Consider the following 72,089-nt stretch of genomic DNA (forward strand, 5'->3'; position numbering starts at 1 on the left):
TTTAGGCTGCCGCCATGGGAATCTTGGCCCCACTGATCTACTGTGTGATTTTGCATAAATTACTTGATCACTTTATTCCTCAGTTTTCTCATCTATAAAATGTGAAGATTAAGTGAGAGGGTTCATAGATTGTCACCTGGCTTTTTCTAGCCATATAAGATATGCCACCTTTATCATTATCATCATCATTATTATTATTCCTATGATTCTTATCTTTTGTCATTTAGAATATCCTTACCCTACGTTATGCACAAGAAACAAAGCTTGGAACTGTAGTTTAATCACTAAAGTTATAAGTTGCAATTTTTGTAAGAAATGATATTTCTGTACCTAAGTTATATAGTGTATTTTGTCTAATTGAATTTGCTTTCTTGTATTCTAACACTATTAGAACATACTAATGTCATGATTTTTACGGTCACTCCACCACCACATCGAGTGTAGAAAATTCTGCTGGTCAGAAAGGCTCAGATCCACTGGGTCGAGCTTTCTTCTTCCCCAGATGACTCAGACCCTCACCTGACAGGCAGCCTGGCTTCCCACAGTCCTAGTCATGGAGGGAGGGGAGTGCAGAACAACAGATGGAGTCGGAAGAAATGAAATTATTTGGCTTAATTATCGTCACCTTGATGAAATACTAAAATAGTGTCGATTTAATGTAATGATGCTCAATGTCGAGACTATAAATGTACACATGATTTCATTTATAACTTCAATGGGGGAAAAAAGACAAAGGGGACATCAGTAATACTGTCAACAATAAAGATAAATTTAAAAAAAAGAATCATAAAGGGAGGCTCTGAAATTAGATCATGTGGGTTCAAGCCTTGATTTCTTTCAACTGCCAACTTGTGACATAAGGCAAATTATTAACTTCTAATCCTTCCTTTTCTTATCTGTAAAATGTGAATAATAATGCATTCATCATGTTGTAATATTTAAATAAAATAATCCATGTAAGTACTTTGAATAGTGGCTGTAACATTCAAATGTCTTCATTTTACCTATTAGTAATATATTATTGCTATTATTTTTCTAACCTCATATTCTTTCAAATTTGTGTATCTAATTGCCTCCTAAATATGTCTACTTTTATGCCCTGTAGGCATTACAGTTTTAGTGTGTCTAAAAGTAACATATTCCCCCTAGCTGGTGTGGCTCAGTGGTTGGGCATTGACCTATGAACCAGGAGGTCATGATTCGATTCCCCTCAGGGCACATGCCTGGTTGCAGGCTCTATGCTCAGTAGGGGATGTGCAGGAGGCAACCCATCAATGATTCTCTCTCTTCCTCTTCTTTCTCTCTGAAATCAATAAAAACATATTAAAAATAAACATAACACATTCCCTCTCCTCCTTATCTTTCCTCATTTTTGTTACCAAATCAGAAACCTGGTCATCTTACAGTCTCCTTTACAATCACCAGCTAGTTGCCAAGCAAGACTCTTACTTATAGTTTCCTTAAATCTTTGCTAATCCTTTTCCCAAGTTGACTGCCTTGATCCCATCTGCAGGTCAAATGTTCAGGCCTGATTCTAGCCTGAGCGTCCTCACGACACCTCCCTGGTATTGTCGCACCTGAAACGGCTGGGCGCACAGACTCAGGACTGGGCCAAACTGAACTGGCACCTCGTCTTTAACGTGGTGTCTCTTTCCTGCCATGGCCAGGGGGCAGCCATGGGGCCACCTGGGGACCTTCTCGTTCTCTCTGTTCAGCTACCACCTGCTTCCTCGAAAGCTCAGTCCAAGCATTGATGCCCCTGGGAGCCTTTTAAATCACCCGCATAGTTTTCCATTTCTCCTCTCGGTGTGTCCAGAGTGTCTTGTGAAAACGTTTATCAGAGAATTGGTGGTGCTGCTTGAAAACAAGGACAGTGACTCTTATGATCTTGTGTCTGAATCATGGTCAGTGCTAAACAGTCTTGCCGAGTAGGAAGAGAAACCAAAACAACCGTGACCTTGGAGGCTTTCTCAGGAAGGGGCAGAAATGCAACAGCCTGTGTTCCTTCCCCATCTTCCTACCGTAAGAGGTGGCCGTGTGCTATTGATAGCAAGAGAAAGAAGAGATGCGTTGACCTTAGTTTGAACTTGAGCACTACCTGGTAACTTGAGAACTCCTGCAACTTAAAGAAAAACCATAATTTCAAAAACATTTCTGTGTTCATAAAGGTGGATGTGCTGGGCCGATGGCTCTTTCATATATAAGATCCATTTATGCCTTTTTGTTTATGAATTGTAATCTCTACAAAAGGAACTTAGGTTGCTTTATTAACACAGCTAAGCAATATTTACAGTATTTCCATAAAATGATTGATTTAGACTGGATTTTAGTAATGTGCATATTATGAGAGAGAAGGAAGTGGGTTTTATTTTTCAAATTTCATTCCACTGGAGATGTTAGGATTTATATAAACTAAAGGATAAAGTGAAGCTTGGGTTGATACCCATTTACTGTCGGTTCTTATTAATTTATTTGGAAATGTGTATAATTAGACTTCCACAACTAACTTGGAGACTTACAATCTTGTTTTATATTGCTTACCTGTATAAAGATATACTTGCTAAAGGATTGACTTTTTGGCTTGGAAAAGAAAGAGTAAGATTTTTTTTATGCAAATAATTTGGAGTGATTTCACCAAATGGTACTATCTTTTTTATAAGAACCCAAGGTTAGGATCCTTTAAGACAGAGATTCTCAACCTGTGGGTTGATACCCCTTTGGCGGTTGAACGACCCTTTCACAGGGGTCGCCTAAGACCATCCTGCATATCAGATATTTGCATGACAATTCATAACAGTAGCAACATTACAGTTATGAAGTAGCAATGAAAATAATTTTATGGTTGGGTCACAACATGAGAAACTGTATTTAAAGTGCCAGAAGATTGAGAACCACTGCTTTAGGAATACTTGTTTCCCTGGGCAAGGGAAGGCATGGTGATTAAGTTACAAAACAGCCCCCCTGTAATCTCTCAGTCTTCTGCTGGTTAGACATCTCTGGCTGTTCCTCAGGGTCCTTTGAAGTTCATCACTTTCTCTGAAGGTGATTTTCCTTATTCCCCTTCTCATGTCACTAAATGTGAAATCTGCCCTGGAATTAGATTAAAACTAGGTTTCCAGCCGAACCAGTTTGGCTCAGTGGATAGAGCGCTGGCCTGCGGACTGAAGGGTTCCAGGTTCGATTCCGTTCAAGGGCATGTACCTTGGTTTCGGGCACATCCCCAGTAGGGGTCATGCAGGAGGCAGCTGATCGATCTCTCTCATCGATGTTTCTAACTCTATCCCTCTCCCTTCTTCTCTATAAAAAAATCAATAAAATATTTTGAAAAAAAAAACAAAAACAAAAACCTAGGTTTCCATTCGGACGCAGAGAACAGCATGTGTTGGTAGATTCCGCCTTCCCCTGTTCCACAGAAGCAGAATGATATTGGCATTAGCTGCTGTTTCCTGTACATATCTTATTTGTCAGGTACAAGAGTATATCCATGGTGCTCTTTGTGGCAATGCTATTGGACGATGCTTTTTATCACTTCAATGTCTAGTCCGAGTGCAACAATAAAACTGCTTTCAGGATTAAACAGATGCCTTTCTAGGCAGAGAGTAATAGTACATGGAGTTATTATTTGGCAGGAAAACCAAAAGGAAACGAAAGAAAGCTAAAACAATTTTTTCTGTAGGAGCTTGTAAACAACTATAATTTATAGGTAAAAATCGTCTGTAAAAGAGAGTGTGGAGAAAAAAGCCAACTCTCTGCAGAGTAATGGCCCCAAAGAACATCACACACTTTGAGCTCCCACTGCACAAAGAGGGAGCAAAGGGATTGCTTTGTCATGGCAGCGATTTGGCTCAAATACTCTACGAATCAGTTTAAAAATATTTTATTGATTTATTACTAAAAAGTTTTTTTCCTCCTAATATTTTTTTAACATACATTTATTTTCATTTGTTTTGTTAGGTTTCTGCTTTTAATGTAAATTCAGTGAACAGTTCAGCAACCAAATAGTAACGTTTCTTCACCTTCCCAAAGCAGATACTTGCTCTTTATCAGGGTGTGAGTGCTCCTGAGTAAGATGCTTATGCTCACTTCTGGTTTCTCCTCCCAGAGGGAGGGAGCTACTGATGCACCACTCCTGGGCTCTCCACACTCCCTGCCCCTGTTACTAGCTCCATCCTGGGAAGGCAGGGTGATGGGTCCGGCTGGTAAAATCAGGAAGAAAAACCTGGCATGCAGAGCCCAGCGTGTCCCTTGGTTGCCTTAGGGAGCAGGGTCCTTGCGGGAAGGTGTTCTCCTCCAGCGACGGCCCTGCTGCAGGACTGATGGCCATGTGCAGAGATGGGAGATGGGGCTAACCTGCCCAGGTCTGGGGCTGATGCACCCACAGCCACATGTTCTAGCAGCAATAGGAAGGAGGAGTGCAGCCTGAAGCCAAGGTTTTCTCCTCCTCAGTTTGACCAGAACCTGTGTGAGATGCTCTATGAATTTTACTGGATGATCCCAGGTGGATGTGGCCCAGGAGAATGGAGAAATAAAACAGGAATGGAATTTCTTGAGCAAAGGATGCATGTGGAGTCTCTGGCCTTGAGGCCGTGGCTTTGGGCTGCAGGGTGGGGACAGGCAGTTTGACTCAATGGTCAGTAGAAGCTTCTCTGAGAGAAGAAACCGTCCTGAGCAAAGGCTGTGGTCCAGCCGCAATGACCCTGTCCTTCCCGGTGACGGCAGCTCCTGGGTGGTGCTGAGGGACAATATTCACCTTGTATGTGGGATCCCGTGAGGGCGATGAGAGCTGAGCGAAGGGTCTGAGATAGTGCTTTGCGGGGAGGGCAGAGGCCTTGGTGAGAAGATGGTGATGCGAAGGTTAACTTACAGGCAGCACAGCCTCAGGGTGAGTGTTCCTAAGACATGTTCTTCTGGAGTGACTTCAGGGTAGTTTTGACCAGAAAGAGCAATGATTGTCTTAAGAAATTTGAATAATTGCTAGGCTGCTTTTATAGGAAAGTAATTCTTATGTAACTTCAGGTAGCATTGTTTGAGAAATACTTTAGAAACTATCATAAAATGTATTTTGGTTACAAATGATAACTATAGATGTAAAGTTTAGTTTTATAACTGATAAAATAATTTTAAAAGATTACTATTAGATTGAAGACACAACAAAGTTCTCAAAGACTTCATTGATCTTTACTAATATGACCGCGGCTCCAGTTTGAGAGACAGTTGACCAGGTTAATTTCAAAAATGTCCTCTGGGTTTTGTAATTCCCTGACAATAGAGTGAAAGAGTGAATGGGTGGGCAGTGAAGGGTGAGTGCATAGTTTAAACATCAAAGCTCTTTCTAATGATGTGGGATTTTTTTCTTCGTTTAGTCATAGAGTGGCATTTTTAGTTTGAGGACTTACATGATGTGTGAGTGAATATTTATTAAGATTGTACTGCCTATCACATGTTGGCAACACGCCTGGAAAAAAGGTCAGGCAAGTTAGAAATAATGGTGCTCTCAAGTTGTTATTAACTCTCTTAGCAAAATAGCGGTGTCAGCGACGATACTGGGAGAATTAGAGGTCAAGTGAATGGTACCGATAGCCCTGTAAAAGCACAGTGACACAGAAGTGAGCAGCATTTCTAACGAGAGTGTTCCTGGGGAGTATCGTTAACTGTGTGAATGACGCTGGGCTCTATGGCACTGTAAGTGGTAGAGCAGAATGACAGGCTGCTAAGGAGACTCTTCACAGAACTAGGTGAGTACCAGACAGTTTGGAAATCGGTTTTGCCAGCCCTGTTGAGGAGAAAAAGAAAAAGAAATAAAAGAAATTAGTAGCTGAAACTTGCCCCAAACAGAGATCAGAAACATACAGAATTTGTCATAAGACCTTGAGAATGAAAAGAAGAACATGAGAGAAATTAAACTGTCTTAGAACTACATTCATATTGCATCCAAGAGCTGGGCTGGAGCTGGAGAGATATTGAAGGGATGAAGCGAGATCCATATTATATTGATGGAATAAGACACGGCAGCAGGTGACATTATCACCTCTGATATAAAACCAGAAATACCTGAGCATTTTAGCAGAGCACAGGTGCCTGTTCATTGTACCTGCTACTTACAGCAAAGCGGTACAATTGCATATGCTGATGGTTCCTGAATTTGGGGGCAAAGGGGAATATTGGAAAGTTTCCAGCGAGAGATCATGCTAATAAAGATAACAAATGTACGTTCACCTTATTGCTCATTTAAAATGTTAAACAGGATTCATAAATAGTCAGTAGTTAGTGAGTTTCTTTATTCATTTTGCTTCAGTGAACATAGAAGTATTTCTATGCCTGTAGGATTGCTCCGGTCCTTAGTATCCCTAACCTGCCTTATAATTAAGAGTCCATGCTCATTAACTTAATTTTTCTGCTATATGGATTTTATAGAATCTAAATTGATTATTTTAATACATATTTTACTGTTCTCATTTCACTAATCATATGCATAGTACATATTTCAATGAACATGTAAAAACTGTAGTATATATTACTTTCCATTTCTTCTGGCAAGGCTATTTTAGCTGCTGAGTTTAAAACTGTAGAAAACATTTGTACTAGTAACAATAATTACCATTTATTTGGGGATTAACTCTATGTATGCACTTTACATACATTACTTCTACTTCTCAAAATAACACTGCAACACAGTGTTATTCCTAGTTTAGAGGCAATCACTAGCTTATGAGGAAAATGCCTGTAAATGTTGAGCTTCAGAGGCCTAAAACTGTATTACATTCTACTCTTTACCCTGTGCCCTCAGTCATGGAGCAGAACTGTTGGGTTTGAGCAGAGCAGCAAAGCCATTGCGCATGGCATAGAACAAGGGATGTATGAGGGGGTGGACCTTTCACAGGTGCAGGGGCTGGTCCATCTTCGCATGCAAGGCTGTGCTTCTGTGTCTGGCGTTGGACCTGAAGCCAGTGGGCAGGCAGTGGGAGTGGGAAACGAATGGGAGGTGCAGTTGAGCAAGAATTAACTGGAACTCAGGAGGATGGGATGAGTTGCACTGTGATAAATCGGTACCTGCAGCTGTACCACCAGCGAGCCTTCGACTTCAGGGTTGCCAGTGAGTGTGGAAGAAGCGGAAATACGTGGTTCTAGAGCTGATGTGCATGTGGGGCCGGATTGGGAGAAGCTAAAGGAAGAGATCAGTTTTTATATAATTTTATTTTTTAATATATTTTTATTGATTTCAGAGAGGAAGGGTGAGGGAGAAATAGAAACATCAATCATGAGAGAGAATCATGGATCGACTGCCTCCTGCATGCCCCACACTGAGGATAGAGCCCATAATCTAGGCATGTGTCCTGACCTGGAATGGAACCATGACTTCCTGGTTCATAGGTTGACGGACAACCACTGAGCCACGCCAGCAAGGCTAAAGGAGAAGATCTTAGGGGGAGTTGGCCTTGCTGCTGGGCCAGTTGCAACTCTAAGTCCACAAAGCAAGCAAATGGGTCAATGATGGCTTGTGTGAGCTTCAACAAAGCAAGAGTCTGCACTCACCCCTGAGTGAACCTGAGGCTACAGTCCTACTGCCTTCCAAGCCTCCTGCAAACTTCTCTGTGGCCAGTCCTGACCCAGAACCACTCGGGCATCAAATCTGAGAAAAAGAAGGTCCAGAGCAGCTAAGTTGACACAGTTTAAACCCCCCACATTTTACTTGTAGACATGGCTGATTTTTCTAGCACAAAAAACATGTGGGAATATGTTTTCAAAAAAGATACTTTGAATTTTCATGCATTTATTTTTCTTGCCAATTATATTCATAGGTGCGTCTGGATCTATTAGGCAGACAGGTGTATACAGTAATATTTGTCCGGAGAGGAAGAGAAAGATGAACATTTACTTACCATTTACCATGCTGTTTGTTTATTTTGCATAAGGGAAGCCAAAAGGACGAAATCCATGGGCAGTTCTAGCCAGCCACAACATTTTTTGACTCAAGCAAGAGGCATCTGTAATTCTCAGGAGTTCTAGGTGGATGGAGAAAGTGATAATGACATCGTGAGAGAAGGGTGATAGAGCAGTGTTTGTTCTACTCTGTGGTTGCCAGCTCCAAATATGAGCAGGAAGTTTCTGTAGGCATCAAAGAGCCTAATGAAAACATTGTAGAAATGACATTTTCAGTACAAAGAAATAAATCTAACCACTTTTAAAGAAAGGGATTTAATGTGTCTACAAAAAGCATATTACAGTTATGCATCTATCCTTGCACATTTTTAAAGGTTTCCAGATTTTTAAAGTGACTCTACTAGTAAAACCTTATTCCATTAGTTTAATTGCTAGGAGTAAAGTTGCTGAGTCAAGGGTTTGAATATTTTTAAACTTTCAGTAAAGAATTATTAATCTACACTCTCATCAGTGATACATGTATCTGTTTATCTATGTCAATGCTGGGAATTAACTTATCACAAATACTTGAAACATGTATTGAAAGGCATTTATCTTTAATTTTTTTACTTCAACCTGTGATAGTCTCTGTACCTCTCTGTCCCTCTTCTTATACAGACATCAGCCATTGAATTTAGGGCCCAATCTAACCAGCGGGCGGCCTTAGTGAATCATCAAAACTCTCTCACAGAGTTGCTCCTACCGGTTACGTTTTGGTGAGATGATGCCTCGCATTTATATCCTTAGATTCATGCGTCAGTTTGCATCGCAGCTAGCGCTCCCCTGATTACCTTGTTTATTTTTTATTTGCTCATAATAAGTCCCTCTTCATGATGTACAGTTCTGTGAAAACATGCACAGTCATAAATCCACCAGCACAAACCAGTTAGAACAACTGTATGGTCCCCCATTTCTTCTCTGCTCCTTGGCACTCAGTGCCCACAGCTTTCTGGTGACCACGATGGCTGCTGGTCTGTGTCCCGTCTTCATAGTTTGGTCTTTTTTAGGATGTGATATGTGTGGAATGATAAAATTGCAGGATTTGGGGCATGACTTTTTAAAATTAGATATTTAAGCTTTATTCGTCACATTTGATGAATTCTATAGTTTGTTTTTACTGCTGTGCACTGTTCATTACATTTTCTCTTTAAATTTTTAAAGTTACAGTTTACATTCAATATGACTTTACAATAGTTTCAGGTGTACAGCATAGTGATTAGACACTTACCTGCTTTACAAAGTGATCCCTCCCTTAAGTCTAGTAACCGCCTGACACCGCACATATCATTCCAATATTACTGCCTATATTCCCTATGCTGTACTTAACATCCCTGTGACTGTTTTGTGATGATCAATATGTGCTTCTTCATCCCTTCACCTTTTTCATCCAGTCCCTCAACCCGCCCCTTTGGCAACCATCAGTTGGTTCTCTGTATCTGTGAGTCTGTTTCTGTTTTGCGTGTTCATTAATTTTGTTCTTTAGATTCCACATATAGGTGAAATCATGTAGTATTTGTCTGCATCTGACTTATATTACATAGCATAATACTCTCTAGGTCTACACTTGTCAGAATGGCTATCATCAATAAATCAACGTGTAGGCAAGGATGCGGAGAAAAGGGAACCCTTGTTCATTGGTGGGATTGTAAACTGGTGCAGCCACAATGGAAAACAATATGGAGGGTCCTCAAACATTAAAAATAGAACTACCTTATGACCCAGCAACCCCACTTCTGCATGTTTATCTGAAAAATGATCCAAAACACTAATTCAAAAATATATATGTACCCTTATGTCCCCTATGTTCATTGCAGCAGTATCCCATTATGTTGATGAACTAGTTAGTTTATTTCCCTGTTCAAGGGTATCTGAATTATTTCAGGTTTTTGGAGGTTATAAGTAGAACTGCTATAAGCATTTATGTGCATATTTTTATATAAACATGTTTTCAATTTACTTTGGTAAATCTAGGAGTGGTATTGCTGGTCTTTTTTTGGCTTACTACCTTCCTATCCAGCTATCCTTTATTCCTGGCGATTTTCTCTAGACACACACAGCACTAACAAAAACAGCAGCACTTTGAGTAGCAGTGGCCAGATATATGATCTGGAATCTCTTTTTATCAGAATAATCTAAGTTAAAAAAAGCAATTATTTCACCCAAAATTTATCCCTATATCCCTAGTAACAACTGCTACTAAACTGTTACTCTCTCATTGGTCCTAACAATGAGGGCGAGTTTGACATGGGATTTATAAAAGCAAACAAACAAACAAACAAAAATGTGGTATAAGTGAGAATTTCTTTTAAGTGATATTTTCTTTTCTATTTTATAAGAAAAATATAGATCTGTATACTGTATTCAGTGAGAGTTTAAAATTAAAATCTTACTAATAGAAAATAAATATTACTTATTAGTATTAATAGTACAGTCCATGTGGTTAGAAATACATATTGAACCTCAATATAATTGAGTAATTTATTTTGAGAATTTATTGAGAGACTACCTCCTAGAATTTATTAACCGATTCGTTATTGATATTATTTCCACATACCACTGTGGAAAGTCTTAACTATCTGTTGATCTGGTTAACTTCGAACGCGCCCTTTAGTGCGAGAAGCCAGGGTTTGACGTCAGACCTCCCTAGTCTCTCTCTCTCTCCCTACCCTCCTTTCTCTCCCTCCGTCCCTCCGTACTTCCTTCCCTCCCTCCCTCTCTCCCTCCCTCCCTCCCTCCCTCCCTCCCTTCCTCCCTCCCTCTCCCACCCTCTCCTTCTCTCCCCTGATTCTCCACTTCTCACTTGCCTTCTCTCTTTCTATCCTCTCACCATATATAGCATTTACTACTTTCCAGGAACTGTTCTAAATTTTTATCACCTTAACTCATTTAATCCATATAACGACCTTGTTAGGTAGGTACTATTATTAGTTTCATCTGGTAGATAAGAAGCCTGGCCCTAGGGATGGTTAGGGGACTGCTCTGAGGCAGTGGATTTACCGTATTTTCTCATTTTAAGTGTGTCTTCTTGCTCCTTGTTCTAAGGGCCTTAATGGCAGCAGTGAAGAGCCCCCTCTGCACTCCTAATAGTCCCAGTGAAGAACTTCATGACAGTCAGAGCTTGTAGCTACCAGGTTATGGAAACAGCTGGAGAGGACGGTGCAGTGAGGATAACCTTTCTCTCCCGAGGCACCGATGCTTTACTATCCCATCAGACTTCACCTCTAAGGAAGACAAATTATTGCCAATATGAACTCATATAAATGTGATACCACAGAACCTGAGGAACACGGCGGTTTAACATAGAGCACGGAGTCACTGACTTAGAATGAGGAGAAGCCTCGGAAATAGTGTCCGCTTCTCCCTCCATCCATGACGAACTGGCCCAGAGGAGCCTGGTGCACCCGGGTCACTCAGTGTCCAGCAGGGGGTGCTGGTGCCCACATGCCTTTCCCCGAGCCTTCGCTGAGAGCTCTGAGTGTGGCCCCTACTCTGAACTTTCCCATCCCCAGTTAAAGGCTGCAGAGTTAGTGTGACAGCATCAGATGGGGCACCTTAAGCATCTCCAAGTTTCCCCATTCTGAGCTCTGGTTTTAGGCCTGGGCCATGCTGTGTGAATTGTTCTCAGCACAGCTAGATGCTCTTCTTGTGGGTCATAATCCTTTCCAAGTAAACTGAATTTGCAGGCAAGAAGATGTGCCATACACATCCATGTGGCAGCATTTTATCCATCTCAGGAAGGGTGATATGTTTAACGGATAGCCTCTCTCTCTGTGAGGCCCCTCTCTGCTTCTATGTCTTTGGAGCTCAGTTGTTTTTTTTTTTTCGGATTCTTCTAACTATCCCCCCGGCTCCCCCTTACTTTTAAACATCCTATGGAGTTACCACTACCTACTTCCAATTATATTCCCTGAATGATAGCCCCCCGTCTAAGTTCAATTAGCAAGGAGATATTACAGGACAGCTCTTTGTTGATATGAAGGAGCCCAGCAGGAACACTTTCATTCTGCCCTAAAATATAAGCTAAACATTGTCCTAAAGTCTTCTCCCACAACTGTGGTTATTCTTACGGACACAGGCAACTCTGTTCACTGACTTCTGCCCGCACCTATCAGTCATCTGTGGGTCAGAATTTACGGTAAAAGATCACCCCTCAGGAAGGCGTTTTTCTGTGTAAAAACCCCACTATCTCCTCAGGCCATGTCATCCTACTGCAAGGCTAGTTGTTGTAGTGCTCCAGATGTGAAAATAAACGGAGAGCTCTATATTAAGTTCTATTTAAAACATTGTAATTTAAGTCGACCCTTTTCTTCGGAATGAGTTGTGCTTTAGGATACATATGCTTCTAATTTTAGATCCTTCTTCATCTTGGATTACAAAAGAATCTAGCTTAGAAATCCCTCTGAGACGAGGCACCTCCCACATCAATGTATTTTATTCTGAAACCTATTGGCGTGATGTTATATTGAATGTGAATAGCATATGAAAATATATAATGTTTAAATATTCAGAGGCAAAACATATCTCACGTAAAAGAAATACTGCCTGAGTAATTGACATAAACTCAGGACCTGACCACAACATTGCAAATGACTGTCCCAAGGTCACTATGGGCGGCTGGTTCTTTAAAAATAGAAAGCTGTTTTCATCAAATCCAGGTGTTTCTATTTTTAAATTCTTGGCACACTTCAGTAGGAGGTTTTTATCTCCAAAGAGAAAAGGCAGACATTGCCTTCAGCCAACAGTGCTTGGGCCCCAGGGAAGTACCACGGGTTTGATATGGGCCGGCCTGGGATCGCTCTGTGGTGCTCTATGATGCTCTATGGCAGTGATGGCGAACCTTTTGAGCTCAGAGTGCCAGCATTTTGAAAAACCCTAACTTAACTCTGGGGCCGTGTCACATATAGAAATTTTTTGATCTTTACAACCATAGTAAAACAAAGACTTATATTTTTGATATTTATTTTATATATTTAAATGCCATTTAACAAAGAAAAGTCAACCAAAAAAATGAGTTCGCGTGTCACCTCTGACATGTGTGTCATAGGTTCGCCATCACTGCTCTGTGGTATGAAAGAACCAGCGTGTGGAGCTGTGGGTATGCAGTGGTGTTTTGTAGCTGGCAGTAAAGAATTGTACAGGCATTTATGGTTATTACCAATAAAATCATTCAGCCCCGCACAGATCTCATAGACTTACCTGTAAACCTTGTAATGGCTAAGACCAGGACAGGAAGTAAAGCTTACCCTCGGAAGGGTGGTTTGATAGTGTCTGATGGTGCTTTCGGGACTTTGGAGGAATTCCTGGCGAGTCAGTACTGTTAAGTGTTGCAGGTCACAGCCAGCCTAGTTAACTGTCTCTGTGGCTCAGATGGGTGGTGAGCATACTCAGTGATGTAGATAGATTTCTGACTGAGCAAGAACTATCATTGTCATAATTCCCCTCACTTGTAAGCACCTTAGAAAGAGAAAATAATAGGCTTTTCCCTGGGTTTTCTATTATAAAAAGCTATTTACAAGTATTTAAGATGGAAAATTTATAAGATACACAAACAATACTTCTTATATTCTCAGAAGAATCAGCATACTCAAGAATCCTCTTCGATGTTGTAATGCATCAATAAGATTTTGATTTTTTACAATAAACTCAAAGTAGAATCTTTTTTCCAGCTGGTGAATGAAAGTGTAATTTGAGTAAATAAAACTTCAATTTTAAAAATGGTTTAGTGATCAGTTATTTATATTGTACACCTTAAAGCTTGTTTATGAATATTTCTTCTGGGATTCACAATTCACCAAGATGCAAGAGGCCAGCCCAGCTGCTAGTTGCAGAATGTAGAAATGGCTCCAGCTAGTTTAAGCAAAGGTATGTAACAGAAGAAACCAGGCACTTACAAAACTACTGGCAGATCTGGGAGCAGGCATTTAGGTAGAGCCTGCAGGACAATTTTTTATTTATTCTTTGTTAATCCTCACTCAAGGGTATTTTTCCATTAATTTTTAGAGAGAGTGGAAAGGAGAAGGAGAGACAGAGAAAGAGAAACATCTATGTGAGAGAACCACATCAATTGGTTGCCTCCTGCGTGGGCCCCAACCAGGGCTGGGGATGGAACCTGCAACCTAGGTGCGTGCCCTTGACCAGAATCGAACCCGAGACCTTTCAGTCCGTAGACTGACACTCTGTCCACTGAGCCAAACTGGCTAGTGCAGGAAGAATTTATAATCAAGAACCCAGAGCAAACCTTCCAAGGAAACCTCACGACTCCCAACAGGTAGCTCCTGGCTGACCAGCTGAGCCCAGGGTCTCCAGGCCTGGCTGCAAACAGGGGTCATGGAGCCACGGTGGACCCCTGGTTCTCTTCCATCTTCTCTGCCTTTATATTTCTGTTCATCTCCAAGGTGTCTCACAAACACTTGGGAGTAACTCCTGGTCTGTAGCCTCCCTGCTCTTTCTGCCCCACCCTGCAGAGCGGTGCGTCCCTGCTGCTTGCTCAGTGACCTGCTCTGACGGGCATCGTCGTGCTGACAGGGATGCCACTGCTGTCCCAGCCCAGCAGGGCAGCTCCCCTTCTGGTGCTGCATCTGAACCCCCGCCTCTCCCTCAGCCTATTGGGCGTGGCAGCAATTTGCTGGTGCTTATCTTTTTTTACAATATATTTTTATTGATTTCAGAGAGGAAGGGAGAGGGAGAGAGAGAGAGAAACATCAATGCTGAGAGAGAGTCATTGACCAGCTGCCTTCTGCACACCCCACACTGGCGATCAAGCCGGCAACCTGGGCTTGTGCCCTGACTGAGAATCAAACCATGACCTACTGGTTCATGGGTCGATGCTCAACCACTGAGCCAGGCTGGCCAGGCACTAGTACCAATCTAGCGTCCTGAGGGTGTAGCTAAATGTGCGTATCCAGTGCTATGATTGGTCCAGCCAGTACTATCTCAGCGTGCGGAGGATTAATTTACTTGAAACATGTTAGTCATTTGCTAAACTGACATTGTTAAAAATTAAATTGTATAAACTTACAATTACACAAAGTCCCAATCAGAGCTGGGGTTGAGGTACCCTAGCAGCATCTCATTCGAGTACATCTGATTGCAGATGCAGTAGATGAAAATAGCCTGAAAAGCATCAATAACAGTGACAGGCACAAGTAAGTTAGAAATTGATGAGTTTTGAGTATTTAAAACATTTGTGTCTGTGATTCCAATAAGGTGCCGAGAATTTGGATAGAGTATGTGTGTCTGTGGCCTGACCAGCAAGCTTGCCCTCCTTTCAAACTCTAACCCTTGCCCTCTTCTTCAGTCTCAGGCTACCAAGCAAACAGTCCTTCCCTCCTTCTTACCAAACAACCACCCACTTGTCTGTTTCTTGGCTCCTTGCTGTTCAAGTTGAGTGTTTCTGAAAGTAATTTTGAAATAGCATTTTTTTCTAAGTTCACAAATCTGAGTCTCTCTAAAGGAATTTGTATATAACATTTTTATGCATATATGTGTTTTGGGGATTTTATCCTTCGATTACTTTAACTAGATTAATGAGACCAAGTAAGGCTGTTTGCTCATTTCTCTACAGAGGAAATGGGAATTGTAATTGCAAGGCTACCATTACCTTCTTTGTGTTGTTTCTTAGAATAGCTTTGTTACTTGAAGAATTCACAGTACATAGAACACATTATACCCATTGGAACAAAAGTTCACAGGCGAGGTGACATTGCCTTCCGCCTGCACTTTCTCACTCTCTCATGACCCCGGGAAATGGCCCCATGCTGTTGGCACCTGGGATTCCTCTGGGTCTCGAGCTCTCATTATACCTGGCTGGGGGCCAGCTCCGTCTCGTCTGGGCACCGAGGTCTCTGAGTTATGTGCATGGCAGTGAGGGAACCTGTAAAAATCGGATTTAATGCCGATGGAGCAAGACCCTGCATGAGTAATGGTGGGGTCCCCACATTCTCACGCCTTTTCCAGGCAGCCTCCGTTTAATTTCAGATAAAGTAACTAGAAGCTTCATTCTTTGTGGACTAAAAAGTCCAGACTGTTCCCAATATTTCTGACCTTTCTCAAGGTAATTCCCATATTTTCTCAGAGGAAGCATTCTGTGACTTACTCTGATTTCCTGCTCCTTCTTCACCTCATGAGCTTCACCCATCTGTTCCCTGAAGGCAGATGTTTGTCTGTCTATCCGTCTTCTCAGGAGGAACAGAGAAAGACTCCCTCTCGGTCCCTCCCTGAGGCACCAACAAGGTTGTAACAGACTTGCTGGAGTTTGGGGATAATGGAGCCATCACAGTTCAGAAATAGACAGCTTAGCCCGGGTTCTGACACCCCTAAGTCCACTCATTGGGGTTCCACAGCACCCCCTCTTCTCCAGTTCCTCTGCTTCTTTAATTCACTTCTTTCTTTTTGTTTTTTAAATATATTTTTATTGATTTCAGAGAGGAAGGGAGAGGGAGAGAGACATAGAAACATCAATGATGAGAGAGAGTCATTGTTTGGCTGCCTTTTGCACACCCCACACTGAAGACTGAGCCTACAACCCGGGCATGTGCTATGACCGGGAATCGAACCCTGAACTCCTGGTTCAAAGGTTGATGCTCAACCACTGAGCCATGCTGGCCGGGCTAATTCACATCTCTCTTCCCAGCCCTGGGCCTTGCTCAGTCTCCTGCCTGCCTCCCCTTGTTAAGGGAAACCAAACACATCATCCAACTGTTCACTAGACACCCTTTTAGTTATGATTATTTAAAGTAATTTGGCACTATTTTATTCATCACTGTCTTTAAAACTCAGCCAATGCCTCTATGTGTTGGTGTGTGGACTGATGTGCTTCTTGATTTCTGGTCCTTGTATTACCAGAGACCTTTAATATATTTTCCAAATCAGAGCACCATTCCTCTTCCTGCCACACCCAAACCCAAATGTGTCAATGACTGGGCGTTTCATACCCCTTTTCCCTTGTGCTCAGGTGTATGCAAGCCTGATTCTGGCTTATGTTCTGGCCCCAGGAAACTTCTGCTTGCAAATAAGAGCTATTTTAAGCGCTTAGATAGAACCTGGCTTTTAGTGTGTGGTTCATTCTGCATCTGAACATCTGAATGTGCCTTTGTTATCTGGGTGAGTAACGCCACACGGTAGCAAACACTGGGAAAGTTGGAAACCTCTCCGGCCTGGTAATGGCCACATAATTTAACGTCAGTCGGGCAGTTTGATGGAAAGTTCTCAGTCTCTATTGAATTACCTCTGTGCTTTGGAGAGGGGCACGGATTCTGTGCTGGTCAAATGTTTTTGTCTCTCCCTCGGATTTCTTCCAGGGGCAGATGCCCCTCCCACAGGCTGGGAAGACTGAGTATAGGAAATGTAATGCTAGAAACTCAGGTGGGGCTGAGGGTCACCCTTGGAGAAAGCCCCTTTAATTATAGTATAATGGGCCTCCAGGAAGTACAGTCTATTCTAATTTTCTCTCACACCCCACGGATGCCTTTCAGAGTGAATTCTATCTCAAGGATCTCCTTTATGCAGAAGCAACAAGAAAAGAATAATGTCACTATATTATTCATGTCTTTTATCGCACTTATTTCTATTTATTTGTATGAGCTCATGGTCTTTGTTTAATTTTGGGGGGGAATATGCCAGGTATGGATATGAATGGCAAGGGGAATGTTAAGGACAATAAGGAGACCGGTCTTTTTAATAAAAGGTTTATGTGAGACTAATGCTTGGTAAGGGTGAATGCGCACAGTCGGCCCGTATCATGGGGGACTTTGAAAATCTGTGCAGAATTGAGCTATTGTGCAGAGGCTCATGATCCTAGAGACAAACTCCTTCCTGAATCTTGGCGTCATGGCCATGTACGCTCCAAGAAGAGGGCAGTTTGCTTATGGAAAAGAATGAGGAAGCTCTCATTTATTAGAAAACATTTCTTTGGTCCTTCCAGTATTCTCAGTGGTTAGAGCACCGGCCCATACACCTAAGGGTTGCGGGTTCAATTCCGGGTCAAGGACACCTTCCTGGGTTTCGGGTTCACTTCCAGCCCCTGGTCAGGGTGCGTGCAGGAGGCAACCAGTAGATGTGTCTCTCACTCACATCAATCGTCCTCCCTCCCTCCCTCCCTCTCTCCCTCTCTTCCTTCCTCTCTCCCTCCCTTTCTCACTCCCTCCTTTCCATTCTCTCTGAAAAGCAATGGAAAAATATCCTCAGGTGAGTATTTAAAAAAAATGTATTTGAAGCCTTAAGAAATTTACTAATTAAAAAATAACAGAACTATAGAGCTAAATATGCATGTTTATCCTTTGCCTTTCAATAGAATTCCACAGAAAACTAGTTCCTTATTGAATACAGTAATAGTTCCATGGTTAAGTAAGTTTGGGATAATGGATCCGAGGATTAATTTCTTTTCTAAACTTGGTTTGGTCAATAGGTCTTTTAACTGTAGGACTTCTCAAAGCCTGTAAGATGGTGGTTTATATTGTAAGTCCCCAAGAGGGAATCTGAGTAAGCAGATTTCCCAAATCCTGTGTTGTGAGCACGAAGGCTCTTCGGAGCAGGCAGGAAGCAGGCTGGGATTAAGCAACTTGAGTTCAAAGCCTGGCTGCATGCTGTGATCTGATCTAAGTCAATTTCTTAATTCCTAGCTCTCAGTGTTTTTGGGTGAGGGCTAGAGGTCTTGCCCCACCTCCATGCCCTTCTCTACCTACAAGAAATGGTAACGAGGAGAGCAGGGTTCCAACTGGATCCTTCCATAGAAAGAACATTCCTTAGCACGTGGTCAAACCGACCCATCATATAGGTGTTAGGTGTGATGGCGCTGTGAACATCTGACCGTTAGCTGCCTCCACAGCTGTGCACGGGGAGGGCCATTGGAAACAGGCGTGGCTCTGTCAGCCCCACTCACCTGGCAGAGTCCTGCTTCGCGGGTGAGCATAAGAGCTCATTTTTGTCTTAAGCACAAGGACCCCCACAGCCCAGGGAGGGCTGGACGTGCAAGCGTTTACTGGGAGTCACATGTGCGAAGGAGGGGAAGCAGGATCGGGTGGGGGGTGACCTGGCACTACTCAGGGCTGCCAGCAACATGCTCCTGAGGCCACTGAGAGCCCTGGACACTGAGACAGCAGCTGCAGCTCCGACAGGTACAGTCTCTGACATCATTGATTCAAAACTCCTGCAGCATCACTTGTGCTAATTAGAAGACTGTCCAGCTCTGGTTGGGGATGGAAATGCCCAGGCCTGGAAGGAGGCTCTGAGTGTGGCACTCAGCCACGAGCCCTTCACGTGCCCAGTGACCACCTGTGAGTGTGGTTCCTAAGGAAGGTGCCTCAGCTATTAATGCACTGCTTCAAAGGTGCGGATCAGGCGTAGACACACACAGGGCTGTCTAGGCCCGCAGGTGATTCAAGTAAATCGGAGATAATGTAATGTCTCCCCTCTTAGGAGCTGCGTGCGCTGGGGCATATACTTAACCCCTTCGGGCGCTAGCTTGCTCCTTTGAAAATAAGGATAATGATCATTCTTACTCCATTAGATTGTGGGTGAGTGCTTCGCAAAGGGCCTAATGGGTGATGGCCCTGGTAAAAGTTGCAAGTGAGGGAACATGGAACGCGGGTAAACTGCAGAATCGCAGTTACCTGTCTTGGTGGGAGAGTGAGAGAAAATCCAGGCCATGGCCAGTGGTGGTCTGAAAAATGTTTATTTGCCGTGCGTGTTGTCAGGAGGATTAGCGTTCTTAGTCATGCTTCTTATAATGTCAATCACTTGATTTCCATGATAAAATCTGTATCATGGTGAGACTGGAAATTTTGATTTGGAACAGACAGGAGAAAGATATTTTTGGATTATTAGGTCCCTAATTCAGAAATTTTGAATGTCTGTCTGGGTGGCAACAGATGCATGGAGGATAAGAGAGGGAGATGTGCAAGTGGGAAGAAGTTAGAAAAGGACGTGGAAACTTACCAAAGACAACGTGGCCTACAGATCTAGCTTTAAACACACATGCTGTGCTATTCGCTGAGAATCATCCTTCAGCTGCTTTCGCAATACTCCGCTTTTCATAATCTCTGTGATGTATCATTACAAGAAAGTGCATTTAGCATGGCCCTTTTGAGAATAAATTATTCTTTTGAATCTAGATAGAGACATTCTTCAAATTTCTAAATTCAGTGATTTGTTTGTTAATAAAAAAAATTCATTGAATGAATGTGTTGTTTTAAGGTGGCGATGGGTTTTGATTTCAGCAAATACTATGTATATTATCTTATGTAGGGCCAATATATTTCGTTACAATACTGGTGTGTCTTGTGTCTTTAATTGTACCTTGAGAACGATCTTCTAATAGGACCATTATGAAGTCTAATAATGGCTGTCAAACTATAATGGAAGTCGTGCTGATAATGTGACTTATCTGTCTTAATGGGTTTTTGTGTTCTCTAATCTCACAACCCACTCTGTATATCATATTATCTGGGGATAATATCTCAATTGTAGTGACCTCAATATTCTCTAATGTAGTGCTGTGTAGAGTATTAGCATCATTTTGTGATTACTTATTTCACATCTTTAAATAGTTTGGTTATATTATAATATCTCTTTGATATTAGGTTCCCATTATTATAATTTTTTTTGACAACTGGTACTATATCCAATGTAAAACATTTCATTTGTCTGATTGTATAAATTTCATTTTAATTATACTACTTGGTTGATTTCTAATCATAAGAATGCTAGTTAATGCCAGTAACACTTTTTATCAAATTTAAAGTTAATGATTATTTTGATATTTGATAGTTTGAGGGAAAATTTTTTTGTTGGCAAACATTGCTTCCTTGCTTAGATGTGAAAACAAAACAAAATCCAGATGATAAAGGGTGGATGGTATTGCTAAGTATTTGCATAGTATATATAGACTATATACCTACAGATATATTCATGCAGCACAAATGTATGACATTATATTACATATATATTTATATATATTTCCTTTTTTTAGCGATGACTCTTTATCATTGACTCATTTTAATTCTGTGAGTTTACAATAAAGTCTATATTCTACATTATTGAGAAAGAAGCTTTATGTCAATTATGATTTACTATGCTATCTTTCAGTCGACTGTTAGAATCAGTACAGTGAACACTGAAGCAAAGGCACACAAAATACATTTTATATTTGTTTGCAAAGCTAGAGAGAGACAAGGTGTGACATGCATCATCTTATGGCTCTCAACGTTGTTTTTCATGGTGGTTATTTGATCTGAATCTCGATCAGCTATCCACATACCTAAACAAAATTCTCTTGTACAATGGTACCACCATTGTACATATTAAATACAAGTTTTGTACTCACTCTGTTACAACATAGGGTGGGGGAACAAAGAGAAAATGTGAGAGTGAAGTTGGCCCATCCTGGTAAGAAGTACTAGTTAAACCCACGTCCTTTCTCCTTCATCCTGTTTGGTCCTGACTAAATCCTCAGCTACGGCGTGAGTGGAGTGATGCGCCCACCTTCTCATTCAGCTAATGACGCCTTGTCCTGGACTTTCTCTCTTCCTCATGTTGGTGATGGAAAATGGTAACAGCTGAACACAGCCTGGCACGTGGCATGTTAGGAATGGAAGGACTGTCCTGCTAGCCTGAGTCTTGGGATGCCTTCGCAGACCTGGGCCCATCTACCTGCTCTGGACTGTTACGTGGGGAAGGAACATAGGTTTCTACTCGTAGGTTCTCTGACCAATGCATTTTCGGTCTTTTATTCAAGTACCCGAGCCTTCAGTGTGGTGCATGCAGCTCTGCAGTTTCCCTGGGGGTGATTGTTGGGATGACCATGTAATTGTTCAAATTTGGGACTTTGGAGGATAAAAGGGGACTCACTTAATAATGAATATAGGAAACGGGTAGATTGGGCGCAGGGAGATAAGGGGAAGAGGCTTCGGTCCAGAGACACTCTGTGGGAAGCCATGTTCCTTTCCCTGCCGTGGAGGCTCATCGGGTGGCACAGCCAAGTACGTGACAAGACTTCCTTCCAGAGAGAGACCTTTTCTCCACCGAGGTTATCATATGGACTATTATTATTATTATTAAATATATATCTTTATTGATTTCAGAGAGGGAGAGAGAGAATCATTTATCAGCTGCCTCCTGCACGCCCCCGAGGATGGAGCCTGTAACCCAGGCATGTGCCCTGACTGGGAATTGAACTGTGACCTCCTGGCTCATAGGTCAATACTTAACCACTGAGCCATGCTGGCCCGGCTGGACTATTATTTATAAGCTCAACATTTTAGGTCATAGACACGTGTTTCTCCCTAAAATACTTAAAGAGTAAGACAAATAGCTGAGAAAACGTGTCCCCCAAGGTGCTCCCTCTGCAGACCTGCCCCCTGGGGCCATGGGTTTCTGTGGTCTCAGCACAGAATTCTTCTCATCTCTATGCTCCCAGGAGTCTCGCCTTCACTAATTAGCCTCTGTGAGTTTGGAATCGTCAGTTATATAATGAGACCAAGACTATGTCATTCACATTGTGATTGGGAAGATTAAAAGCAAGGAAGCAGCTTCTCTCCCATCCTCCAGTTCACTTGGTCATTAGCGCTGTTATTCTGCGCCTGGACACTCCCCCACCCCCTACTCTCTTCCCACTGCTCCTCTCAGGGCTGAATCATTGAAACAGTTTTAACCATTCTTTTACCTCCTATACCATTTCCTTCTGCAGTCAATGCTCCACATAGCTATTCAAATTTTCTTCAAGGAAAATAACATCAATTACTTTTCTTGATTTAAAAAATATCCATGTTTACAGTAGGAAAAAATTAGAGTACAAAGAACAAGTTAAAATGTCCTATTTTCTCATTATCTGGAGATGCTATTTTCTCCCATGCATTTATGTAGTCATATGGGAACATTTGTTTTTGTAAATGGCATCGTATTGCATATACTGTCAAACTTAGATTCAAGTCCTAGAAAAAAAGACAGATTTTTCCAATTGCTAAAATTTATCTAATTTTATCTGTAATAAGTTTGATAAAATAAAGAACTCTTTACTTCATGCCTTTTAAAACAGAGGCTCATTTGAGTATTAATTGAGGAGGGAACATTTATTTTGATAATTTTATCACATAATCAAGTGGGTGACTCCTCCCTTTCCTGCAAAAAAGAAAAGAAAGAAAGAAAGAATAAAGATACCCGCATTTCTTGAGCTATGGCACCCTCCCTCTGCAAAGTCAGCAATTCTCCTCATGCTTTGACTACCTCTGAATTCCTCTTCTGCGATGAAGTGGGGGGAAAGCTTTTATTGTAGAAGATTTATGTGATTATCACCCAGATAATCTACCCTGACATCAACTGATGTGGGGTTTAATTACCCTTGTAAAATCCCTTCACAGCAGTTCACTTAGCTTAGTGTTTGATTGGATAACTGGAAAAAGGCATGTGTACCCCAGGGCCTGGGAATCATACTGTATACCCATCATGCTCCTGCTTGAAACAACTAAAAAATGAAGCAAAATATAGGCAAAATGAGGGTTTCCATGTCATTGGACATCAGGTGGTGATCGACAGGGGTTGCTAAGAGATTGGGCATTTGGGGAAATGAGGTGAATCCTACATTTAACTACTCTGAGGGAAGGGTTTCCAGGCTGCACCTCAGGGAGCAGAAGCCAGGAACACTCAGCAGTTTCTCTAAGTTGAGGAGAAGGCGCTGAGAGGATCTGAGGGGCCCAGGGCAGTGTCTGAAGAAGGTGATACAGAGAGAGAACCTTTGAAATCTCAATAGGTTCCCTTCGTGTCTGCAACTGAGCACTGACTGGCATATGCACATGTGGCGTTAGCCACTGGTGGAGAGAAACCACTCAGAAGAATGGGATGGATTGGAGGAATAAACCAAGGATTTACGCAGGCAGGAAGTGGTTTCTGTGGGATGCAGTGGGAAATATCATAACTCGTGCCCTGTTGGGTAGAAGGCTCTGCAGTGTGTGGCAGTGGGTTTATATCAGCCCTGCACTAAATTCTGTGCTAGTCCCTATGATGTACGCTTGAAATCATGCAAGGATCAAGCTGTTCCAAGCAAATTAACTGCAGCCCAGAAAACAAACAGCTCAAGACAATTTAAGTACAAACATGTCTAGAACTCAGCAAGGTGGAAATTTTATGTCTGGTATCCAATAAAAAATTTGCAAGCATGTAAGGAATCAGTAAAATATGATCCACAATGTAGACAAAAATCAGCTGATACAAATACAAGCTATAAATGGGAGATGTGGTAGAAATAGTAGAGAAGTCAAGAAAACAGTACAGTGGCTCTGATAATATATATGAGAAAGAGGGAAGAGGATTTGGAGAGCCAAGGAAGATCCCCCCAAAAACCAAATTAAATTGCCAGAGATAAAATGACGAGGTCAGAGGTGAAAAATATACTGAATGGTGAATAACAGTTCACACTGCCGAAGATGTGCTCAAGCACTTTTGCACCTAATGATGTTGGATACACTTACCTTCCCCAGGGCAGGTTCCCGCCTGCAGCAGGGCTGAGCTGGGGCGTGGCAAGCCCTGCCTTGGGTAATATCAGTGCTCTCTACCAGATCTAGATGAACCTTTTGGTACATAAAGTGCAGCTGTTTGCTAGTCCCTGGCAGTGGTAAGCATTCACTGGAGCACAGGGAAAACAGTAAGAGAAAGGAGAGGGTTACACTTACTTGTTCCTCGCCAACTAGAGCGAGCTCATTCAATGTATTGGTTACACATTTGTTTTAATTGATTAAGCAATACTTTATTATATGGATGAATTCCGTCTATATCTATATCTATACCTATAGACTGGTATACACACATAACAGTCTTTAACAACTGTTAAAATTCCTACCCAGAGAAATCTTTAACAATTGCTGGATGTTGTTTGCTATAACAAAGGCATTAATGTGGAAGCTTTAGTGATTCAGTATAATTCTGATAACTAATAGAAGCTATATTCATTTCAACTTTGTCACAGAGGATTTTTATATCCTATCTGTTCTCCTGCTATTTAGGGTGTTATATGGCAATTGATTCCAATATGATCCTATATCATGCTGGATATGCTTCTGATTCACTTTTCCATTGAATCTATGTTCAGTTTTTAGCATAATCTCACTTGAATGCAGATTAGAAGGCACTACTTTCTCCCACGCAAACTGTCTTCCTCTGTTTTATCTTGTGCAATGACAAGACAGATATCCCTTGAGGAACACATGGTTGTCAGTTGCCCTTGAAGGAGGACACTCTCCACAGAAGCAGCTACTGGGGTCTCTAATTACAGCTCAGTTTCAGTGGTTCTGGCAGGAGAGCCTCTCTCCCCTGGTGCCCAGGCCGTCACCTTGTGTGCCCTTGAGAACATGTTTCTGTCTGTCAGCAGCGGTACCGTCCCGTCTCTCCTCCCAACGGGGATTCCATGTCGTCAGTGTAGATCGGCAGACCATTCTAAGCACACTTTCTAAATTTGGCAGCCATTTTTGTTTGGATGATAAATGGACCAAAACATAAATTTTTTCAAAATTCAATTTCTCTATTCTTTTCTTCCATCTTAAAATTAAAAGTGGTGCTGCCACCAGCATTCTTCATACAAGGTAAGTACCCCTGCTTCTCTTTCCACGATATCTATTTGGAATGAGTATTGAGATAGAACCATAGCTTTTAGCAGCTAACATGTATTGATTCTTACTATTACAAAGCTGTATGCTAAGGGCTTGAAACACATTGTCTGTTTCAATCTTGATAATTTAGGCAGTTTCTACTAAACATAAGAGAGCTGAGATGCCGGGGTCCGACCCCAGCAGGTCCAGGGGTTCCCAAAGGTGTAGACGGAGTCGGCGAAGAAGGAATGACACGGAGGCAGCGTTCAGTTGATCAGCAGCCTAGCCAGGATCTCTAGCCAAGTTCTGGTCAGGATCTCCAGCGAAGTTCTGGTTAGGATCTCTAGCCAGGTTCTGTGTCCATGTTCTCTTGTTAGGTTCTCCAGGTTCTCCAGCCAGTCTCTGTAGCCATGTTCCCTCACTTGGTTCTCCAGTCAGGTTCTGTCCAGGTTCTCCAGCCAGGTTCAGTCACCAGGTTCTAGTCAGGTTCTCTTGCCAATTTCTGTAGTCAGGTTCAGTCCAGGATCTTTTGCCATGTTCTCTCCAGCGAAGTTCTTCTGTCTGTAGGTTCTGTGTAGGTTCTGTGCCTAGGTTCTGTCTCCTCTCTCTGTCTCCTTACATCTGTATTTATACCAGTTGATTCAGTCCTATCAATCTCTATTACAAAGGTTAGGGCGTTTCTTATCTCCATTCCAGGGAGTAAAGATTATGTAGCTTAAGCATGATTGTTTGTAGTTAAAGTGATTAATTACCCACCTGGCACTTAGTTAAGGAGTTTCATCCCCTCCCTGACTTCAGGGAAAAATTCCTACCTGGGGAAACAACCTTTCTCAGAGATGTGACCTTGGTTAAAACACACAGCGCTAAGGGGAGCAAACATATTAAGAACAGTATGCCATATATGCCAGGTCCCTTGAAACAGCAAGGATGGACCGGCTCCCGGCACTGAGATGCAAGATTTCAAATACATTACCTTGGTCATGGCGGGAGTGGCATGGCCAGAATTTGCACTCAGATTGTCCTATTTCCGTTCCCGTGAGAGATTTCACCAAAATGGAAACTTGACCGTGGTTCCACCACCGCTGTTCTCTAGGTTAGTGGTGCCAGTTCAGATCTGACTTGGAGAGCTGTTTGCAGCTTGGCCTTAGTTGACCTTTTCAGGCATCTCTCCGCCTGCGTGTGATACAAACCCGCACCCTTCACCTTGTACCCGAGAGGAGTGGAACCACCGTGGACAGGCCTATTCTGTTCTGCTTCTATACCTTGGCATGTAGGGTTCTCCCTGTATTTAACCCATTCCCATCCTGGCCACCTGGAACCTTTTCACTCATTGTTCAAGACCTCAGCCATGAAGACTTTCCTGACATCCAACCCAGGCAGAGTTAATTATATCCCCTGGAGTGGGCTAAGACAGTGACTGTAGAACAATCTCAAAGAAATTGTCGTGAGGGAAATGAAAGTGTTAAGGTGGTATGTGGCGTAAAAAGAGGGGGTGGGGAAATAGTGTTAAGATGGTAGTTATCTCAACAGGTACATGTTTATGGGAAGTTCTGGTAAAGGTGGAGAGGCTGCAAGATCAATGATCCTTAGCCAGTGGTACCTACAGAGACCAGGACGGAGATAGAGTAGTGAGAAGGGTTTGCTATCGAGAGGGAATTCTGGAGAGAAAGGTGAGAAGGATTGGAAGTGAACACCCACGTGGGTGTGTATATGGGGCCTGACAGCTGAACAAGTTCCTAATTTCTGGAAAAGTCTAGGCTTCTGAGAGTCAGAAAGGGAGAGAAAGGAGGAGCCCACATCTCAATTCAGATTTTACATTTCTTAAAATGTCTTTTGGTTTGGGAAGGAGTGCCTCACTCATAGATACAGCAAAGTAGAAACTAAGCTAAACCGTTGAAGGTGCTGCAGATGGGACATTTTCTTTGTCACATCTTCTTGGTAGTAACATCTCCAAAACACAGTCTCATGAGTATAATGTGTGGAGCGAACAGGGACATGGACCCAGGTCACATGTCCTCCATGCAGTGATGGCCAGCTGTCCTTTGCTTTGGAGAGTCTACTGTTGTTATCTTCAATGTGCAGGTCTTAAGCTGCTCAGCCACATTTTTCACATCGATAACATCTGCACAGTAGGTCCAAGGTATTTATAAGTTTTACATTACCAAGTGTGTGATCAGGTTGCCTCTGAACATAAATCCAACGAGAGCATAAAAGGGTAGGGCTGCCTCTTTGTTCTCTGTAGTTGTAACTCCCAGGCGGTTCTCTGTGTGTGATCAATATATTCTCGCTGAAATGCTATTCATGAGAACAGCTGTACTGACTGTTTTCTAACTACAGAATTTTGCTATTCTCTATAGTAGATGGATTAACATTGAAATTCCAGGACTCTTCTGAGCAATTCTGTGATTTTCATTTTGTTGTGTCAGGGCCTCGAGGTTTCCCATGCTCGAGGTCTGGGCTCTCTACTTTGGGAACTTAAGGAATTTTTGCTTAGTCGCTCAACTTCATTCAAACAATGGCCCATTCTGATATCCAAGCATTCATTTTTTTGTGACTTTTTGTTTATAATAAGAAATTCAAAGCTTTAACACATACATAGCAACATTTTCCCAGAGAGAGATTAACAGAGCAATAAATCCCGTAGACTCACAACCTACCACCTTTCCAATGAATGTCAAGCAATGCTGGCAATGCATTCAAATGCCCTCATCACCTAGTCTGTTCTGTTTTCCGCTTTCAGAAACTAAAATACAATTCTGAGTGTTTATTCCATTGTCACCCTGTTACCAAGGATACCCCATGAAAACACTCTCCACTCTGTGGGATTGCAACAAAAGGTTATAGATCTTCATTACCGACTGCCATGCAATCATTACAGACCTCCAGAGTGCTGAATGTTCTGGTGAATGAGATGTTTAAAGGCGATTATCTTAAATGATGTTTACCTTGCACATAAGGTACATATAATACATTGTGAAGAATCCCTCAAATCACTATAAATCAATTCTTAAATTGTCAGGTTCTATACTGTATCCACAAGGGGATTTTATTGGTTCGTCCTCAATATTTGGAACTTACGGGTATTTTTCAAAAATACAGTGTCTCTATTTAACCTCGTTTTTCTCTACTCTTGTTATTGTTGTAATTAGCTAGTTAATAGTAATAATAGGGGGAGAACAAAGGGAGGCCAGGCATTGTAAGTGTGGCCACCTAGGCTGCTTCACTGGGAAGATCCAGCATCACGCTCCCCGGGAGCCACGGTCCATTCCCTGCAGGTCACAGGGTAAGGGGCCCAACAGAGGGGAGATGGTCAGGGTAGTGAAGTCGGAGTAACATAGGGAAGGTGCTTGCCTGTCAGTCTAGCTTGAGAACCATGGGGTTGGCTGGGAAACCCCATCAGAAGCACACAAAATTGTGAAAGCTAATTGGTTAGTTTGAAGAAACTCCCGGTTAAAAACCCCCAGACAGAGTTCTCTGGTGCTTGGTCTCTCTTGCTCTGTGACCTTCATTCGCTGTGCACTCACCTGCTCTCATTCCATAGCCGTGTGGCCTCAAGCAGCCACATGACCCAGGGTCAGGCAGACCCCACTGGCGGGGGTGGGACAGGATGGTGCGTTACTATGGAGCAGAAATGCTGGGCAGTGGCCTTCACTCTGGCCCTGCTGGGGACAAGACTGGACTTCTTCCCTGAGGAGACAATGGAACAGAGGTGGACCATAGAGGGGAACCCCCTTAATTTTACATCATCAATAAAACTTTCCCCGAAACCCTGTCCTCCTGTGGGGGCCTCAGGAAATTATTTTCCTCACGGTACCCCAAGAACCCCACTTCCACTGATAACTGATTTTCTCACTATTGTTGGAATTAGAGAATTCAAATTTCATAATTTACTCACATACTACTCATTAGCTTGGCTGACACAAAGCCCAGTTATGGCCCTGATTAAGAAATGACTGGATTAGTCACTAACCTGACCCAGAGCTTGGCACTGTTTTATTCTTTGGCATGTGACAGGCTATGGCATGGGAACATGACCAGGATAGTCAAACTCGGCACTACAAAGCTCATTAAAAGCAGGTGGCAGATGTTCAGAAAGGCATATAATGAAAATGTTCATTTAAATTAAAGTCAGAGCATTTGCTTTTACTTTTTTTAAATCTCATATTGGCTTCTTCACTATATATTATAATTGTTAAAATCTTCTGTTATTTTTAATTGCTGTGTCTGATACTCCTGTTATTCATGCCTAATAATTAGTGGTGTAATATTTAGTAAATTATCATTTATAGAGTTCCTTCCCCAGCATTTTACATGTCTAGAAGAGAAAAAGATCTCCTGACCTACTATGAGACTAAAAATTATATAAGATCCAATTGTATAATCAATAGATTTGAGGATTATTTTTCAGATTCTCTAAGACATATATACATTTCTTTATTCTTTATGTGGCCTAATTTTTATATTTTATTTAATGCTTTACATTCTTATACTTTGTACTTACTTACAAAGGAAAAGTCATTTATTCATTCAATATAAGTGGAGTAAATCTTATATAAAAATATCGTGTAATAATATAGGGAAACACAAGTAAAGAAGACCCAATACTTTCAAGAAGCTCACAGTCCAGCAGGGGGAGTGACATGACATTTAATAAATCACAATGCATCAAATTAAGTACTTGAAAAAATATGAAAATAGTGCAGAAACACAGAATATAGCAATGAACTCTAACTTGGAATGCTGGGAATTGGGTAATAGGGGATTGTTGACAATAAACTTTCAGGTGCAAAAGATAAGGCAGCATTATATATATATATATATATATATATATATATATATATATATAGAGAGAGAGAGAGAGAGAGAGAGAGAGAGAGAGAGAGCGCGCGCGCAAAGGGAGCTTCCCTCCAACTGGTAGCTATGATGCTCACTGACCACCAGGGGCAGATGCTCTGATCAGAAGCTATGAAGCTATGATGCGCACTGACCACCAGGGGGCAGATGCTCAATGCAGTAGCTGCCATGATGTGCATAGGCCATCTACACTAATAAAAGACAAACATGCAAATTGACCTTACCTTCACTATGCCTTAAGCCACGCCCACCACCCAATCAGAGTGACTATATGCAAATTAACCCAGGCCAACCAAGATGGTGGCCGGCAGCCACGGAGCTGGAGCAAGCAGGAGGCTTGATTGCCCCAATGATGGAGGAAGCCAAGCTTCCTGGCTGGCTCTGAGCTCCACTCAAAGCAACAAAGTTTCAATTATAGAAGGTAAATAAACCCCAGATACCTGCTTTCAGCCGGCTGTGGCCATGGAGCTGGAGTGAGCAGGAGGCTTCCCTCCTGCCTGCCGCGGGCAGCTCTGAGCTCCACTCAAAGAAACAAAGTTTTAATTATAGAAGGTAAATAAATCCCAGAATAAAAAAAAGAAAGAAAGAAAAGAAAGGCTGGGAGCTTCCATTGCCGGGGGGCTTGGCCAGCCTGAAAACAGCCCTCAGCCCTTCACCCAGACTGGCCAGGCACCCCAGTAGGGACCCCCCCCACCCTAAAGGGGGTGTGGCCAGCCTGAAAACAGTCACCAGCCCTTCACCCAGCCTGGCCAAACCTCCATGGGGTGAGAGTTCCCACTAGGGGGCGCTTGACCATCCTGAAAACAGCCCCTCACCCAGGCTGGCCAGGCACCCCAGCGGGACCCCCCACCCTGATCTGGGACATCCTTCAGGGCAAACCAGCCGGCCCCCACCCATGCACCAGGCCTCTAGCCTATATAATAAAAGGGTAATATGCAAATTGACCCTAACAGCAGAACAACTGGGAATGACTGGTCACTATGACACACACTGACCACCAGGGGGCAGATGCTCAATGCAGGAGCTGCCCCCTGGTGGTCAGTGCACTGCCACAGGAGGAGCTTTGCTCAGTCACAAGCCAGGCTGATGGCTGCCAGTACAGCGGTGGTGGTGGGAGCCTCTAGAGCTAATAAGCTAATTAGACTGGACAATGGAACAACCTTCCAGAATGACCAGGGGGCAGGGGATGGGGCCGCGGGGCTGTGAAGCAGCTGGGGCTGCAAAGGCCGAGGCAGCCATGGCTGCAAAGGCCTACCCTTGCACGATTTCATGCATCAAGGCCTCTAGTTTAAAAATAAATGGCACCATGGACCTGGTGTTGACAAACCAACACTCAGATTCTCCTGAGTGGAACACAGGCCCTGCCACCACCCCAGAGCGACTCCCCCCCCAAATCGCAGCCAGTGTTGCTGAGACTCTGTGGCACAAAATGTGGCTCACAGCCCAGCCCAGCCCGGAAATGGTCCCTGTGGGCACCAGGTAATGACATCATGTAGCAACACTCAGCTTTCTCTCCCTAGTGACTATTCTTGAAGTTTCTTCAGCCCAGGAACCAGACTTGCTTTATAGCCAGGTGCAAGCATTTTACACTTTAACCAAATGTCTGTGAAGCATTTTCCCATGCCTCATCTCATTTTATCCTCACGGAAGTCCAGGAGTAAGCAGATAGGAGGCTTGGTATAATTCTATTTTCTTTTCATTAGCAAGACAATGGAGATTTAGAAAGTTTATAAGCATGACCTGACTGAAAAGAAGTAAGAAATGCTGGACCTTGAAAGTGACTTCAGGTTTTCTCACTGCACAGAATATAGTCAAACACTGTTGCAGTAAAATATTTTACCCTTTGTTCTCCCTGCGTGATCTACATTAATAATGTGCTTTGTGTAGATATTTACTGCCGTGTTGCTGACAATTACCTGAAAGAGCACTTGAGGTGCTTCACTGGGCTGGAAAAATTTAGCAAAATCAGAAAGCAGGCCTAATTAAGCAAGTTTATTCTCTCTATATAAAAGGTTAAGTTGACTTGTCCATGCGTGATACATATAAAGCTCTTGCTGGCACCAGTCACACCCGAGTGTTTTTATCTGTCATTTTCGGTCGTGAATTTGGTTAACACTTCTATTATAGAGAAAGGGAAAATAGTGATATTAAAAATATTTCTTCTAATTAATTTCCTTTCAATGTGCACAGATCCGTGCACTGGGACACTAGTATTAAGATAATTCTAGAAAGAATAGTATGTGCAAAGACTGATGAAATTTGACTGGGCAGAAGACAGTGGTTTACCCCGATATCAGCTTCCTGGATACATCAGAGTGAATTGCTCATATTTTCAGAGCCTGCAAAATCTCACCTTAAGCCCTGACCGGTTTGGCTCAGTGGATAGAGTGTCAGCCTGCAGACTGAAGGGTCCCAGGTTCGATTCCGGTCAAGGGCATGTACCTTGGTTGTGGGCACATCACCAGTAGGGGGGTGTGCAGGAGGCAGCTGGTTGATGTTTCTCTCTCATCGATGTTTCTAACTCTCTATCCCTCTCCCTTCCTCTCTGTGAAACATCAATAAAATATATTAAAAAAAACCCTCACCGTAAGGAGGCCCTTTCTCCTTCCTGTCATGCACTCCCTGCTTTAATTGCTAAGCCCTGAGAGCACCAGCTTCTGGTCAGCATTAAAGTGTCCTAAGAACAAAACCTCAGGCCTCTTGACTACAGAAACAGAGTTTCAGTCAAGCTAAACAGAGGAAGGGAGAGGGAGATAGAAACATCAATGATGAGAGATAATCATGGAATGGCTGCCTCCTGCACAGTCCCCAGCGGGGATCAAGACTGCAACCCGGGCATGTGCCCTGACTGGGGACTGAACCCTGACCTCCTGGTTCATGGGTTGAAGCTCAACCACTGAGCTACACCACCAGGTGTGTCTGTTTTGGGAGGAGATAGGCCAGGATGATGCAATAATGTTCTGCCTGGTTGGGTCGAGGCTTTCCAGCAGGTAAGAACTCCAAGTGGTAGCTTAGCAAACCTCTTACCCCCTCAACACCCTACAATTTCAGAATAGGTATCCTATATACTGGAAAAACTGAATTTCACAAACCATACGACTATAAGAAATGTGCTCTTAGTATAATTTCTTCCTCTCACCATGAACCCAAACACAATCTTTTACTTGGTGACAGGATGGCCATCAACCACCTGTAGTAGGTGTATCCTTCTACCTAAAAATCCCCAGGGGGGGAACGCACCTGTTCATGTAGTTTTGGCAGAAAAGCCCCAGGAGGTTTCTGACTGCATTGATAGGTCAGTGTGAGGAAGAGGCCTTGCCCCTCTGACTCCTGTAGTTGGGGGTGAGGTGGCGCGGGGCAAGAAGCCAAGCTCAGCCATGCAAATCTCATTGCATGGCCATGTTCCTGAGAGTGGCCATGTTAACCCACTGTGGCCATGAGAATTTTAAAACATGCAATACCTGAGAATTCGGGGCATTGACCCAATTTGCCTGGGATTGATACATAAAAAAATGACACCAGCCAATACAGCAATAGCCATCCGGTGTAAATGAATCAAAATTATACCTATACTAGAGGCCCAGTGCATGGATTTGTGCACTGGTGGGGTCCCTCGTCCTAGCCTGTACCCTCTTGCAGTCCGGGACTCCTTGGGAGATGTCGGAGGCCTGGTGCACGGATTCAGCCTGATCCCCGCAGGCCAGACCGAGGGACTCCACTGGTGCATGAATCCGTGCACCGGCCTCTAGCATGCGTATATGATCTTTGGTTCATCTCTTCCCACCTCCCCTTTCCCATCTTCCCTCTGAGATTCACCAGCCTGTTTCATGTTTCCATGCCTGTGCATTGAGCATATGCCCGCTGGTGGTCAGTGCATGTCATAGCTACCAGTCCAACGGTCCAGCAATTGAATGGTCGCTCATGCTATATATATATATTTGGTGTATCAGAATGTTAGTACTTACTTTGTGGCCACGAGATGGAAAAGGCTGAGAATAGCTGCCCCAGAGGGAGAGGGATCTGAATGACAAGGAGGGTGTGTGTGAGAGAGGGTGGTGGGCTGGAGGGTTAAGGTTATGACTATATAGTGGCTGATGCCCATATTCGTCAATGATGTTTGCTTTTGCTAATGCTATTTTATTGCTTCATTGTCGATAGATTTCATTTTTAACTATATTCTAAGTGAATTTAAGTTGGTTCCAAGAGCAAAAACTATGTAATGCAACATATAAAGATATTTCTGTCTTTTCATGATGTAGTTTTTCCCATTAGAAAGATGGGATAATACTTGCCAGTTCTATTAAGAAACTTTTTTTTAGTGTCTGTTTTTTAATACAGCCCTAATTGTCTGAACCAAAATAAACGTGTTCCCTCAACCTGGCAGTTATGAAGCCAGTCTTTGCAGTTCTATAAGTAAGGTTGACTAATTACCTAATGCTTTTAAAACTGTGTCTGAATTATAGAGACCTTTACTTCAGATTTTTTCTTTATCTGTCTACTGCTGTCTGCAATTGTTAATTAGATTGTCACCACTAAATTAATATCCCATAAAGAAAATAATTAAACCAAATGAATAAGAGGTAGAAATGACAGTGCCTTCCTATATACTTTGTCTTATTTTTATTTTTTATATTTCAGGCAGTGACCTAAAATATTATTCTTAGGAAAGTGGCTACTCAAAAAATGTAAAGGTTTAATGATTTCAGTAAATCATTATTCTTACTAATAAAATTTCCATACTTTAAATGGTAATTGACAACTTCTTAGCTCTATCATATTTTCATAATTTCCCTATTTTTAACTTTTCCTTTATTTTTAATGCTACTTTCTAGAATGTACAATTTGTACAATTAATTTCTTAGTTTAATTAGAGAATTAAGGTCTTTGTGCTTTCTGAATGGAATAAATAAACGTATCTAGTTAATTTGTGTTTAGTAGTTTACATTTTAATGCTAGTTTTTACAGCTTTTCCATAACTCATTAATCCTAATCAGGAAATATTTGTTAAGGGGAAATTAAAATCTGATTTCTACAGGTGAATTCATAGCCAATGAATGATTAATTACATTGTTGTTTTTGTTTACATACTTAGTCAATTTTTCTGTGTTAGACTATGGTGTTTCTTTTTTTATTGAATTGGTTGTGGGGACACTGGTTAACAAAATTATACAGGTGTCAGGTCCAAGTCTACAGGACATCATCTGTGCACTGTGTAGTGTGTTCAGACTCCAAGTCAAGTCTCTGTCCATCACATTTTACCCTCCTCCCTCCTCCCCCACCTCCTTCCACCCCCATCTCCTGTTCTTGGCAGTGTACATGAGTTTTTTTCCTGTTTTTTATTCCTTTTTTCCCCTTCTCAGTCCCTCTGCCTGCACTCTAAGAGTCTGTCTCTATTTTGTTTGTTAGTTCATTCTGTGCATTAGATCCACATACGAGTGAGATCATGTGATACTTGCATAATCCTTTCCAGGTCCATCCATGCTGTTGCAAAGGTAAGATGTTCTTCCTTTTTAGAGCCAAGTAGTATTCCACTATTCAGCTGTCCCCAACCTGTGGGTCGTGACCCCTTTGGCTGTTGAACGACCCTTTCACAGAGGTCGCCTAAGACCATCCTGCATATAAGATATTTACATTACGATTCATAACAGTAGCAACATTACAGTTATGAAGTAGCAATGAAAATAATTGTATGGTTGAGTCACAACATGAGAAACTGTACCAGAAGGTTGAGAACCACTGCTCTATGTAAATGTACCACTCCTCAAGGGAAGCAAGGGTAAAAATAAAAAAAAAAAAATGGGACAATATCAAACTAAAAAGTTTTTGCAGAGCAAAGGAAACCATCAACAAATGAAAAGATAACCCACTGAATGGAAGAGCATATTTGCCAATGATACATCTGATAAGGGGTTAATATCTAAAATATATCAAGAACTTATACAACTTAACACCAAGAAAGCAAACAATCCAATAAAATATGGGCATAGGACCTGAATAGAGACTTATCCAAAGAGGACATACAGATGCCAATAGACATATTAAATGATGTTCAATGTCATTAATCATCAGAAAAATGCTAACTAAAACCACAATGAGATATCACCTCACACCTGTTTATGCTGTTTCTTGTTAGAATTGTACATTAAAGTGTGGACAATTGGGTCAATGAATTTAATAGTATTTTTATACAAATGTAAGCAATCAAACTAATCTTATTCCTTCCAATATATATGGGAGATTCTTTAAGGAATGGTTATGGGAAATGTTTAAGGGATGGTTATCTATTTTCTTCCTTATCTTTTTGTTAAAGTGGTTAGCACATACTGTTAATGTTGGCTCTCTGTGAAATCACAATCTAATGTTGTCTTTTTTGTTGGTGTTAAACATTATTAGTGTTGTATAGAAATAATGCATTGGGTAGCTAGAGAGAATTCTTTCTCCCAACTAGCAGAGCCCACAAAATAATCGAATATATTTAACAGAATGTTCCTGAAATAGAATTCAATGACAGTTAATTCTTCTTCTTTTAAAAATAATTGGATACCAAAGGATGAAGAGTGTAGATTTTATAATTTCACTTAGACCTACTTGTTGTTAAATTTTCTCTGCTTCATAAGAACATAATTGTTCTGCAAATTTAGCAAAGTTGTTATTTAAGACGGTCATCTTAAATAACAAGGTAGATGAATGTCTTAAATAACAAGGTGGAAAAGATTTTTTCTTAAAAAGGGCATCTTGTCTTAAAAACCAAATTTCAGTAAGAAAAATGGTTATTTTTTGAGCCTTAGTTACATGATACAAAGGAGTCGCAAGTCTTTTTTACTTGGAACTTAAGCGTAAGATATTACCAATATTTAAAATAGACTAAAACTGATTCAGGGTTTTCCTTGGTGAGGATCTAACAGAGAGACCACGGTGGGCATTAACTGGGGCCACATCGCTGTGGCCTAGGAGGACTTGATGCCCCCTCTTGCTGACCTGGAGCTCTATCTTCAAGAGTTCACTGTGTGATTCTTCTGTAGGAGAGACTCCTGAGCTGCTTACAGCTTCATGAACAGAGACCTGAGGGACTCTTGGTGTTGCTCACAGGCCAAGGGGTTGGGAAAGCTTGTTGGGTTCCTTTGTGAGCCAGAGGCAGGATGAGGGTTCTTTGGGTTGGGATGCTTTTAGTAACTAGAGGTGGTAACTAGATGCTTTTAGTAACTCAGAGTATTACTTTGAACAGTTGAGTATCTGCTACTTTTGATACTCAGCCAGTTGGCCAGTCAAATTTATCACTTCAAGTTCACAGAGCCTTTAGACTGGTGATCTAACAGAGATTTGCTTTAAGGGCATTCGGTTTAATAGAGGTCATTGACTTGAATGCGAGGTACATTTTAGAGCATGAAAAGTGAGACACGGCCTTTTCAACCATCTGTTTCATAAACAGGAGTCAGAGCGTTATTAGACCTCGTGTCATCTTTCTATTGTTGATGCCTCTCACCTGCCTGTAACTCTCCGTGTCTGTTCCTGTCCAACCCTTTCGCAAAGGAGAGAGAAGTTCTCCTTCAGAACTCAGAAAACCTGTCCTGGTATGTCACATGACAGTGTCAGTGTCCTCAAGGGCATCCCATGACATTAACTAATCAATTTATTTATTTTATAAGTTTTCATTACTTTTGGGTAGATACCTGGGAGTGGAAACACTGATGGTATGGTAATTCTATGTCTAACTTAATTTAAGGAAAAAAATTATTGATTTTAGAGAGGAAGGAAGAGGGAGAGAGAAACATCAATGATGAGAGAGAGTTATGGATCGGCTGCCTCCTGCATGCCCCACACTGGGATGGAGCCCACAACCTGGGTATCGAGCCCACAACCTGGTCATGTGCCCTTGACCGGAATGGAACCCAGAACCCTTCAGTCCATAGGCTGATGCTCTATCCACTGAGCCAAACCAGCCAGGGCAAGAGCTTCCCATTACATCTAGATTAACATTCAAACTCCTCACCCTGGTTCTGCACAGTGTGGTCCACAGCACACTAACTCGTGAGCGTTACTGCATAGCGTTCACCCACTCGGTCACGGGGCTCCAGCCACACACCCCCCTCGCCCTCTCGCCTGCTGCCTCTCCCACCCCGGGGCCTCTCTGTGATTCTCCTCAGTGGCCTGGGCTTATCCCGTCCCTACGTCTCAGTTTGTCATCTTCTTAGGGGGCCGTGGGACATGGCTGCGTGGGATCGCGTGTCTCCGCTGTGGCCGAGGAGAGCTGTAGGGTCAGGGTCCCTGAGAGGTTCTCCTGCTTCTTTTACCTGCACCTTCTATGTTCAAACCTCACCTGAAACACTGAAGAGAAAAGCCATTCAAATCCACAAAACAGGGTGAGCCTTACCTTACCGTCTGCGTACTTGGGGAGAGATCTGGGAGAATTACACAGTTCTTTCATCCCTGATTAAGTTAAGCAATTTGCTTAATAGAAACAATTCATTTCCTTTAAAAATGGTTAGCTCCTGCTAGGTAATTCTTGTGTATTAGATAGAATTCCTGTTTGCAGAGTAGCCGTGGATACTAAAAGGATGCAGTGAACAATATTAGAATAAAATAAAATAATACAGTAATTTTTATGCCGCTTATCATGTATGGGGCATTCCTTTGTTAATTGGTTTTGGTATTTAAATAATTGTATTTATTAGGTAGCAGGTATCCACGTTCATATGCACACACACAGGCACGGAGGCAATAACGGTTTGTGAAATTAAACAATAGGTTTTTTCTTAAGAGTTGAAGCTCAATTTCTTCTGCTTGAGGGGAGAAATTAAATGTCCTAACAAATGAGTTCATTAATTTGGTGCTGTTTAATTTATTTTTTAATGAGAAATAAATAAATAAATACTATAAAATTAGTCTAGGAAGCAAGCATAGAAATCAAATGTGGAAAAGGTAACAAAAGAACTTCGAAGGTCAAAGACTGCGAGTCTCTCTTTGAAGAGAAGGTGGATGCGGACAAGCAGCCAGTGAAGCTCCTCACCCCACCCTCCCACACCAGCACCTCAGTCCCAGGAAGTCCATCCCAAGGAGAGAGAGAACAGGTTTTGGCCAGGAGAGAGCATGCCTGCACCGGGAGCCGTTCTTTCCTTTAATCCGTGACGAACTCTTTTCTCAAGATTCCCTGTCATACCACCTCCTGGGTCAGCCTGGGGACCCAGAAGGAGAAGGGGCTGCCATTTGCAGTATCGTTGCCTCTAATGCATGTAGCTGAGTGCCAGGACCCAGGGGCGCTGCCCTGGAGAGACTCCTAAGGGTGGCGCAGGCCTGTCTTCTGCCAAGACCATCGTTCTTATAAAATTGGCCTGAAGAAGGGCAGTCCACGAAGTTCTAGATAAAGTAATAGTTATAGTCAGAGCATATAGAAAAGGGACAGCGTTAGTGCTGAATGCAGACAGAGAGGAGAAATAATTTAATTAGTGACAGCAAAAGGAATCATGTTTGGAATTTTAATGAGCACCTTGATTGAGCAGTTTAGGCCTTTGGCCAGTCTAGGTGAAGGCAAAACTTGAGGAGTGTTTTTTATTTTTTATTATTTTATTTATTTATTTTTTTAAAAAAATATATTTTATTGATTTTTTTACAGAGAGGAAGGGAGAGGGATAGAGAGTTAGAAACATTGATGAGAGAGAAACATCAACCACCTGCCTCCTGCACACCTCCTACAGGGGATGTGCCCTCAACCAAGGTACATGCCCTTGACTGGAATCCAACCTGGGACCCTTCAGTTTACAGGCCGATGTTCTATCCACTGAGCCAAACTGGTTAGGGCCTTGAGGAGTGTTTTTAGAGATGAGTGTAGAAGGATTTAGTATTGAGGCAGAAGAGACTGAAAGCAGAATGAAATACTTGAATTTCTAAGTGAGGCAGGCAATGGTCTTTCTTTTTGCTTCCTTTCTCCTTCTTCCTTTCTTTGGGGTCAGCAACAATAAAGGCACCTCAGTTGCATCCACTCCGTAAGTGCAAAATAAGCTAAGAAGCGTCTGGAGCTAGATCCTTTGATTGTTTCAGGAGACAGTGTAGAGATCTAAATAGCTTAGGCTATGCTAAAGCAGGGAACAGTTCCTCTCCCCTCTGCGTCTGTAGCTTGATAGAACATATTTTTCCTCGTTAGGGCGAGTCTACCAGGGTCTGGGTGACCTGCCCAGAAGCTTCCCTTCATCCTCAGTGATCCAAGTGATTTCACTTTTGGGGGGCTTGTCAAATGAACTCAGAAAGGAGTCTGGGGGCGTTGGCTATAAATAAATGATAACAATTTATTCAAGGCTCTTAGGGTTTGCAAACCAGAAATACAACTAGGCAATATCCAGAGTGTTCCAAAGAAGAGAAAACAAAACTAAGAGTTCTGATAGTAATAAGCACATTCTTGAGAAGAACCTGCCCTGGACTGGTTTCTGGATAGGCCAGAGGCATTCATCAGTCAGACGTCAGGTGGCCTAGAGGGGGTTGCCAGGGGTCTGGTCTCCTCTAGGGGGTGGTATGGGCAACGGATGCCAGGGGATCTGGATGTGTGAGTCCTTCAGGAGTGACAGGAGGGCTACCTGAGGTCTGATGTATATCCAGGCATTGACACATGACTGGAAAGTGCAAAAGTATAAGTCCTCAGACTAGTTAAAACAAGAATTATTTGCTCCTGCCTCCACCTACTTGATGTTGGTAATTTAGCAGCTTAACCATAATGACTCCCTTTTATCTCTTCCCTCTATTCCTCAGGCTCCACCATCTCATGCAAGACCAAGTAGGGATTTCTACTTAGAAATAATAGGTGTCACATGTTTCTCTCTCCTAACGAATCACATGTTCACATCTTATGTTGTAGAGGAGGGAAGGACAACCTTCCATTTCCTGGAGGGAGGGATGCAGGCTGGGGGTTAGGGAACAGTTTTGCTCACAATAGGCATTCGTTGGATAGTGTCAGCAATTGCCCTATAAAGGTGATGACTGTTTTCCACGCAGGCATTTAAATTGTCTTGTTTGAAAAAGAACAGAATTGCCTGGCTGTGGTGGCTCAGGGGTTGAGCATTGACCTATGAACTAGGAGGTCACGGTTCGATTCCAGTCAAGGGCACATGCCCAGGTTTTGGGCTCAATCCCCAGTGTGGGGCGAGCAGGAGGCAGCTGATCAATGATTCTCTCACATCACTGATGTTTCTATCTCTCCCTCTCTGTTCCTCTCTGAAATAAATAAAAATATATAAAACAAAAGAAAAAGAACACAACCCCAATATTCTTCATTCATTCTGTTAAACATAATAAAAAATGGAGCCACAGGGCATCAGGTGGTTCAAAGACCACAGGGGAATTGAAATGGAAAAGTTCATTACTCACAGGACTTAGGGGACTTATGCCTATGAGGAGGGCGAGGCAGGGGACAGGCAGGGTGGGGAGAGCCCGGGGCACATGCCTGCCGTATGGTCTGGGGATGGAGAGTGTGGGGGCTCCTGGGCTAAGGCTGGTTTGGTCTATATAAACCTAAAGGAGCAGGGTTCTGGTGAGCTCTGTGGGGTCCGATCTAAGGGACGCACAAGGAAAAGGTGGGGGACGTCATATCAGGTTACACATTTACTGTGACTCTGCAGGCTGCTTCTAGGCCTCTCGCAGGACAAACTGATGTTAGCTCTATGGCCCCTGCAGGCTTCTTGGGCAGACACAGTGGATGCGGAGACAGGGATACCTGAGAGTAGCTGAGCCAAACTCTCAACTGGTGCTTGATTCTTCCCTTTCCCATTTGATTTCCTGATCACAACAGTTTGTTTTTCTTGGCAAACTGTTTGTAAATCCAAGTTCTTGATTTAAAACCTTAGGCATCCCAGATTCATTGTAGGATTACATATTTGTTTAGTCAACAACTCCTAAGCCTTTATTTGCCAATTAACATTTTTTATTCATGTGTTCTTTCCTTTAATCATTATCAGCTTGTGAATTCTGATCATTGTAGTTATTTTCTGAGAAAATGGATATGATGCAGACATTGACTTTTGTTGCAGTGAACATAGCGATTTATTGACATGGAAGATAAGGTCAATATTTGCCTTGAGGGACAAGAAATCCAGACATGCAACAAAATATAAAGTCAATATTTGTGTTCACAACTAAGTTTTGAATACCTGTCTGAAATCTCTGGAAATTACTCTAGATTTGAATTTCCTAACCCTTAAAAAGTGTGTAATTCTAAATAGACCTTGAAAAGTTCTCAAAAGTTTGAAACTAAGGCCAAAATAAACCAGTGAAGACTTCAAAAGTGAAATGCATGAATTTTGTAGCTGTCTCTTTTGTGAGTGACATTTTCTTTGACGTGGAAAAACTAAAATATATGTGACTTATTAAAGTGTGTAATTTGTTTACTAAAATGTATGTTATAGTAAAATACATTTTAATAGCTCACAGGCATACATACTGTGCCTGGACCTCTAAAGTGCATACATATAATGTTACTTCTCTTCAGATGGCCATCTCTTGCCTCTTTAGATTTCTCAAGCATCTCTTTCCAGATGGATCACTGGCTTTTTAAGTGCAGGGCTCACACTGTTATAACACTGTTGTTTCTGTAGGCACAGCCGTTGTATTAGTACAACCACATGATTGATTAGAGTACCCCCTTACTCTGTTATATAGAGACTGCATAGTATTGATTTCAGAGGCAAACTTTTTGAAAAGGACTTGCCGCCATCACAGCAGAGCTAAGTATCTTCCACCAGATATCCCTGCCAGTCAGCATCCGGCAGTAGCTTGTCTACCTTCCAGATCACCTGGACCAATCGCTACAGAGTTCAATGACTCTTTCCTTTAATCTACTTACAATGAGTATCTGAGCCTGGGCATTAACTTGGGCCTCTGTCCTCTGTCTGTCCTCTGTCATTGAAATAGCCAAGACTTACTTTGATCTCCTCTATATATACAAGGCTAGTATGCAAAGCGTCCCCTCGGGAGTTTGACCAAGAGACTGGGGGTTTGATTACTCACTATGACGTGTGCTGACCACCAGGGGGTGGTGCAGAATGAAGGAAGGCCCCAGTCAGCAGCTAGAAGGCCCCAATTGGCCTGGCCTAGGAACCCTACCTGTGCATGAATTTCATGTACTGGGCCTCTAGTAGAAAAATAATAATCAAGCAAACAAATAAATAAACCAAAAACAGTTCCGGAACTGGCAACTAGCATTAGTAACTAGGAAGGAAGCTCAAAATTACAGGAACAGAAGACAAAGATAGGTCACAGACCATTACCATGAGGAAGTGTTGATGTTGTAAATACTTTTGAAAAGTTTGCTGCTATTAAATCCATAAGGACTGATATTTCTGTGAGAGCAGTGTCCCTAGTTTAAATTTGTCCTGGAAGCCATGGAGGTCATGGAGGTCATGGAGGCCATGGAAGTCATGGAGGTCATAGAGGTCATGGAGGTCATGGAAGCCATAGAAGCCATGGAGGTCTAGAGGTCATGGAGGTCATGCTGAGTGAAGCAGACACTGTTCCACAGGTTGAGGTAGGTGGACATGCTGGCTCAGAAAAGCCCCACCCCAGCTAGCTTTCAGAAAAAGTATTTAGCTTAGCAGCTGGCTCTCATCCTTACTACTGGCCATGGCAACTGCACCTGTTGGCTAACAGATTGAGGTTCTAAAAAAACAAAACAAAAAGTCATTTCTTTTTAAATCTGAATCTGATGGACCATAAACATGATTTGAAAGAACAATTTTGACACCCCAAACTGGACGTACACTCATCACCCTCTACTTGCAGCAAACAGAAAAATTTCCATGCAAAAGAGATTAAAAAGCTGAAATCAAAGTTAAAGTTGTGAGTTATCATAGCACTATTATATAAGTATTAGAGGGAACTTAAATCATATCATGTTTATATTATAAATGTGATTGTAAAGGATATGATATTTCATTCCTATGAAATGAAAACAGTCTGATATCAGAAAACAATTGCTTTTAGATGGGAGAAAAGCATTTTTGGAATTAAAACCATACCACTATTGCCACTGCTCTGGATTCTATAATTGGTATTTGTATTCTATAATTTGTTTTTATTGAGCGATTCAATAAAAACAAGTAGCTCAGGGTTGTTAAAGGTAACAAGGATGAGCAAAAATGTCATTTAGTAGAATGGATGGTAAATATCAGTGGCAATATGACCTTCAGATAAAGTGCATTCAAGGGCAAAGGCACTAAATGAGAGAAAGACTGCAATGGTGATCAGCCCTGATGTCATAATCCCATTATAAACACTCAGTGGCTCAATTCCTTTGTCCCTTTTCTTTCTATGTTACTTGATTTAACTTCAATCCTAGTTAAATCCAATTATCTCTCTATCCCAGGCCTGAGAACTTGTTGTCTATGTAGAATATGGCAAGAGGAGACCCACCTAATAATTCTGCCTACTCGCATGTTAAATTAATGCCCACAGACTTTAAGGAGCCCAGATGCTGCCCAGGAATAACCTAATTGGCACCAGCTGCTGCCTGTCATATTCTCCTGAAGAACTATTTTACGTTTTCCGTTGCTTCCATATAATTCCTTCGCTGCTGTCTCTTCTTCACCCTCTGCTGATGCCCTTGCTTCTTATTCTGCTGTGAACACAGAAGCAGTTAAAAGAAAACATCTGCTTTACCCAGGGTGGTGACTATTCTGTCTGATTCCACGTCCCTATTCCGCCTGCCCTCCTGTCTTGGTGGATGTATATGGTCCTGTCTCAGGTAATCTTGACACTTAAACTTATCTGTAAGTCTAGAGCTTAAAGAAGAGGACCAGTGGAGAAATAGCCATTTAGGAGTGTTAGCATGTAGATGGTATTTGAAGTTAAAAAATTAGGCCTGGTCGGTGTGCCTCAGCATTGACCTGTGAACCAGAAGGTCACGATTCGATTCTCATCAAAGGCACAAGCCCAGGTTGCGAGCTCCATCCCCAGTGTGGGGTGTGCAGCAGGCAGCCAATCAATAACTCTCTCTCTCTCTCATCATTGACATCTCTCTCTCTCTTTCCCTCTCTCTTCCTCTCTGAAGTCAATAAAAATATTTTTTAAAAATAGTATTGATATAATGGTAGTTAACAGGTACATAGGATTTTAATAGGCCAAACATTTTCCTAAAGAGATACTGTGCAGAGAGAATCAAATGAATCAGGGAAAGGAACTGGACCAACATTTAGAGGCAGAGGAATAGAAACAAGAAGAAGATTAAGACATTTGTCTGATGAGACAGGAAGGCAGCCAAGATAATGCACCACCCAAAAAAAACAAAGGAAGAAGGTGTTTAAAGAAGGAAAAAGGGATAAACTATGTCAAACGATTCTGAAAGGTTAGGGAAGACAACAGTGCTCATTGGATTGAGCAACAAGGGAATTAAAACTTTCTTAGGCTTCGTTCTCCCCATCCCTGCAACCTCTACATGGATCCAGAGTATCCAGAGTATCTCACTTCTGAGATCAAGAGCAGAGGTAACCATCGTCCACTAGTTGCTATCACTATTTTAAGGCTATCCACCCCGCTCCCCCCCACCCCCGCCAAAAAAAAATCACTTTTATCATTTCAGACTGATGTTCTAATCTCTCATTTTAATGCAAGATAAGGTTTTTAAGTTAATAAATAGCACCAAAATGTAGGTTTATGTTACCTACCCTCTTTATCTACTATGCAAAGAGGACACCTCTACCATCACGGATGGACAAGCACACCTGTTTTCTTGTACTTCAGTTCCCTGAACTTCACAGATGTATCTTTTTATAAATCGAAGGTGAGACCCTCCGCCAGTAAAAATATGACTACTTTCCTCTTGATTGCGATACTCGCTCAGTTGCGGAATTCTGGAGGCAAACCCACGGCACCTGTGAGCTGTGCCTGTGTTCTTCCCTTTCCTAACCGATCTTGCTTGTTTCTTCTGTCCCCAGTGCCCATCTCTGCTCTGCCCCTACCCAAATCTCTCAGTCTCTAAGCAAAACCATTTTCCATCATGCTGTTTACATTTTTCTACAGCAATGATTTTTAAATGATAGATTGAGGTCTCTAAGTGGGCTATGAAATTTATGTAGCCTGTCCTGCCTTATTTAAAAATAGAAATGACTAGAACAATAGAAAACGATAGGGTAGAAAAGAAATATACTGTAGTGAAGATAAGGATTGCTTCATGCAGCTTCTGTTTCAGGTTGTATGCATTGCTGTGCCTTTGTGTATGTGGGTGGGTGAGTCCCTTTGTGTATAAAGATAGGTGTGTTGTGCATGAAGACAGGAGGTGTGTTATGCGTGTATGATCAGGACATAACATTTTCACTGTGGATCACCTTAAGCATTTTAAAAACCACTTCTCTAGTGTTTGTAACTCTGCTTACCTAATCTCCTATTGGCCTCTTTTTATCAATTTCACTTTAATAGTGTACTGAATATTGAATTGTTATTTAATTATTTATGTGTATCTATTCCTGGAAAATATTTACTTATCTGTCCATTCATTTCTCACCAAAAATATGTATATATTGCCTGTTATGAGTCACTTCTGCTGTTCTCTGGATTTGTAATGAGAAGTTTGATAGACCCTTCCTCATGAAGCACATATAGGGAAATATACTATAAAGCCTTTAGACAAAGAAATATTGACAAAATATAGTGAAATTAAATGAAGAAAAAGCATAGAGCATATAAGAGTTGGAACTAAGTTGGGCTTACTTGAAAAAGTGATATTGCAACTGACACCTGAAAAATAGTTACAACGTAAGCGGGAAAAGAAGTGAGCTGAGCACGAGTACCCCGAGGAGCATACAGCTATTACTTAAGGCCCCAAGATCGAGAGGAGCAGGGCGCAGTAGAGGAAGGAAGGAAGGGCCCTGCGGCTGGAGCAGTGAGTGAGGAAGAGACTGAAGTTGGAGAATGAAGAAGCCCTGAGGGAGGAAAGCATTCACCATAGTGCCCTTAGACTCAGAGGCTGTGCGCGTGCTCCTTTACCCTAAAAGCAATGTGAAACCGCTAAAGCACTTTAATCTGGGGAGTAACAAAACCTATTTTGCGTTCCGAAAAAACTTGCTTTGTAGCGAATGGATTAGAGAGGAGCAAGGGTAGTTGTGGAGACCCAAGGGCAGGAGGCCAATGCCCTCATCTGGGCTGGAGGTGACTATGAACTGGACCAGGGTGGTTGATAGTGGAGATGGAGAAGCATTGATAATTGGGAGGATATTCAGGAAGTAAAACCGATACTACTTGGCGGTTCATTGTAATGGAAAGTGAATGAGAGGGATGCGTCACAGGATGCCTTTCTAATTTTTGGCCTGAAGAAACGGCAGGCTCATTTAGGAGAAACAAGTATGAGTACAACTTTGTGTATGTGGAGTATGAGATTGATTGGAGGCATTCGAGTGTTGGTGGAGTTTGATAGAAGGGTTTGGTACTCATGGAATCGTTCCAGGCTGGGGATAAACTTAGTGGGTTAAAACAACCAACCAACCAAACCAAACCAAACCAAACCAAACCAAACAGTAGAGGAGACCAAGATCAAGCTTTGAAAAAATTTAAACTTTAAAAGGACGAATTTAAGAAGATGGGTAAGTAAAAGAAATTGAAAGAGTGGATAAAAAAGAGCAGAAACATTTTCCATTTTATTTAGCAACCCAAAGGTTTTTGGTTGACCTACAGTGATTTATTTGATAACACAGTGGCAGGGAAGGCATTGAATAAGTTGAAAGAGTAAATGGAATATGAAAAGTAGAAACTGTAAATGTGAATAATTATTTGAGAAAGTAAAGGGTGTTCCTGCTGAGGTGTAGGGAGCATGCACATATTACAGGTGCTCAAGAAATATTTGTTGAATGAACAGGTATATTTTTAAACAATTTCTTTTTCAAGTGACTATCATGTTGGAAAAAGGAGTTGACCTTGAATTTTGCAACTTATTGGGACTTCCATTTAACCTTCCCTAAACCATCCTGTAATGTAGGTGGTATTGTCCTAATTTTTTATATGAAAAATCTGAGATTCAGAGAAGTTAACAGTTGTCCAAGTTCACACAGTATGAAGTGGCAGAGCAGGGGTATGAGCCAGTGTCTCTTTCAGAGTCTGTTCTCCCTATAAAATGGCATTTTTTTTTTTTAGCACAAAAGTCTAATTTTTCATAGCTAAAGAGGCAGTAGGAATATGCTCCATGACCTAACTTTCTCTGGCCCAATAAACTCTGTGTGGTGGTTCATGTAGGTCAGAGATGCTCAACCATGGCTGAACATTTATCCACCTGGAATGCTTTTCAAAAAGACGAATGACTAAAGCCCACCTCAGCAATGCCTGAGAGTACCAGGCAATCAATATTTTTGAAAAAGTGTCTTAGGTTATTCTAATGAGCCATCAGAATTAAGAAAAATTGCTTTAGATTGTCACCAAATTATTAATTAATAAAAACCCACAGGCATAATTTATAAACAAGTTTATTCCTATGACACCATCTTAGTTTTGACTCTAAGTATATTTCTTCAAGAAGTAGCGATACACACAGCTGAGCACATCTGCCAGTGACTGCGGAGAAGCAGAACGAGACTAAGGGCCTCATACATCTTGGTCCCTCCTCTGTGGACCAGCTCAATGTGGCGGAGGCATGTCTTCTGGGCCCCTTAGTCTGGTGCATATTCAAGACCTGCTGGGAGAGTCAGCCAGCGTAGCTCAGTGGTTGAGCATCGACCTATGAACCAGGAGGTCATGGTTCAATTTCCGGTCAGGGCACATGCCCAGGTTGTGGATTTGATCCCCAGTAGGGGGCATGCAGGAGGCAGCTGATCAATGATTCTCTCTCATCATTGATGTTTCTCTCTCTCTCTCCCTCTCCCTTCCTCTCTGGAATCAAAAATATATTTTAAAAAATTGCTTGGTCATGTGGGGAAATCCTCCATCCCTAGTGTGGGGTGTGCAGGAGGCAGCCGATCAATGATTCTCTCTTATCATTGATGTTTCTCTCTCTCTCTCTCTCTCTCTCTCTCTCTCTCTCTCTCTCTCTCTCTCTCTCTCCCTAAAAAAAAAAAAAACAAAACTGTCTATCTTCTCTCTATATAAAAGCCTAATGTGCAAAGTGTCCCCTCAGGAGTTCGTCATGGAGATCAGGAGTTCAATCACTTGCTATGATGCGTGCTGACCACCAGGGGGCAGCATGCAATGAAGGAAGGCCTCTGCTGGCAGCTGGCAGCCAGGGAAGGGAGGCCCTGGCCTGCAGCTGCTAGCCGCTAGGGACCCTACCTGTGCATGAATTTCCTGCACTGGGCCTCTAGTCTATAATAATCCTATCTAATAATAGACAAACATGGTAATTAACCGTACCTTCACTACCATCGCCATTGGCTGATCAGTGTGATATGCAAATTAACCACCAACAAAGATGGTGGCTAATTTGCATACTGCAGACAGGGTGGGACACTGGGAGCCGCCATCCAGGCCCCCGTGTGCAACCCCAGGAACCACCAGAAAGCCAGGCCACAGGCAAGGCGGCCCCCTGGTACCCAGGAGCCCATCAGCGAGGTCTGCAGGCGAAGCAGTGATCAAGCTATGAGAGGGAGGGTGGGGGGCCACAGGAGCAGCTCTGGCTGGAGACTGAAGACTCCGGCTGGAGCGAGGAGCAAACACTGAAGGCTCCAGCCACAGCAAAGACTGTGTCCAGAGCGAAGATGGAAGGTGGTGGCCGGAGTGAAGGTCTGGGTCCCGGGTGCCAGAGGAAAGCTGGTGCTGGCAGCCAGGGGAAAGAAGGCCTATTGCACGAATCTTTGTGCAATGGGCCTCGAGTAAAAGTGTAATATTCTAATTATACGAGACAGCGGAACAACCTTCTGGTCATCCTTCTGGACGTCCTTCCAGATGACCTTCCAGACAAAGCGGGGCTGTGAGGGCCGAGCCCCTTGCGTGATTTTCGTGCATCGGGCCTCTAGTTTTTATATAAAGACCGGCTGAGAGAGGCTTCTTGCCTAGAATAAAGAGGAAAGACCCAGCTCTCACAGAATTTCACTACTCTGCGTTGAGTACCTACCGCCTTTTTTCTTTCTTTTTTAATTAGTGTGCGTGTGTGAGCTCATAAGGGGCAAGATTGTATCCCTTCTGGGTAGAAATGTTCACTTCTCCTTGATTGCCTGAGAATGATGAAATTGGCAGTAAGGTACTCTGTGGTGTTTAACCTTGCAAATTTATGTATGTGTACTTTCCGAGTTGTTAGACAGAAGTCAATGTAACCTCAGATAAACCCAATACCAAGACAGACAACATTTTCAGTTTTAGCTCAGAATTTATTGACGGTGAAGGGAAAATTCTCCCAGGGTTCTGGGGGCGAGAGGAAGGATTTTCTATTTTCAGCTGCCACTGCTGTGCACGGCAGAGGCTGGTTTGGGACTGGAAGCTACAACGTTTTTCACTTTTCAAAAGAGGAAATATATCTGATATAACAGCAACCATTGTTAAAATGGTAACTTACATTATCATCATTCTTCCTTACATTGTCAGTAGATTTGGGTTGTAACCCATGGTGAGCTTGGTAAGAAGATAGCACATACATAATTCACTTTTAATAGCAAAAATATGTTTGATTTCCTTCTTCCTTATTCTTAGACTTTTAAGAATATACTGTGCATGCGCCTCCTTTTGAAGAATCTGCTACTTTATTGTTGAGACTTCTTTTCTGTCCTTAGTGATCAACCAAAAACAGTGCTCATTTTTAAAAATGATATGTATTTCCATTCGTTGTAAACAGTGAGCTAATGAATCCTGTTCTTGGGGTGGGCAAGTTCAGGAAAGTTCCATTTGGTGTGTTCATATCTGACTTTTCCTCACACAGACTTCCAGTTTTTAGCTTTACCACAAAGCTTTACAGGGTTCAGTGAATAGGAACAAAAGACGGCAGCATTATGCCTTAAAATTAATTCTCTTAGGTTAGTGAAGCCACCCACAGTTTCAGATTATTCATTTGTAATTATACCTTAAAAAGTGAAATCAAGTAAAGGAATTCTTTTTTTTTTAGGGTGAGAATTGTCAATGGTAAAATAAGCAACGAATAAAAGACTAAATTTTTTGGTCTTTATGAGTAGAAATATTTGGAATTAAAATAGAAAATTAGAAAACCATACCCTTTTTTCCTCTGCCTTTACTTTTCTCAGAAGAGATAAAGAATGCTTAAGGGAGAGTTTCCTTTTATTTATGGCAACAGAGATTTAGAAAATTTATATCATTTTTACATAAAGAGGGAGTTTTAGATTGAAGTTCGTTTCATTTCCATATGTATATTTTATAGTTCCAACATTATTAGCTGAAAAGTCTACACAATCAAATGCTTTCTCAGCGTTGTGCAGAAGTAACCAGCCAAATTCATGTGAATCTATCTCTGAACACTAGTCCAGGAATCCATGTCTCTCTACTTTCTAATACCACACTGTCTTCGTTAATGCCCTTGATTCTTCCAGCTTAATTTTTCTTTTGAAAATTGTTTAAACCAGTCCACTTCCTTTGATTTTCCACTGCATTAAGCAGGATTTTTCCATCCTCCCTTAAGGAGAGCATTCCTGAAGAAACAGAGCGTGCCGGGCATAATCTCCCCCTTTCTCTGTGACTCAGGCGCATCACCATGAACGTTGGTGAGTAGACTCAGCTGCATTGAAAGACGCCCCCAAGAGCTGTTAGGCTCGGCAGCACTGTCTGTCCGACTAACTAACTGCTCCCGGGAGACTGACTGTTCCAGACGGAGTCACTCAGCACAATGTCATTGAATAGAAAATACGTTTTGTGGGCTCGGGGACATCCGGCTGTGGGCTGGAGCCCAACACGAAGCTGTGTTCCTGCCTTTGTTCTCTGAAGTAGAATTTTTCCTGCAGCCTGCAGCTCTGTGTCCCCACTCCCTGTTTACTGAGGGAGGCGTTCAAGACCATGGCCACGGTGTAAGGTCTTTGGGTTTGAAGGCCAAAGGCAACCCTATAAGTAGGGGCAGCATCCCCAAGACAAAGGGCTTTGTGCTCACGGCTCGTGGAGCTCTCCAAGGGACTCTGCCCCTGAATCACAATCTCAGTTGGATATTTAGCTTTGCAGTGTGACAGTGTCTCCAAAAAAAATTGTCAAAATTTTTTTCTGAGTGTATTTGGTTCTGCTTTAAATATGCAAACATTATAGGAAGGGTTAAAAGTCTGTCACTTATTAACTAGATAAATTATTTTTATCCTTATGCCTTCTTCAATCCAACTGTATAAAGACACTAGAATTTTTCTTTGTCTGCAGGTTTTTTAAATTTTTATTTATTGTTGATGGTATTACAGATGTCTCCCATTTGCCCCCCTCTACCCAGCTTCCCACCCCCAGGCCTTCTGCCCTGAGGATACTAGAATTGTTGATGGATGGCAAGGGTCATTCAGGGGAAGAGAGGTTATTTTGAAGACTTAAGTATTCTGAGAAGGGGGCATTTCAGGTTGAGCTGTCTCAGTGGAAACTCTGAACTCTCATAAGAAAGTATTGTAAAGATACTGGGTAATTCAGAAGCCAGAAGAGCAGAAATACAGGAAGGAAAAGGCAAGGGGAAAAAAAAGGCAAGCAAAATCTCATTGTAATCTCCTGCCCCTTAATTTACTTTTGGAAATAAAGACATGCTTCAGTGTATGTAAATTTTAATATAAAATAAATGCACATTGCAATAGAGCAGAATAGATCACATTAAATGCATTAAAAGTCAATTCTCTAAAGGTACTTCAAATTTAATTTTTTAGAAATCAATAATTTAATTCTCTAGCTAAAGACTTTTTTGAAATATTGGTAAAATATTTTTCGATGTGTGGTACGTTACATCGTTCCTATTTTATAAAGTGTATAAACTTCATTTAAGAGGTTAAGGTGGTCTAACTCTCAGATTGATTATTGTCAGAAGCTTTCCTGATCATTCTTTAGTTTTTTCTAATGATTCTATGCCACTAATTAGAAGTGGATATCTTGGTATCATGTTGAACTTCAAAGATGTTTAGAACCAATTATTAAAACAATGGTTAGTGTCCTAAGTTAATAATCATAATAAAAACATTTGAAAAGGCTGTAGAACAAAATCTTACATTTGTAAAATAGTTTATGGCCTTGAAAGTGATTTACCAAGTATGTCTTTTTTCATAGAGCTCTGAGATGTGGGAGACCAAGACTGTTTTCTCCCATTTTATAGGAAACATTTTTGTTACAGGTGCACAGATGGTACATTACCCATTTAGAACTACACTTCTTAGTTTTAGGAAACTGATCTTTCTACTGAAGATGAATCAGAAGATGTGGCCCCTGGTACTGACGCTGTGCCCTAAAGCTTGCTACGCCCTGTGAAGCCAGTAATGCCAGTACACTATTTGTAAGGCTTTTAGTGTGAAGAAAGAAATTTAAATATAAAATATGAAATATAAAATGGGTGGGAGAAATATCTTCCATCTGTTGTTAAAAATACAAACTGATGGTTACTATTATAAGTTTGCTAATTACAATAAATATTTAGGTAGCTTTGCATTTGACGCATCTATTAACAGAAATTAAATTCTTTTTCTTTTTTTCTTTTTCATGGGAAAAGTAATTAGTCTGTGTTCACATGCTGTTTATGTTGCATCTTTTAAATCTATTTCTAGCCCGATGCTTAGAAACAATGGGGATAATTGTCACTATACAGCTAGTAAACAGATAAGTCTATATCTAGTGATGTACATCCCAGATGTCTACCTATTACTCCTTCATATTCCACATTCATAATATCCTAGTGGTCCAGTGCATGGATCTGTGCACATTGAAAGGAAATTAGAAGAAATATTTTAATATAGCTATTTGCCCTTTCTCTATAATAGAAGTGTCAACCAAATTCATGACCAACAATGACAGATTGAAACACGTGCATGCGATTAGCGCCAGCAACAGCTTTATATGTACCACACATTCATGAGTCAACTTAACCTTTTATAGATATAGATAAACTTGCTTAATTCGACCTGCTTTCTGATTTTGCTAAACTTTTTCCAGTCCAGTGAAGCACATCAACTTCTCTTTCAGGTAATTGTCAGCAACACAGCATTATATATCAACATGAAGCAGATTATTATTGTAGATCACACAGGGAGAACAACGGGTAAAATATTTAACTGCAGCAGTGTTTGACTATATTCTGTGTCATGAGAAAACCTGAAGTCATTTTCAAGGTCCACCAATTCTTACTTCTTTTCTGTCGGATCACGCTTCTAAACTATAAATCTCCATTGTCTTGCTAATGAAAAAAAAATAGTATTCTACCAAGTCTCCTATCTACCTACTCCAGGACTCCTATGAGGTTCAAATGAGATGAGGCACAGGAAAATGCTTCACAAACATTTGGTTGAACTGTAAAATGTTTGCACCTAGCTATAAAGCAAGTCAGGTTCCTGGGCTGAAGAAACTCCAAGGAGGCTAGTCGCTAGGGAGAGAAAGCTGTTCATTGCTATGTGACGTCATTACCCAGTGCCCACAGCGACCATTTCTGGGCTGGGCTGTGGGCCACATTTTGCGCCATGGAGTCTCGGCAGTGTCGGCTGCGATTTGGTGAGGTGTCACTCCGGGGTGGTGGCGGAGCCTGTGTCCCACTTGGGGGAAGCTGAGTGTTGGTTTGTTGGCGCCAGATCCATGGTGCTATTTCTTTTTAAATGGCCAATGTGTATTATGGCAGCTCCTGTGTTGAGCATCTTCCCTGGTGGTCAGTGCATGTCATAGCTACTGTTCGGATGGTCGGACAGACACTTAGGCTTTTATATATATAACTAGAGGCCCGGTACACAAAACTTTGTGCACTGGGAGGGGGGGTGTCCCTCAGCCTGGCCTGTGCCCTCTTAAAGTCTGGGACCCCTCGGGGGATGTCCACCTGCTGGCTTAGGCCTGTTCCGGAGGGATTGGGCCTAAGCTGGCAGTCAGGGATCCCTCTGGCAGCCTGGGAGCCCTCGGGGGATGCCCACTTGCCAGCAGGGAGCAGGTCTAAGCTGCAGTCAGACATCCTTAGCGCTGCTGAGGAGGCAGGAGAGGCTCCCACCACCACCACTGTACTGGCAGCCATCAGCCTGGCTTGTGGCTGAGCAGAGCTCCCCCTGTGGGAGTGCCCTAACCACCAGAGGGCAGGTCCTGCATTGAGCGTCTGCACCCTGGTGGTCAGTGTGTGTCATAGTGACCAGTCATTCCCAGTCGTTCTGTTGTTAGGGTCAATATGCATATCACCCTTTTATTATATAGGATACTCTTACCATGCAATTAAACTTCCAGTGCTTTGGTGTAACTACAAAACACCCAAAATTTGAAAATTGATTAAAAATCAAATCCAACAATATGCTGTCTATAAGAGATTATAGCAAAAAGAACACAACAAGTACTTGATAAAACTAAAAGTAATCCTATATAATAAAAGGCTAATATGCAAATCGACCCAATGGCAGTATGACCCATCGCTATGACACACACTGACTATCAGGGACAGACGCTCAACACAGACGCTTCCCCCTGGTGGTCAATGCACTCCCACAGGGAGAGCACCACTCAGCCAGAAGCTGTGCTCACAGCTGGTGAGCTCAGCGGCAGTGGCGGGAACCTCTCCTGCCTCCGTGGCAAGACTAAGGATGACCAGTGCTGGCAGGTGGACATCCCCCAAGGGCTCCCAGAGTGAAAGAGGGTGCAGGCCAAACTGAGGGACCCTCCTGAGTGCATGGATTTTGTGCACCGGGCCTCTAGTATGATGAATAATGATCTCATAAACAGACATCAAGAAACCAAAGAATGTGGACTGCAAATTCAAGCAAATAAGTTTAAAAGGGTGGAGACTGCAGTTTTTGTAGTGAGTATTGTTAGCCCTGTTATAGTTTTGAGGAACAGATATTTTCATGTGTGTAGGATGGTTCTAGAATCGGATTGGGCAAACTGGTGTGTGGACTGGCTACTTATTTTTGTAAATAAAATTTGATTGAAACGTAGCCCCACCCACCATTTATGCAGGGGGCAGGATCGCCTACTCATTATGTACACCCGAGGCTGCTTTAGTTCTCCAGTGCACGTTTGAGTGGTGGGACAGAAACAGCTGACCTGCAGTCCTAAAACAATTATTCTCTGTCCCTTTAAGGAAAAAAGCGGAGGACTAGGGGATTTTGTATTAAGACGTTGTGTCTGTAATTAGAAAAGCTAGTAAAAGGTTTGGCCATGGAGGACACTTATTCTTGGCTGGCCAACGTCTTTGCATGTCCTGTGGCTTTTCTGGTTGCTTCTCACAAGGCTGAAACCCAAAGTGCTGTTGTCAGTGATTGAGTCAGTCCAGCAATCCAGCTGGACTATTGTGAGACCTGACTGTGAGAGGACGTTGTTATTTGCAGTGAAGGGCACTAATTGATAAAGAGGTTCTGCTTTGAACATAAAGGCAAAACTCTACGGCAAATGTACTTCAGCATATCATCAGTGAGTAACTGCAACTTGATGCAATACTACAGGGATGAACTGTGATAAGGTCAAATGTTTCAAAAGATCCAAATTTATATTAATGTCAATATAATCTAGGAAGAGAAGAATATGGCTTCAATATGATTAAAAAAAGGCATACCTCAAGAGGGGAAAAGACTACTTTGTGGTGAAACACTGGAGGCTTTTCTACCACAATTTCTACTATAAAGGCATAAGAATTAAGATTATTTTAAGCTTTTACTAAATTAATATGAGAATAAAATAGCAGGTATGTCTATTGGAAAGGAGGGGGTAAGTATCAAAGCTGGTAATGATATTTCCATAGGAAATCAACATAGAAGTAAAAAAAAAAAATGAAGTAGAAGGTCATAAAGCAAATTAAAAAAATATACTGTCCATATATCAGTATATCAACGAGAATTGTCAGGTAAATAGAACCTCTGCAGTTATGGAAATGGAGTGTTTAACGTAGGGACTGGAGTTTGCACAATAATCCGGGAGAAGCTGAGGGAGTTTGAGAAAGGCCTGTGGGAGAAACAGTGACTAATCCCAGCCTGAGCACCGGCCTGCAGGCTCAGCGAGTCCGGGCACCTGAGAAGGTGTGGCCGCTGAGGACCCAGGGGCTGGCGGGGTGGAGAGGCCCAGGCAGAAGCTGCTGCCTCTTTAGAAACCTGTCCCCGGGGGACCTGCCCGCCTGTGGGCTTGTGTCTGAACAGGGGGTGGGGGCCTGGCCAGGGCCTGGAGGACGAGGAGGGAAGAGAACAGAGACAGGAGCCTTTCAAGGGGCAGCCATCACGGACCTGCCAGCCGGGCCCAACGTGAATGAGGGCCCGCGCTCCTGTTCTGCTTCCAAATCCCAGGCACAGCCTCGTCTTTGGAAATTTTCACTTGGCATAATCTACAAGAATTACTAGGATAATGTAGTAAATATATTTCCCAGCTGTGTCTTGGGGCAGTCGTGCCAGGGGACAGTGGACAGTCCAGCGCAGTCAGCAGCAAGCCAACGGGAAATACAGGGCGGGCAAAAGGAGGTTAGAGTGTTCGTGTGGAAAAGGGTACAGTAATTAGCACACACTAACCAAGAATAAACGTTCCGTGTCCTCACAGTGGTCAGCCTACTACTGCCACACCCTGTATAATGAAACAAATTTATCTTTCTCCAAAGAAAACTGCTGGTCCAGGTGGCTTTACTGGTGATGGATATCGGATATTTAAAAATGAAATAAGAGCAATCATGAAAACTCTTTCAGAAAATAGAGAAGAAATAGATACTTCTCCATTCATTTTATGAGTCATTATCCTGATCTCAAAACCAGACATAAACATTACAGGGGGGAAAAGGAAAGAAAATACCCTATAATCTAACATCCATCATGATCACAGCCACTGAAATTCTTAACGTACTAGCAAATTTATACCAGAACTATATAAAAGGATAATAAATCATGCCCAAGTAAGGTTTTTCCCCCAGGATAGCAAGACTGGTTTAATTCACAAATCAAGCAACATAAGTTACGATGTTAACAAAGAAAAAAGTTTTACGTGATCATCTCAATAAATGTAGGAAAACATTTGTCAGGATTCAACACCTAATCATGTTAAAAAATATCTCAGAAAAATAGGAATAGTGGAGACAGTTAGAGAAAACTATATGATTTATCCTATATAATGATGAATACCACATGATTCACTATTTTTATTCAACATTGGCTTAAAGTTCCTATTAATGAAAAAAAGGCAAAAAATATGAGGCATACAAATTATAAAGGAATAAAAACTGTTTATTCACAGATGGCATAATTATATATGCATATAGAAAATTCTAAGGGTTATATAAATTATTAGAACTAATTAATTTAGCAATGTTTCAAGCTATGAAATCACTAAGAATCAAGTCAATTTCTCTATACTTAGCAAAGAAAATTAAAAATCAGATAAATATACTGTTTACATAAGGATCAAACATACTTAGAATTAAAATTCATAAAATATTTCTATGACCTCTATACTAAAAATTGAAAAGTACTGATGAGAGAAATTTAAAAAGACCCAGGTAAGTGGAGAGACACTATTTTCATGGAGTAGAAGACAGTATTTTTCAGCTGCCAGTCTCCACATGGATGGATAGACTTAAACCAATTCCTCTCAAGATCTTGAAAAGCATTTTGCAGAAATTTCCAAGCTGGTAATAAACTATATGGTACTGTAAAGGGCCTTAAGGAGTCAAATACTTTTGAAAAAATTCAGGCTGGAGAGCTTGCACCACATGCTTGCAAACGTGCTATAAAACAACAATAATGAAGCCACAGTTGCCTGTGGTGAGGAGTTGGTAAGATGAACTTGGTGTCTTATTGAGATGGGAAGGACTTAAAGAAAAAGATTTTGGGGATAAAATTAAGAACAACAGATAAAATGGGATGTTTTGGTAAGAGTATTTTCTAAGCAAGAAGGATGAGGAAGAAATTACAGAGGAAAATACTCATATATTTTACTGCATTTTGAATTTTGAGCTCCAAAATAGTAGGCACACATTTTGAGAACTCTTACTTTCTTGCGTTAGCTCTTTCTTTAACGTGTTGTGTGTGTGCCACTGTGAGCACGTGCATATTTTTCACATCAAAAATTGAGATATTGTAGTAAACATCATGTTCCACTTATGACATAGTAAGTTTAACAAATGTTTTAGTATTTCAATGAATACATTTAAGTAATTTTTTTGTTAATCCTCACCTGAGGATATTTTTCCATTGACCTTTTCTCTTTTCTTTTTTTTTTCAGAGAGAGAGAGAGAGAGAGAGAGAGAGAGAGAGAGAGAGAGAGATTGGTTGACTCCCTCACATGCCCCCACTGAGTCCAGGGACAGAACCTGCAACCCAGGTAATGCCCTTGACCAGGAGTTGAACATGCAACCCTTTGGTGCCTGGCCCATGCTCTACCACTGGGCCACACCGGCCAGGACTAAGTATTTTCTAAGAGCATAACTCTGCTGTGTAGTAACTTGATATTTTGGTGAATATTACAGATCATCGTTATTGTAAAGACAGCTTTCTTCAGCTCTCCCTGTATAAGTGGTGAGAGATTCCTAAGAATTTACCACCTGAATTGTGCCTGCCCAGTGTGGCTCCTTAAACAGGAATCTTTGCTGGGCGCTGGTTTCTTGTTTCCTGGTCTGTAAATGAAACTGTTATCACTTCTCTGTCTCTCATTCATGAGCACCCTTATTTCTCACGTGAGTTGTCTTTGTCCGACAATAAAGGTAGACAAAGTTTGAAGCCTGTCAGGGATTTATTGATATAAGTGAGAGAGAAGTTGGGTCAAAATTAATGACAGTGGTTTTCCATGCAGGAGAACATGTCTTTAAAATGCTGACGTTCCCTGACCGGTTTGGCTCAGTGGATAGAGAGTCAGCCTGCGGACCGAAAGGTCCCAGGTTTGATTCCAGTCAAGGGCATGTACCTTGGTTGCGGGCACATCCCTAGGAGGAGGTGTGCAGGAGGCAGCTGATCGATGTTTCTCTCTCATCGATGTTTCTAACTCTCTATCCCTCTCCCTTTCTCTCTGTAAAAAATCAATAAAATATATTTTTATAAAGAAAAATGCTGACGCATTTTAAGACATATGCTCTGTCTCGGAACAGTTTCTCCCTCCTACTCCAGTGCTCTGCATTGTGCGTGTTCGCACCCATTCCCCGCAGCGCTGAGCTACGTCTAAGACAAGTAATAAAGTTCAACTACATAAACAAGCAAAGGCCATTCATCTTGAAATTCAGCATTTAAAGAGTTTTGTAAATACTATTCTAAGATCTTAAAACCCAGTATTTGGATTTAAAAAACACACAACTTTTGTGCATTATCAAAACGAACCATGGTGGAAGACATAGGCATGATAAAATGAGCGATTATCAGAAACCAATCAGCTGTGTTTTATTCGTAGTAATTTTAGCAAATACACAATTTGAAACTTATTTCTCCCTTGTCTCTCATTAGCAAAGAAGAAGGAAATTGAATCTGTAGAAAACATACGTTTATGTGATACCTCAAATTTTAAAAAGCCACCATGGAGTAATTTGAGTGATAATAACCAAGTTTCTCTAATTGGAGAGGAATCACCACTTATATAGCTAATTAGTCTGAGAAATATTGTTGATGTGTGAGTTGAAGCAGCAAATATCAACTGTAGGAACTAAGTATCTGCTAACACAAATACTATAATCCCTGGAATTTTAAATGGGTTGGTGACCTACATTCACATTTCTTTTCAGTGCTGCTCATGTGACCAAATTCCAAGTTATTTATTTTATCTGTGTCTCCCATTTCCCTTGTTTATAGAAAAACTTTTTGATCCAGACTTTAGAACTGATAGAATTATAGCTTTTAATGCTTCAATAACAGTCACAGCAAGAAAGGAATAAAAGCAGAGTGCAATGCCTTGTTGGCTGAGATGCCACTTTAGGAAATGGATTTTGGTTTATTTCAAGGATAGATTTTGCGAGAGGAAGAAAAAGTAGGTTTAAGGGCTAAAACTATTTAAATGACTCTTTAGCAACCCCTGCTTTTGTTTGGAACCTGGGAAATGATTGCGCGATGAGAATGTTGATGGCTGGCTGGTCTCCTTTGCTATGAACTCTGTGGATTTGGAAGCTTAGAATTCAATGTTTCCCTTGCTGCTAGAGTCTCTATGTCTTGCTTGGCATCCACTCTGATGTTTCTTATCAGTATTGACAAATGTGTTTATGAGACAAACTGAGTGTTAGGAGGACAGCTTACATGACTTCCAAAAAATGTGGAAGCTCTAAAATACATTTACTTTTCTGCTGTGTGGTTACTGTCTTAAATTTCCAAGATAATTAAGTTCAGGGAAAGGTAAATACTAATGCCCATTTTGTAGTGAATTTCTGTTCAGCTAATATAATTAACCAGTGAAGTGTTGAAAGTGTTGAAAGATAAATTTGTAAAACAGAAATTAAACTATTTTAGGAGTCAGTTGGCACTTGGTAAAAAAATATTAACACCTAAATTAGCAGTAAAAGAAAGGAGGAGATTCTTTGTCGTGAGAGGTATGGAGACCAAGGAGACAGTTGCCTAAGTTGATTTCAGGGAACCGCACATGCGTGAACTCTACACAGTTGATCATATGTGCTTTGTGTCCCCATAATGTGGGCAAGTGGGTTTTTATTGCTGACCTCTCGACGTCTAACATAAATTCGATGACTTCATTTTACTGTTGGGAAAGAAGCGTGAGGTGGCTTGTAACTGCGGGAGTGATCACACATTTCTCCTCAGTAGCACCGGACGTGAGGGTCAGTAGCGGTTTCTGGATCTTGCTCTGTTGGAGACCATGGGCAGTTGTTACAAAGTGAGATCCCATCACAGATGCTCTGGTTTCAGAGCAGAGCTCTGCTGTGTTTGGATGCTCCGACTATTTTGGAGGAAACTGAACATCCTGAGAGTTTTAATCTAAAGTATCAGTTCAGAATCTCTGCCTCGGCTCCCTATCCCTTCCTATATCCTCCTGCCTCCTTGATGCAGCCGGAGGTCTCTGCCAGGAATGGCTAGACTCCCATAGCACAAGACTATGGATGAGAATAAATGAAAGAAACCCATCATGTTGGTGATTTCAGCTGTTAAATCCCCCAGCTCTTTCAAGGTGTTTTCAACACTCCTCTTGGATTTTTGATAGTTGAGTATAACTTTTTCAATCCAGTACAATGAAATGTCACTTGAAAGGGTATGTTAATGCATATGAATTACTTCGTTATCAACTGGCTATATGTTTGTATTCTTCCCTTTTCTCTTCCTGGCTTTGCATTTCTTATGTGACAGGAATGGCTCACTTAACTATAGAATTTTAACCTCATAACATCATCATTAATTTTGAAAAGGATTATAAGAATCTGAACATTTAAAATTTTAGTAGCAGTTATGAAAGTGTAGAAGTTACATTTTGAAACTATAGGTTCTTCTTTAAAAGATCCACATGGAAGCAGTAACATATGTGCCTTGTTTTTTATGTTTTTGCAATTCCTCACATCCTAAACAAAAAAAGGCACTTCACTCTTTAAAAATTTTCTGACTTTAAAAGTTAATATGTGCATTATGGATAAATTGAGAAGTTATAAGAAGTGAAGAACACAAAATTATCCATAATTGTAAGGAGTTTACAGTTGGTGTGTCTTTGTGAGCCCGTATACATATTTACTAATGTAAATCCTAAAGCCATGAGTACTATAATAAGTAAGAAGGCCCTTCATCAATTCAAACAAGGAGAGAAAAAGTGACCCAGCCTTTTGTGGAGACAAGGATTTCATAAAAGACAAAAATGGTAACAGGATTCTAGGTAAAGATGTTGATAGAGTTACATTAAAGTAGTTCATTCTCTCCCTACACAGCTTAAAATGAGACATGAAGCAACAGAGTATGATAAAGATACGTCTCAGAGAATCCATGACTTCAAATATCACTAGGATACTACACATCTTCAAAATGTTAAAATAAAATTTTATATACTATACTGTGCATTGTATTTTTTTTTTTTTACTATCACTAACCAATGATAGTCCAGATGTTTGAGGAATACAAGATCCAGGAGAAGATATTCTTGCTTTTTTCATGTAAGTTCCAATTTAGCTTGGCCATCATTCAGTCAGGGTGGACCTCAAGTTGTATAAGTGTTTGTCTTTGCTTCCAATTGAAAATGGTATGTTATCCTGTGAAGATTAAATTCCTTAAGCATGACCCAGTCTCAGGGGCTAGTCTTACACTCCAAACTACACATAAGAATGACTTTTAAAAAAGGTACACACAACTATGTTGCTGGCTTGTTCAGTAATTTTTAAATAACTCACCATCCCCTTCAGGGTAAGTGGAAACTAGTTTAAATCTCTAAGGATACTCTCCTTCATATTCGTATGTTCAAGTGTCTCTTCACTGTTCTGTTTGGCTTCATCCCACAGACACCTCAATGCAGAATGTGACAAACTGATCTCTCATCTTTTCCCGTAAACCTGTTCTCCCATCTGTGTTATTTTAGATGTTGGCACCTCTAGGAGGCTGTATTCAACTATCTGGTTGTTCTTCGTTATTGTTGTTCCCTAAGGATCTCCAAAGTGTCCAGTGACTCAAACATGATAGAAGTTGGTTTCTCATTCAGTGAGGTCGCAGATGGGCAGGACCACGTGTTCCAAGGCTGGGTTAGAAATCGGTCAACTTCCATCCCAGGATTTCATTGTCTATAACCCGTGGAAAAACAGAGCCTAAGGCTCAGATGGGGTGGGAGAGGCCTGGAATAGGACGCGTCACCCCTGCTCACGTTCCATTGACTGGAATTTAGTGACGTGGTTCCCCAAAGTCTTGCAGTCCGGTCAAGTGCCCAGAAGAAGTGGAAATAGGTCTTTGCCATATTTTACCATAATCACTACTCTAGCCATTACAACTTTTCATTCACATCACTTTTTTAAAAAATATTTGTTAATTCTGTCTCTCTATTCTTACCACTACTGTCCATCAACAGCTCTCCCTGATTCTGGAACAATGGTCTCTTAATTCAAACACTCCTAAATAAATATTCTATTCAGATAGTCTTCTCCAGAAAGTTCTCCCTGGACCCTCTGGCTCAGCTAAATGTACCTCTCTCTGTCTCCAAGCCACTGTATGCACATTTTTATGATGAAATGTACAGTATCATGTTTAAAACATCTAAATACCTCCATCCTCCTTCCTGCTCTATGAAATCTCCAAGGAGACTGATTTTTTAAAATTTCAATGTCTTTAATGCCTTGTGTGAGTTTTGCAAAGACATTATATAATGGAGAAATAAAGAATGGGTTGTTTGATGACTTTACTACCCCTGGGAGGGACAAGGAAAGGAGTTCTTTGTTAAAGCAGATGGTTTCTGGATGTTGACTTGCACTCTGAATAAACTCTTCCGTTCTTGTCTTTTGTCTCTGACCTAACTGGTCTTACTCCTTTTTCAAGCATGCACTGACTTTTTCTTACCCACCAGCCCAAATAATTGTTTCTAGTTTCTAAGAAAGAGACTTTGCTCTGATTTATGGTATTTTTCTTCACTGTCTTTTTAAAAATCATCCCCAGGCCCATAATCCTGAGTAAATGATATCTACAGTTTTTTTTAATATATTTTTTATTGATTAAGATATTACATATGTGTCCTTATCCCCACGTTACCCTCTACCCCCCCCCCCCGCTCATGCCCTCACCCCCCCCCCCCATTGTCCGTGTCCATTGGTTAGGCCTATATGCTTGCATATAAGTCCTTTGGTTGATCTTTCCCCCTTACCCCTACCCTCCCCTACCTTCCCTCCAAGGCCTGACAGTCCAATCAATGCCTCTCCGTCTCTGGATCAGTCCTTGTTCATCAGTTTATGTTGTTCATTATTTTCCACAAATGACTGAGATCATGTGGTATTTATCCGCTCTCCAGTTCCATCCATGCTGTGGCAAATGGTAAGAGTTCCTTTTTCTTCTTCCTCTTCTTAAAGAATACCTTTCAGCATTTCATATAATGCTGGTTTGGTGGTAATGAACTCCTTTAGCTTTTTCTTATCTGTGAAGCTCTTTATCTGACCTTCAATTCTGAATGATAGCTTTGCTGGATAAAGTAATCTTGGTTGTATGTTCTTGGCATTCATCACTTTGAATATTTCTTGCCACTCCCTTCTGGCCTGCAAAGTTTCTGTTGAGAAATCAGCTAAAAGTCGTATGGGTACTCCCTTGTAGGTAATTGACTTTCTTTCTCTTGCTGCTTTTAAGATTCTCTCTTTGTTTTTTGCTCTTGGCATTTTAATGATGTTGTGTCTTGGTGTGGTCCTCTTTGGGTTCCTTTTGTTTGGGGTTCTCTGTGCTTCCTGGACTTGTAAGTCCATTTCTTTGACCAGGTAGGGGAAGTTTTCTGTCATTATTTCTTCAAATAGGTTTTCAATATCTTGTCCTCTCTCTTCTTCTGGTACCCCTATAATTCTGATGTTGGTATGCTTGAAGTTGTCCCAGAGGCTCCTTACACTATCTTCATATTATTGGAATCTTATTTCTTTTTTCTTTTTTGGTTGGGTATTTTTTGTTTCTTTGTATTTCAAATCTTTGACTTGATCCTTGGGATCCTCTTGTCTGCTGTTGGATCTCTGTATATTATTCTTTATTTCAGTCAGTGTATGCTTAATTTCTAGTTGGTCCTTTTTCATATCCTCGAGGGTCTCACTAGATTTCTTGAGGGTCTCACTTAATTTATCGGTGGTTTCCATAAAATTCTTGAAAAACCTTATAAACGTGGTTTTGAACTCTATATCCAGTCGTTTGTTTTCCTCCATTTCTGTCATTTGTGACCTGTTTCTTTGTCTCTGCATTTTTTATGCTTCTCTGTGTTGGTAGAGTGGTTTTGTGTGCTAGGTGTCCTGTAGGGCCCAGTGGCTCAGCCTCTCCCGTTACCTGAGGTGGACACTCTTGGTGCACCCCCTTCTGGGCTTTGTGCACAGTCTTGTTGTAGTTATGCCTTGATTGTTGTAGGATCACTGGGAGGAGTTGACCTCCAGGACAATTGGCAGTGAGAATCGGCTGTGTCTGCAGTGGGAGAACTTCTGTGCTGAAGACACCCTTCTGGGGCAAGACTTGCTTCAGTGGGGCTTTGGTGCTCACTGAGTCTGCCCCCTGGGTGTGTCCCTTATGGATCTGAGGAGTTGTAATCCGGATGGTCCCCCTCTGACCACTGGGTACACTGGCTCTTGGAGGTTACCCAGCAGGAGCTATGAAGAGAACTGCAGATTCCCCTTCCTTTTTTGGAGTTTGGAGGTGCCCTGATGAGGCCCAGCTATAAAGCAATGCAAGCTGCTGTGGGGCCTTGGGCCTTCTCTTGGAAGTTCTGGGTCTGTGGCCCAGCTGCAGTTTGTTAGGTAATTTTCAGATTGCAAAGGGCCAGGGCATTCATATGCAAAAGCCTCTGCCGCAGCCTGGGTGGGGCGGAGTCTCAGGGAATCAAAGGGCGGAGCAAGGAACTATGGCGGATTCTCAGCCCTGCCCTAAGGAGCCGTGCGAGTCTCAGTGTCCTGATAATTTAATTGCTGCAAGCACCTCTTGAGGGAAAGCCGCCCTCGAGTTCCGAGTTCTGCCCACTGCCAGACAGTCCAGTTTCTCCCCATATGAGTCCTGGGTCCCCAGAGACTTCCCGGAACCAGAGTTCAGAGCAGTCGGGAGCTTGTGACTCCCTCCCGATGCAAAAAGACAGCCGCGTCCTCAGGTACCGGCCCCTTTCCGTGCACTCTCGAGCCTCCGTACCTTTGCACTTTACTTCCGCAGCTCCTGACCCTCAATGTGCTTTTCTCTTTCCTTCTAGTTGTAGAATTTCCACTCTGCCAGCCTTCTGTAAGTTCTGGATGATGTCCGTTTTGTCTTTTTATTGTGTTTTGAAGTTGTTTTAGGAGGCAGCAATTTTGGTGTTTCCCTATGCCACCATCTTAGTTTCTCCTACAGTTTTTTTTTGTTTTTTTTTTTTTTTTTTTTATAGTATTTCAAAGTGGTTGTTCTGAGGTATGTGTTAGGTGCTTCAAGTGGTCTCTAGGGGCATTCAGTTGAACTCATCAGATCATCAGAATGTTCACTCGAAGCGTAATCAACTAATCTTTAATCAGACCCAGAGCCATCCAACCAGTGCGTCAACTATCCGTACCTCTCATCACCATCAGAGCTGTGTTCATGTTAGAAATTGGTTTTCATTGGAGAAGGGAGTGACTTAAATAACAGAATGGATATTAGAAATGAAATTTTATGATGAAGTTATTAGATTGGCTACAGTACTGCATGTGTGCGCGGTATACCCTTCTTTTCTTATATAAGAAGAGTATAAACACTGCCATCTGTCCTGAAGCCTGTACCTTTTAGATGGCTCTAGGACTGACCCATAATGGTCCTATAACCCTACTCCTAGAGGGAAGTTTTCTTCATTCCCTACACAGAGTTGGCAGCATCTCATGCTAGAATATTGTCACATTTGCCTCAGGGGAACATTCTATGCAGACTTTAGTTTAAAAATATATTTTACTGAATTTAGAGAGAGGAAGGGAGAGGGATAGAGAGAGATAGAACCATCGGTGAGAGAGAATCATTGATTGGCTGCCTCCTGCACGCCCCTCACTAGGGATCAAGCCCAAAACCCAGGGATGTGCCCTGATTGGGAATCAAACCTTGATATTCTGGTTCATAGGTTGATGCTCAACCACTGAGCAACACCGGCCAGGCTATGCAAGACATGTTAAGGGCACACAGAGACACAGGAAGCTAAGCATCTTCAGGATTTCAGTCAGTGTATGTCTTTGTGTGTGTGTCCTAGTTGCCAATAAATAGTGGCATATATGGCAAAAATGTGGGCTGAGATTTGCTTCTATTATGGGGGTGCAGCCAATTGTCAACTACTTCTAATGGAAGCCACCCCAAATATCAGAGTGTATATATACAAATTAAAGTAGACCACTTCACTATACTAAGCACTTGAAATTCTAAATCCAAGAGTTAACTTGTTCTTTTGTTTGTTTGTTTCTTATCTGTCAACCTTTATTTAAAGCATTTGAGAAGTTCTAGCACGTTGAATGGAGAAGAGCTAGATAATCTGATGAAATACCAAGAATAAAAATTATTCAAACATATAATCCCAACATAAATATTGTCCAACTTAAATCTTACAAAGACAATCCCCTGTATTATCTGCCTGCCAAGTAAAAACTTTAAAATTCTTTTTATAAGAATAAATGAAAGAAATAACAACTTCTTATTCCAGTTCTCAACCTCCCCAATTCTTATTCTTAACACTTGAATGTGTAAATCTCTCTCATAGGTACCTTTAGAGTCAGGAAATGTATTTCTGATGGTTCTCTAATTTATTTCCTCATCATTTCAGAAACATATACTATGCGAGAGTTCTCAGACTTATGGTTCACGTTTATGCACTGAAAGCATTAGGGCAATTATTGCTTTCTACTTGGCCTCCTTTCGACATTCACGTTGCCTGCTTGGTCCCTGCAGACACCGGTATTAGCATATTTCCTCTGGAAAGTTACCAGGCATTTCAAAGAGAGTGCAGCCATTTTAATTGCGAACTGTCGTTTTTATTTTAAAATAAATGGTGCAATAAAAGCATGGGGCAAGAGTTGCGAAGGAGAAGTCACTGCCTTTAGGAACATGTACAAATCTATTTCAGGGAATCCTTTCAAATACTCCACTCAGAACCAAGGAAATTCCCCTCTGGAACCTCCCATCGGGAGTCCCCTGCACCCTGCCAGGCAACACCGCGTTGTTCCATCATCACCATTTCCATCTTGTATGCAATATTCTGCTCGGTAGAATTAGCAGTTCTTTCCTGGTTTAGCAGGAGGTCATGGTTTGTGTGATTCTCTTTGAAATGTAATATATAAACTGAGCCGCCTCCTGCTGGCGCCGATTTAGGTTTTCCATGCTTGTTTACGTTACATGTGCTGCTCATGCACAGGGGTGAGAAGGGAGTCAGTTGCTTCATCTGTAAAATGAGGGTGATGATGTCAGGTGATCTCTAAGGTCCTTTCAACCTCTAAAAGTTTATGATTCTAATAACGTCAGTTTAAACCACATTAGTAAGAGGAATGGCTTCTCTTAGCCTCTGCTGTGGCACAGTTTTTGTGGGTGGCCTACTTTGCTTAGAAACAATTCACTAATCTTTTTTTTTTTCTTACTCACATTTACTTAGTGTGTAGCTACTGAAACTACATTGCTTTGTAGAATATTAAAAATACTACTTTTATGTGCAGCTGACCTTCCCTACTGTTAAGTAAGCCCCTTGAAATATAATTTCTAATTTACCTGCAGCTCTATAGTATATTGTCTTAGCACTAGTAGATGCTTAATAAAGCTTAAAAATTGATTTCAAAGAGGAAGGGAGAAGGGGAGAGAGATAGAAGCATCAATGATGAGAGCGAATCATTGATTGGCTGCCTCCTGCATGCCCCACACTGGGGATTGAACCTATAAGCCAAGCATGTGCCCTGACCAGTAATCAAATTGTGACCTCCTGGTTCACAAGTTGATGCTCAACCGCTGAGCCATGCAGGCTGGGCAATAAAGCCTCTTTAGTGAATGAATGAACACATACTTTTGTATCTCATATGACAACTTACAGAGTGCTCTTTTGGCCCAATACCAAGTATAAAATGTTAAAGTTGAAGGGACATTAGAATTAGCTCTAATCCATTGGTTGCCAACTGCGATGATTTTGTAGCCCAATGCAGTCTTGGCCAAATCTGGAGCCATTTTTGCTGGTCACAACTGAGGGGTGGGTGGTACTGACATCTAGTGGGTGGAGACTAAACAGCCTGAACGATTCCCTGCATGGTCTCCACCTCACATGTCAACAGTGCTGAGCCTGGGAGTCTGCCCTCACTTACAAGTGAGTTAACTGGCATACTGAAAAGTTAACATTTTCAAAGCGATTCTCAACTCCCGTGATTTTGCCCGATAGGTTGATTTTTAGTAAAACTTGAGAAGGAGATGGAGATATTTTCCCCATTTTATAAGTGAGAAAACTGGAAGCTTGGTAAAACGATGGTCATGTCACACAAAGCCAAACTGAGACTTGGGACCACTATGTCAGCCGTGTGTTCAGAATGTGGTGGCCCAGACGGATTCACAACACGCAGGGGAGACATGTTACATTGTTCTACTTTCCCTTCACGTCCTGGTCATCACTCACCAAGTGCAGTTAGTACCACTCGTTATGGGGGATTTGCAATCACCAGATGATAGAAGAACTTCGGGGATCATACGGTCCTGGGGAAACGGGGTAAGCAGACTTGCTTTCAGCAGAGTGCCTGGCAGGTAGAAAGGCTCCATTAAGTAATTCAGTGAGCGACGGTCACTCCCACTGTCCTCAGCTGCTAGCGACTGCTCCTCAGTGACAGTGTTTCCCTGCCTGCTGGGCACCGGTTCTCTGGGAAGACTGCAGAGTGGCTTCCTCCCAGAGGCCACAGCCCAAGAAAGCAGAACATCTGTCACAGAAATCTCTCCTGAATGCCCGGGCGTGGTGTGTCAGTGACGGGTTCTCTCCTCTCCCCATGTGGCTTTTCCATCAGAGGTGTCGCCTCCTGCCCAAGAATGTGTCTCAGGAGGACCCCTGTAGGCCAGAACACAGGACCCCGCTCCATTCCCAGCCTCGGGAAAGCATCTTGTGGGGGGACACCCCCCTCAGGAACACGTTTCATTCTCTTCAGTTTCGCTAGTCCTGCCTTAACCCTTTTGAATAAACGCTTTCGAAAACATAAGATGTATCTTTCTTTTGGGACAAGAGAAACCCTGATCTCAAAGACACAGCTCTAGGTTACCTCTGGGGATAGACACAAGGGGAAGCGAATGTCCATACTTTTCAGTAACCCCCCCCCCCCAACACACACACCAAATAGATGTGGCCAGATCTTTGTCAGGTTATTTGTCAAATTCATCTTTGAATAAATCACTAGAGAAATGAATTTAAGGAGACATCTTTCCCATTAGTTTTTGGGTTCTATTACTGGTGTGGTCCACAAGCTTAAAGTTGCACATTCTAAGTGAATATAACCCGACTGACTACATTATACTTATATCAGAGTAAAAACTAATATTATCCACATGGGTATAGGCACTCTCAGACCACAAAAGAAAGTTATACTGGTTTTCAAACTGCCGTAATGACAGGAAAGAAAATAGCACATACAAAAATTAGACACTTTTGAAGTAGGTAGTAAAGAGGAATATTTCACAAACACTTTTTTATACACTGATTTATGAAGAAACTCACTTTTAGTAGATCTAGGGAAAACACCACTGCACGTAGCCTTCTTGAAATACTAGTATATTAACGGCATTTCCTTGAGCTATAAAGGGTCCCATGGAGCAAATACATTATTTGTATTTGTTTGTGGATCACCATACGTATCCTCAAACATTGAGAAATGGTTCTTGTTGTACTCAGATGTTCTCTTGGCGCTTCATGTTTCAATATATCATTTTTCAATATGTAATTTTCATACAAGGAACTATGCTAAGTGTCCAATACTTTAGATTATACTAATGCGTTTTATAATGAGAAATTGCTTATTATCCATTTATTCCTCATAAATTCATTTAAAAACAATAAATATGCCATTTTCAAAAGTATACTCTTCCTTCATAAATTGTCTTAAGGGAAGTATTTTCTCTATGCTCTTGTTTCTGTCTTTTCCTAGAACTCATGTGCTTATTTTTTTTCTTCAGGGATTTTATACAGAAAATCTTTTTTAAAGCGGGCAATGAAAAAATACAAAAAACATAGAAATCACATTAG

Source organism: Myotis nattereri (assembly GCF_964212035.1).
Source record: "Myotis nattereri genome assembly, chromosome: 7".
In the NCBI taxonomy this organism is placed as follows: Eukaryota; Metazoa; Chordata; class Mammalia; order Chiroptera; family Vespertilionidae; genus Myotis; species Myotis nattereri.